The sequence below is a fragment of the Salmo salar genome, chromosome 21 (assembly GCF_965601325.2).
Source record: "Salmo salar chromosome 21, fSalSal1, whole genome shotgun sequence".
Taxonomy (NCBI): domain Eukaryota; kingdom Metazoa; phylum Chordata; class Actinopteri; order Salmoniformes; family Salmonidae; genus Salmo; species Salmo salar.
The window spans coordinates 31,729,746-31,783,115 of NC_138311.1; the positions used below are offsets into that span (position 1 = coordinate 31,729,746).

The 53,370-nt window shown below is 42.3% G+C and overlaps 3 protein-coding genes across 3 annotated transcripts; all 3 read left to right on the top strand.

Moving 5' to 3' along the window:
- The first annotated feature begins 1,749 nt into the window (after positions 1 to 1,749).
- Positions 1,750 to 40,790, top strand: LOC106582035 (lambda-crystallin). Its single transcript, XM_082967296.1, has 10 exons — positions 1,750 to 2,554; positions 3,535 to 3,661; positions 12,242 to 12,358; positions 25,764 to 25,952; positions 31,556 to 31,560; positions 36,339 to 36,448; positions 37,011 to 37,066; positions 37,543 to 37,556; positions 37,750 to 37,922; positions 38,386 to 40,790. Exons 1-10 carry the CDS (start codon positions 2,514 to 2,516, stop codon positions 38,460 to 38,462), a joined length of 909 nt encoding a protein of 302 aa, XP_082823422.1. The 5' UTR covers positions 1,750 to 2,513; the 3' UTR covers positions 38,463 to 40,790.
- A 608-nt stretch (positions 40,791 to 41,398) lies between these two features.
- On the top strand, positions 41,399 to 44,615 carry LOC106582078 (gap junction beta-2 protein). Its single transcript, XM_014164806.3, has 2 exons — positions 41,399 to 41,546; positions 42,363 to 44,615. Exon 2 carries the CDS (start codon positions 42,390 to 42,392, stop codon positions 43,203 to 43,205), a length of 816 nt encoding a protein of 271 aa, XP_014020281.1. The 5' UTR covers positions 41,399 to 41,546; positions 42,363 to 42,389; the 3' UTR covers positions 43,206 to 44,615.
- A 98-nt stretch (positions 44,616 to 44,713) lies between these two features.
- LOC106582074 (gap junction alpha-3 protein) lies at positions 44,714 to 52,618 on the top strand. Its single transcript, XM_014164798.3, is given in 5 exon segments — positions 44,714 to 45,464; positions 46,649 to 46,710; positions 48,261 to 48,693; positions 48,695 to 48,740; positions 48,743 to 52,618. Coding segments are annotated over 3 exon segments (1,317 nt in total). The 5' UTR covers positions 44,714 to 45,464; positions 46,649 to 46,710; positions 48,261 to 48,295; the 3' UTR covers positions 49,616 to 52,618.
- Positions 52,619 to 53,370: the final 752 nt, after the last annotated feature.

Genomic DNA, 53,370 nt, shown 5'->3' on the forward strand with positions numbered 1-53,370 from the left:
TCTGTCACGTCTGTCACGTGCTCAGTGTGAACCTGCTTTCATCTGTGAAGAGCACAGGGCACCAGTGGCAAATTTGCCAATCTTGGTGTTCTCTGGCAAATGCCAAACGTCCTGCACGGTGTTGGGCTGTAAGCACAACCCTCACCTGTGGATGTCGGGCCCTCATACCACCCTCATGGAGTCTGTTTCTGACCGTTTGAGCAGACACATGCACATTTGTGGCCTGCTGGAGGTCATTTTGCAGGGCTCTGGCAGTGCTCCTCCTGCTCCTCCTTGCACAAAGGCGGAGGTAGCGGTCCTGCTGCTGGGTTGTTGCCCTCCTACGGCCTCCTCCACGTCTCCTGATGTACTGGCCTGTCTCCTGGTAGCGCCTCCATGCTCTGGACACTACGCTGACAGACACAGCAAACCTTCTTGCCACAGCTTGCATTGATGTGCCATCCTGGATGAGCTGCACTACCTGAGCCACTTGTGTGGGTTATAGACTCCGTCTCATGCTACCACTAGAGTGAAAGCACCGCCAGCATTCAAAAGGGACCAAAACATCAGCCCGGAAGCATAGGAACTGAGAAGTGTTCTGTGGTCCCCACCTGCAGTACCACTCCTTTATTGGGTGTCTTGCTAATTGCCTATAATTTCCACCTGTTGTCTATTCCATTTGCACAACAGCATGTGACATTTATTGTCAATCAGTGTTGCTTCCTAAGTGGACAGAGTGATTTCACAGAAGTGTGATTGACTTGGAGTTACATTGTGTTGTTAAAGTGTTCCCTTTATTTTTTTTGAGCAGTGTATATTTATTAAATAAAGTAAACTAAGTAATTAACAATGGTGTGTGTGTGTGTGTAATCAGTAATCAAAGTGAGTGTTTGCATGCATAAATGTAATAATGCAGGGTGTTGAAGGGTGCCAAAGCAAACAACCAAAAAGCCACAAAACTACCACAACAGAAATCAACCAAGGTGTCTGCATGGAGAGAGTCCCCCCCATGAATGTGAAAGAGGTATATTTATCATGGGACACACCCGGACCCAGGTGTTTCCCATGTAGCTGATGACCCTCCCAGCTCCGCCCACCGGCATCCTAATAAGGAAACAAGAACAAAGAGAGAGAATACGGCAGACAGAGTGGGAGGGACGAAAGCCTTGGCCAGGTCGATGAATACAGCTGCACAGAATTGTCTCTTATTGATGGCGGTTATGATATTGATTAGGACCTTGAGCGTGGTTGAGGTGCACCCATGACCTTCACCCATGGAGAAGGTACGGTGGGATTCGAAATGGTCGGTGATCTATTTGTTAACTTGGCTTTCGAAGACCTTAGAAAGATACGTACATCAACCTTTTGGCAGGTATCTCGCTCCATATTCTTGACTCATACCCTGACGATTAGTTTAGCAACCGCTTGATGCAGCATGATAACGTGAACGCGATTGGTCGACAGTCTTCTGGGTGAGGCGCTATATGTTCCTCCATTCATTGGCGAATGGGATTCCCATCTCGTCCTTCCTCTAATATCTGAAGTTACACCACGCCTATGTCTACAATTGATCTAATTAAAATTGTATTTTAAACATAACCTTAACCCTTACCACACAGCTAGCCTTACACCTAACCCTAACTTTAAATTAAGACCAAAAAGCACATTTTCGATTTCATGAATTTTTACGATATAGTCAGTGTGGAGACCCTAACTCGTCTCTTTTATCCAATGTTATCAGCCTAGAATGTCAAAAGTATGACCAAGAGCATTACCACATGATTAATAAAATAATGCAAATCGGTAAATTGATGTATTTTGTTCCATCTTTTTATTTTGAACATTTTAGGGCACTATACAATCACGTGACTAGCAGGGTGGGTTGTAGGATTTGTAAGCAGTGATGCCAAATTATTTAACTTTTAGCAACTTTTGAAAGGTGACTCAAACGCTAAAATGCTTTTCCCCTCTAAATGACACAAAAACGATTTTCTCTGTCACACACTCAGTCACAACACATGTGCCTGGCTGCAAAAGTGCCTTTTGAGTGACGTCACCAGCAGGCGCTCAGCTCGTGCACAGGCATTAGCAGGCCAGCAGCAATTTCAGCAAATTGTAAATCATTGTTGGCTGACTGCAGTAGCAGTAGCACGGGTTTTGACGAGCCAAACCCAATGAATATAGTTGGTCACGAATGTTTGATCTTGAACAGAACTTACAACATCAATCAACATGCCTCAATCAATAATGTACAGCCAGAAGTACAGAAAAGAGTGGGAGTCTGTACCTGAACAAATGTCAAATCATATTTTTTGCAGAAATGGCCAGTCAATTTGAGTAACGTTATTGTTTTACGTTATCGCAGTTTTACGTTATCACGCATTGACATGACAACGTCATTTAGCAACTTTTAGCAACAAATCAACCTGCCTCTAGCAACTTACCCTGCAAATTAGTTGGAAACACTGTTTGTACGCAGACTTTTTTGAGAATTTACAATATTGCAATAACGTACTGCTAAGCAAACCTGCAACATGAGTTCCTCTGAGGCAAAGACTATTACAGTTATTGGCAGGTGAACAGAAACTTAACATTTTACGAGCTTTACCTGTCTAACCAATCTTGCTCCAGTAACTGGGCTAGCTAACTTAGCTAGTAGCGACTATTCTACAGGATCTAACGTTAGCTACGGACAGTACTTGCTTATGCATGTGAACTTCGCGCTAGAGTAGGGTTGGCTGATCACCAACTAAATTAAACTAATTAGTTTATTTTCATGACACTGAATATTTGGCGTTACAGATATTGTATTCATATTTGTTGTGCAATGCATCAATACTAGAGAGAATACTTTGTCTTTATCTTTATTTTATAGCTAACTACTGTATAGCTACACGGAATGTGCCATATCTGGTCAGAATGTTGTGCTAGCTATAGGCATATGATGTGATCATGATATCTGGTTGGAAATGTATTTCTGTTTTGATGAACATTTAGAATCTAATATAGTAGTAAAAAACAATAGCCCTCTCATATGGCCATCATATGCCTATGTTGATGATGCTGGCAGTTTATTTTAAAAACATTCATCACTTTTCTTCCTTTGCTTCCTGTTATTCCTGCCACCTTCTCTAGTCACCATTTCTGGACAATCCTGAGGGATGTTGAGGGCACTCAAAATGTCTGCACTGTCACTGTTGAACAATTAGAGCCTCAAATGCTTGTCATATAAGAAGGTTTACGTTTTGACTTCATTATTGTTCGTTTTTAAATTAACTTGTGTTCACCTTTGGACTGACCCCCAAAATCGATGACCACTCCTATTATACTATGTACAAAACATTAAGAACATCTTCCTAATATTGAGTTGCAATAGTAATGTTTTGTACAGTGTGTGTGTGTGTGTGTGTGTGTGTGTGTGTGTGTGTGTGTATGTGTATATATATATATATATATATATATATGCTTATATCGAAAGCAACTACACAAGTAGTGTGTTCATACATTTCCGTATGTTAAATAAATGTTAGCTCTGTTGTTGTGTGTGTATTTCAGTGGGTTGATTGGACGCTCCTGGGCCATGGTGTTTATGAGTGGGGGCTACAGAGTGAAGATCTATGACAACCAGGCTGCCAGGGCCTTCCAGGAGGTCAGGTCAGTCCTGGAAAATAAGGCGAAACATGTAATGGAAATTATATGATTAAAGGTTTGACTAAATGATTTCACTCAGAAACCCTATAACAAAACTTGGTCTGACTATTCTATGGAAGAAGGGAAACCTAATATAGCGGAGTGAGATATGGGACATAGAGTCGCAAGCTAACGCGAGGACGTGCTCTTTGTAAGGGGGGGGTGAGTGTAACCGCGGTGGTGCGCGCTAATAGCGTTTCAATCGGTGACGTCACTCGCTCTGAGCCCTTGAAGTATAGTTTTGGTACCTCTGTAGCAAAACAATTTCATATGTTTTGGAAATTAGCTAGGTTGCATTTGGTTATTTGAATTACCTTTTTCATTTGCTTTTTAAAAGAGAGGTTGGAATCAAGTATGAGGCCGTGGAACTTAAAATCAGATATCACATGGAACTTTTCCCCTGATACATAGACATCTGTCTCAGGGGCATCAGTTGTTTTCTTTGTGTGAAACATTGATCAATGTATCATCTGCATACATTGGAACTTCAGACCCTGTACAGACAGAAGATCATTAATTGTTTTTACTAAATTTATGCAACAGGTTGAAGTGATTTGATTGCTGAAAAGGGGTTATGGGTCTGTTTAGTGTTTATTGTTTATTTTTGGTGTTGATTTCACTTAATTAAACATTGTATTGTCTGATGTGTTTGAGTAGGATTCTTTCCTCCGGGACAGATGGAAGTCAACTGAAGTATGTATGTTAACCTCCCTGGGCAAGGTGGGACGTTTGGAATCGTGTGGCGCGTAATACAAATACCTCAAAAATGCTATAACTTCAATTTCTCAAACATATGATTATTTTACACCATTTTAAAGACAAGACTCTCGTTAATCTAACCACATTGTCCGATTTCAAAAAGGCTTTACAGCGAAAGCAAAACATTAGATTATGTCAGGAGAGTACCCTGCCAAAAATAATCACACAGCCATTTTCAAAGCAAGCATATATGTCACAAAAACCAAAACCACATCGAAATGCAGCACTAACCTTTGATGATCTTCATCAGATGACACTCCTAGGACATTATGTTATACAATACATGCATGCTTTGTTCAATCAAGTTCATATTTATATCAAAAACCAGCTTTTTACATTAGCATGTGATGTTCAGAACTAGCATACCCACCGCAAACCTCCGGTGAATTTACTAAATTACTCACGATTAACGTTCACAAAATACATAACAATTATTTAAAGAATTATAGATACAGAACTCCTTTATGCAATCGCGGTGTCAGATTTTAAAATAGCTTTTCGGCGAAAGCACATTTTGCAATATTCTGAGTACATAGCCCGGCCATCACGGCTAGCTAATTTGACACCCACCAAGTTTGGCCCTCACCAAACTCAGATTTACAATAAGAACAATTGGATTACCTTTGCTGTTCTTCGTCAGAATGCACTCCCAGGACTTCTACTTCAACAACAAATGTTATTTTGGTTCCAAATAATCCATAGTTATGTTCAAATAGCTCCGTTTTGTTCGTGCGTTCAGGTCAGTATCCGAAGGGTGACGCGCGAGCGCATTTCATGACAAAAAAATGTCAACATATTCCATTACCGTACTTCAAAGCATGTCAAACGCTGTTTAAAATCTATTTTTATGTGATTTTTCTCGTAAAATAGCGATAATATTCCAACCGGGCGACGTTGTATTCATTCAAAGGCTGAAAGAAAAAAATGGAGAATTCTCATCGCCACTGTCACTGTTCCCAGCCTGACCACTCACAAAATCTCCTGCTGTTTTTCGACCAGAGACAGGAGAGACGTCATTCCACTTTCTGGTGCCTTCTGAGAGCCAATGGAAGCCTTAGAAAATGTCACGTTACAGCAGAGATGCTGTATTTTCGATAGAGATGACACAGAAGGAGAACAAATTGTCTGACAGGGCACTTCCTGTATGGAATCTTCTTAGGTTTTGGCCTGCCATATGAGTTTTGTTATACTCACAGACAGCATTCAAACAGTTTTAGAAACTTTTGTGTTTTCTATCCAAATCTACTAATTATATGCATATTCTCGTTTCTGGGCAAGAGTAGTAACCAGTTTAAATCGGGTACGTTTTTTTATCCAGCCGTGCAAATACTGCCCCCTAGCCCCAACAGGTTAAGCATACACATACATTGATGTAGATTAAAATTCATGATTGGGGGAGTACAATGGAATTATAAGTATCATTAGGTTTTGTTTGTAGTCAATGTTTGGGTTTCTGAATCGGTGTAGTATGATGAAATGCTGACCAAGTGGTTGTATTTTCTGGAAAAAGGAGCGTTTCAAATTCCTAGGGACAGGATTTCGGGTTCCACAAGGCGGTATACACACACATGGAATCGTTGAAGTTTTGTTTTCTGAGTTTTAATTAAACACGTGAAGTCTTTGGATAAGGGAAATGTTCTGGGAACCTGAGATACACACATATGTTGACAACTGTTGAAGGTCTTTCTTTAATTTGTCTAATAAATTAAGAAACACTTCTGTGAAGGGGTGGTATGACTCTTGACCTCTATAATGGCTTCCCTTTGTGGTCTGATCAGCCCCATTGAAAAGCCATTTGGATAGTGAATTTAAGGTCATTTGTGATACTGATTTTAAGGAAATTTGTAGAACTGATAATTATGATGGAGTTAAAGTTCTTAGACACAATTGGTAATTTTAACCAATGAGAAGACAGAATGACGACAATGGTACAATGATTTTTTCTTTGTGGAGTAGTTCAGATTAGTCATTTTGATCGGATTATGTTATTTGAATATCTTTTGACCAGTAGTAGTATTCCTGTACATTATCTAGCCAAGTTCATATTCCCTTAGGTAGTCAGCTGTTGTTGAATTCAGTGGAAAAGATTTAACACAACAAGGCGGTGGTATTTATATAATAGTATTATTATATTTTCTTGTGGAATAAGGCTATAATCTTAGCAAGATAAGTTTAATAATGGTAGACTTATGTCAAGTATTTAGGATATATTCTAAGCCAATGGGACAGGAATATATGACATCTGTAGGTGATCCAGGATAATTGAGGGTATCGAGATAAACTTAAGTAGCTATGGAATAATCTTGATATTAAGACATGTTGATTTTTCTCAAATCCAGGAGTGCAACCAGGGAGACAGTGAGACATTTAGTCAATATTTGGAAACAACCCATATTTGATACTGACTGTTATGAGAAAGAGCGACAGACAGATAGAAGGTAGGGCAGACGGAGAAGTCCTCCCCTGCACTGCTGAGACCTTGATGGGTTGGAAGTAGCAGGAGGAGAGCATAAGCCAGGAAGAGAAGATAAAAGAGACACAGAAGAATTAGATAACAGTTAGTGAGTGGAGACCAGCATAGTTAAATTATAAACAGGAGAGGACAGAAATAATACTGGGACAGACAGTAAAGACATAATAAGAATATAAGATAGGAAGAGAATTTAGTTTGGTTCGCTTAGCTTTAGGATATTAATTCATGGAGAGACTATCGGCTCCATTGGCATGTATTTTAGTTTTGATTTTAAGTTTACACTTGACAGATAATTGTTACAGGATAGCCAAGAACGAATTCCCCAGGGAGAATTGGACATGTGGAACATGAAAGGGGGCAATCCCACAAGAGAAGGTCTGACATAAGGATAATTTACTAATCTTACCAAAGACACTGTTTAGATATGCGGCAATATTGACACATGGGCGGAGCCAGGTGTCAACAGGGGGTAGGATGGTAGAACAGGTGATAGAGCAGGTAAGGAAACACTGCAGGTTAGGAAAGACCTAGTGGCCTAGAGAATAACTACTTAAAAAAAGAAAAAACTATTTTTTTGTAGGATATCCATTCCAACATTTGGAAATGGACTTATTGAACTATTCCGAAGAGAGGGGAAGAAGGGGTGTTTAACAATTAATAGATAAGTATAGCAAATGGGTAGAAGCGTTCCCAACTTACTTGGTGGACATGATTATGGTAACTAAAATATGAGGTCAAGATATTATCCCTAGAGTTGGTTTACTAGGATCTATCTCTTTAAATGATGGATGACATTTTAGCTAATCGGGTTGAACAAATAGAATGCCAGAGTTAGAGATACCAGAACAGGTAGACATAGAAGTTGAAGAAATACTAGCAGAGCACATGAGAAGACTGTTTGTTAACCAAACCCGTATGTCCAAGATTTTGTGTCCAACAGGTGAATTACAGGAGAAGGTGATTCACTCAATCCAACCAGGAGACTGGGTGCGGATCCATTCCCTGAGGAGAAAAGACTGGAAGCAGCCCCGTTGGGAAGGCCCATACCAGGGTCTGTTAAACCACTGCCTTTGCAATTAGAAAAACTGAGAGAGTCACTTGGGTCCACGTTATCCACTGCAAGAAGGTATGTACACATATGAGCACTGCTGATCACACACAGAGTTAGGAGAAGAACTGAGTACCAACAGGGTCCGGGGGTTACCTCCTTAACGAAGATTCCCTATCCCGACCGTTCATCACTGTGTGTGTTCCTAGAGGTGTGAGTATGGGGCAGTACCTAGCAGATCGATTAAGGGCAGGAGAGGGTTGGCGGTTTTTGGGAAGAGTAGAGACTCTGAGCTGCATCATAGTCTTGGTAATCTTTCTGATACATTCAGATCCACCACCTTCCGGTACTAATCATACGACACTGTTGTCATTTATAAGAATGAAAATATAAACTATATAATACACTGAGTGACGTACAGAATAAGGAGCCAAAGAAGATCAAGATGTAGAATTTAAGGTAAACATTAAACGATTCCCGAGGAAAGCAAATAACTTTACAGGGATTGGGTGGGCCAGATTGAAGTACTCAGCCAACCCACCTCGGTTCACTTAAATTCCTGATGAGTACCAGTGTTCTAGATACAAGAATGGCACCGAGAACTTAGATGATTTTAATGGCTATAATGCAATCGTTAATGTGACTGACTTAGGTTTGAAAGTACAGTAGAAAATTCTTAACCTCACAGTACCTATAACTGATGTAGAGTGGGCTAGTACCAGCAAAGGACACATACAACAGAAATTACCACAAAGGGTGGTTAGGAACTTGCGCCTGGGGTTATTGGTCCAACCAGTTCGAATTAGTCATCAGAGGCCAGTTATAGGAGGCTAAAGTAGGCACAGGAGGAGTTTTGACCAGGATGGGAGTAGCTTTGTCTAGATGGATGCTATTGGCATCCTCAGGGAAGTTCCAGATTAATACAAAGCTATGAATCAAATATGTGAAGGCTTTAACACTACATTATTTTGGTGGTTGACAATAAATAAAAATGTGGATTGGATTAAGGACATCTTTTATAATCAACAGAGATTCATGAATGAAACCGGGGATGTAGTAAAGGGGTTCTCTGACCAATTATCCGCCACCTCCCTCATGACCTGGTAAAATAGACTGACTCTCAATATGTTATTGGCAGAAAAGGGCGGTGTGGGTAGAATGATGGGGTTTCATTGCTGCACGTACGTACGTTCCTGATAACACAGCTTCAGCTGGATCAGTGACTAAGGCCCTGGCAGGGTTAACCACATTAGCTAATGACTTAGCAGAGAATTCGGGTGTGGATACTTTCCTGACAGGATGGTTTGATAACATGTTCAAGAAATGGAAAAGTGTTGTAAGTACGATATTGTGGGCTGCTTTCACCTGTATGAGTGTGTTTGTGTTGTGTGGTTGTTGTTTGGTCCCGTGTGCGAGAGGTCTCATTTCCAGGATTCTGGAGAGATCGATAACGGAGCAGATAGTGAGATACGGACCGATTCCAAGTTCAGATCAGTGGGATGACAAAAACTTACCGCCGAGCCTGGTGGAGGATTCATTCAATTATGAGGAGCCCATGTTAGATGAGACCATCTTTAGAGTTTAGGAAGACTGTTTCTTTAAGTAAAGGCCATAACAAAAATCCTGATCCAAAGTGCTATGATTGGAGTAGGCTTAGAACAGTCATCGATAAGTATGTGTTGACAGTATATGCATTTGTTTTCTTTGATGTCCTGAATTAGTTTGATTTTGTGTAACATTACTGAATTAGTTAGATTTTGTGTGAAATTTCTGAATCCAATAAAAATAGATGTGTTAGTGTATGTGAAATATTTAGTCAATCGGGTGGATTGTAATGGAAATTATATGATTAAAGGTTTGACTAAATGATTTCACTCAGAAACCCTATAACCTGTTGAAATGTATTCGAAATAAGGCTATAATAATGGGTTAAAAACTATATTCCAAAAATGAGCAGGGCAGAGTTGATAAGACGACCTTGGGAAAGGAACAGAAGATGCCTCCCTAAGTTAGGGAGAGAAACAATGGCCTGGGAACGGCTAGTTGGCAGGAGATTAGAAGACAGGTGGCAAGGTTGATAAGGAATGTATGTGTACTGTGGAAAAATACAGCCGCCTAAAGCGGGGTGGAGTTCTCTACTGATGTGTGTGTGTTAATATAAAAGGCTTTGTACATTGTAAGGATTTCAGAGCTCTCATAGATAAACGTTTTGACCCTTGTGGGCTGGCTATCCGTCTGCTTCATTCAACCAGAATCTTACACACTCTGGGGGGGCAGACTGAGTAGTTTAATTGAAGTTCGGTTTAAGAACATTGATAACTTAATTCACGTAACAAAACATTAACAAAATGCCTCATAACAACATCAACTCACACATAACTCATATATGACCTAAATACCCCTCAGTCCTTTTTGCACTCACACTGAAGGCACAAGAACAAAACATGATCAGTGAATCCTTTTAACTGTATAAACCCTGTGTGGCCGGTTACAGCTACTGACCCCGGCACACATGTATGACAGAGTCGGCATGGATTAAAATCTGTCCTGCTGCCCTTTGACTTCCCGGCTTTCCAACACTTTACTATCTCTTCAATAAAGCCAAAAAATGGGCATTACCCCACTCCTTAATTATTATGAAATAAAAAAAAGTATAAATCAGTCAACAACCATATTGTAGTACCGTGTTAAAAACATGGTTGAACATTACGACATGATGCTTTAGTTTTTTAAAAACTATATGTAATAGGATTTAACCACAGATAGAACAATGAGCCAGATATTTCACCGGATGTATAAATGTAAAGCATCCGGTTGGCATTTTCACTCACTACCAAATATGGTGATGAGAAGAAGCCCAGTGACCCAAAACTAGACTCAGAGACAAGCAGAGTGTTTTGTAGACTTTACCCTTTGCCAAAGTTTCAAAAAAAGTGCGTTGTTTAGAAGGAGTGCAAGGGCGAATTGAATTATTACACACACACACATCACAGAAATATGCAAATAAATGCTAGAATGCACCAGTAGGATCTCACTAGCTCCTGCTTGGCACTGCCTGCCTCCTTGCATGTTCTGCCCACTATGATTAATTTGCTCCCATTGAAAACGACAGGCTCTGGTCTATCTTGGGTTAGTTATACAAATCTTTGGTTTAACTTTAACCCAGGGTATTTTAAGCTCAAGGCTCTGGATGATGGGAAAAGGTTCTTAGAGTGACATTAGGGAGAGAACTACTAGCCTAGTCCAGAAATGTTCTGTTATGATTCATTTAGAAGAGTTTCACATTCAGCATCATACTGTACAGACACTTTGAGGTTGGTCTCTAAAAGTATTTATAAATAACAACCTGCTAATTTTTCATGACTGTAAACAAATCCCAGACCTGCTGTGTTATGATGAAGTAAAATAAATAGCTATTTGCTACAGTATATCGTAACAGTTTGAGCCACAGTATGTCTTATCTTCAGGTTTCTATACCAGTACTTCCCAACAAATTTGTGCTATAAGTCAAAAATCTGGTGGTCCCAGAGGAGAGGATTGGGAAACCCTTCTCTATACCATGCTGTTTTGCACTTTTATACTAAGTTTGCTCAACTGCACATGGGTAAAAAAAAAATATGTTTTGGACAGTAGGGGGCATTCTTGAGCTTTTAGAGTCTATCTTGCTTGGTTACCTATTAAACAAACTGACACACGCCACTGAAACAACTCCATCCCTCATACCACTGGCCTCAGCGTAGAGCTACCGGAAAGACATGTTTACGTATAAAGTTTTCATTTACTTCACTTTGAAATGACAGTATGAAAAGCAGCCTCGAAAGCATAGGGAATGGACCAGTGCATATATTGTTGGCTTGAGAACCAACCTGATAACATTCAGTTCTCCTCATGGTTACACTGAGTTCAGATATGTGCCCTGAGGTTTCACTTCAGTTTGATATTTCTCTGTTAATGACTGTCATTGTATTTACATAATGGCTGTCAGGTACACAATGCAGTCTAGTGAAACCACTAATGTTCAGCCCATTCACAAGGTGGTGAAGTTCTCAACCTGTCTGTTGTTATTGTGTTTTGCCAGTCTCCCATGGTTTTTGAAATGGGATCAATCGGACAGGTACAGACACAGTGTTAGTGTATTAATTATGTAGTCAGGTGGCACGCAATGACTCTCCTTCATATTCCAGAGGTCAATACGTTTCTGTATAGTTATGGGTCATTGAAAAAGACCTTGGGTGCGCCTGCGAGTGTGTGTGTGTTAACCCAGTTTCCTTGTGTGGTGGCCCAGGAAACAGCTTGAGGAGCTGCAGGAAGCTCACATACTGAGCGGGCAGCTGAGTGCCTCAGAGCAGCTAGCCCTACTGAGCAGCCACGACCTCCCTCAGGCACTAGCGGGAACCTTCTTCATCCAGGTACAGTAGGCTGACTGGTATGAGTATCATCTTTGAGGAAAATGGCCTTTCATGCTGAAATAGCAATAACACTTCGCTAGGATGCATCTCAATCAGAGAATGTGAGCAGAGTTGAGCGGTCGAAAATCCCGCTCAACGCACATGGAGTGGTGCTTGCGCAAAGCTCCGGCACTCCACGTCCTTTCCAAACGCTCCTCGCTCAAAGGAAAAAAACTGCTGCTCCAAATTCACATATATTGTCTGTGACTTACTTCGAATTAAATTGAAATTAAACAAAAAATACCTTATTAGGCTCCATCTACAGTGCCTTTGAATTCATTTTTAGAAACATGAGTTTGGCTTGAGTCTGTGTCTTCAGGTGATGGTGCCTAGAGAACACGCCAGCAGCGGAGAATATGCGCTCAGTGCTTGCAGAGCCACTGGGAATGCTAAACACCCTTGGGACTCTTGCCAGGCTGGGCAGGGATGAGTATGTGTTTTTCTGTAGGTAGGCCTAAAGGATTTTAGGTAAAATAACCCTATCAAAACAGAAAGATCCTTGAAAGAGGTAATATGCCAGACCTATTGAGCCAAAATCAATGATGGCCTATTGTTTAGATAATAGAATGAAAATTAACGAAACTTTTAAGAGATCTGATTTTCACTTTATAAATACATTGCTACAATGACCAACTTAGCTAGCTACCCACCGCGTTCCTTTCTGCTGTGCCTGACATACACTGAGCTTGTGAAGTGAGCGCTACTGGAGCGAAATTGGAGTGAGCGAGAAGGCCGACGTTCCAGCCTTTGGGAAACTTGCTCCAGTAAAATTGGGCACGCTCCACTGCTTGCTCCGATCCACTCACATACTCTGATCTCAATCTAGAACAAAAGCCAGGAGACTGTAAAGATTCAGTTTGCCCATCCCTTCCTTAGAAGGGTTGGCTTTCAGACATTTCCTGTTATGGAAGGTTTAGGAGGATATGACTGGGAGAGTCCACATTACCATTGAATTAATTATTTCATCTGGTCTTAGTCACGCACATGCTCACAAATACACCACGCGAGCCAGGAAGTGTGGTCCTCAAACCAAAATAGACAGGGGTCACGTGGGAGATTGCTACATGGTATTTCACACGCTTAATCATTACAGTGTATCGATTAAAACTTTCAGGAACATACCATCGTGTCACATTGTGGAGGAGAACAATAGAGTGTGTTTTAGAGAGTTACAGGGAAATTCTGTTGTGAAATATTCAGAGTATCTCCTGTCACCATCTGAGACCACACTTTCCTGTGCCACGTCCTGACCATAGAGTGCTCTTATTTTCTATGGTAGAGTAGGTCAGGGTGTGACTGGGGGGTTTATCTAGTTTATTTTTTCTATGTTGTGCTCTAGTTTCTATGTTGGGGTTTTTGTATGATTCCCAATTAGGGGCAGCTGGTCATCGTTGTCTCTAATTGGGGATCATATTTAATTAAGTAGTTGTTTTTCCCACCTGTGTTTGTGGGAGATTATTTTGAGTTAGTGCATGTTGCACCTCTGTCGTCACGGTTTGTGTTTTGTTTATAGTTTATTGTTTGTTTGGCTAAGTTTCACAATATAATAAAGATGTGGAACGATATACGATATACGTGACAGAATCTCCCACCACCAAAGGACCAAGCAGCGTGCCCAGGATGAGCAGGGATCCTGGGCCCGGGAGGAAAGGGAGTGGAGGACATCCTGGACCTGGGAGGAGGTAATGGCAGGGGACAAGACCCTGCCGTGGAAGCAGGCGGCAACAGCGAGAGAGGAACGGCGACGATACAATGAATTAGCACGGCAACGACGGAAGCCCGAGAGGCAGCTCCAAACAAACATTTGCGGGGGGGGCACACGGGGAGATTGGCGGAGTCAGGGTTTAGACCTGAGCCAACTCCCCTTGCTTACCGTGGGGAGCGTGTGACCAGTCAGGCACCGTGTTATGCGGTGATGCGTATGGTATCCCCAGTGCGCATTCACAGCCCGGTGCGCTTGTGGCAGGCTCCCCGCATTTGCCGGGCTAAAGTAAGCATTCAGCCAGGACGGGTTGTGCCGGCTCAGCGCTCCTGGTCTCCAGTACGCCTCCTCGGTCCAGGATATCCTGCGCCAGCTCTACGCACTGTGTCGCCAGTGCGCCTTCACAGCCCAGTGCGTCCTGTGCCAGCGCCCCGCACTTGCCAGGCGCTAAAGTGAGCATCCAGCCAGGACGGGTTATGCCAGCCCTACACTCCAGACCTCCAGTGCGCCTCCACAGCCCAGTATATCCTGTGCCTGCTCCCCGCACCCGGTCTCCAGTGCATCTCCCAAGCCTGGTAAGCCCTGTGGCAGCTCCCCGCATCAGGCTGCCAGTATGTCTCCTCAGTCCGGTGAGACCTGTTCCGGCTCCACGTACGAAGCCTCCAGTCATGATCCATGGCCCGGAGCCTGTAGTGATGATCCATGGCCCAGAGCCTCCAGTGATGATCCATGGCCCGGAGCCTCCAGTGATGATCCATGGCGCGGAGCCTGTAGTGATAATCCATGGCACAAAGCCTCCAGTGATAATCCATGGCCCGGAGCCTCCAGTGATGATCCATGGCCCGGAGCCTCCAGTGATGATCCATGGCGCGGAGCCTGTAGTGATAATCCATGGCACGAAGCCTCCAGTGATAATCCATGGCCCGGAGCCTCCAGTGATAATCCATGGCACAAAGCCTCCAGTGATGATCCATGGCACGAAGCCTCCAGTGATGATCCATGGCCCGGAGCCTCCAGTGATGATCCATGGCACGAAGCCTCCAGCAGCGATCCATGGCGTAGGCGACGGTAGGCGGTCCAGGGTTCTTCGTCCTGCACCAGAGCCGTCTCCAATGCTGGCGGATCCACAGGATGAGAAGGTTCTTCGTCCTGCACCAGAGCCGCCACCAACACTAGACACCCCCCCAACCCTCCCTTTTGGTTTCAGGTTTTGCGGCCTGAGTCCGCACCTTTGGGGGGGGGGGGGGTACTGTCAGGTCCTGACCATAGAGTGCTCTTATTTTCTATGGTAGAGTAGGTCAGGGCGTGACTGGGGGGTTTATCTAGTTAATTTTTTCTATGTTGTTTTCTAGTTTCTTTTTTCTATGTTGAGGTTTTTGTATGATTCCCAATTAGAGGCTGGTCATCGTTGTCTCTAATTGGGGATCATATTTAATTAAGTAGTTGTTTTTCCCACCTGTGTTTGTGGAAGATTATTTTGAGTTAGTGCATGTTGCACCTCTGTCGTCACGGTTTGTGTTTTGTTTGTAGTTTTTTGTTTGTTTGGCTAAGTTTCACAACATAATAAAGATGTGGAACGAAGCTCACACTGCGCTTTGGTCCGTTCCTACACACAGATGTGACATCCTGGTTCAGATACATTTCCTCACTGACAGCAGTTCACTCCTCCTTTGATTCTAACCTTATTTTGGATGAATAGGCTTTATAATCGTTTTCCCCGCTTAAGACTTGTGAAATATTTTAGGCACAATGTGTCCCGCCTCAGTGGGTAATTGTTGTTTTTTGTCTCTCTCTTTATGTGATGGACATACCATTTTATTTGTGAATGTGTCAGGTATGCCACTGACCCAGCCAGTTACTGCTGCTAGTTTAATCTGGTGACATGCGACTTTGTCATGGAGTTATTATTTTACTAATAAAGACATAGTAACCATTGCACGGGTGACTGGCCAACACACCTTACCTGCCCACAAGAGAGCCATCAGGGCTTAGAAAGAAATACCTGTAGGTGTTAAGCTGCCCTGCTGGCATTGTGTAGTATATCCAAGCTGGTTAGTTTAGTTAGAAGGTGAAAGAGCATTGTGAGGTTGTCACGCCCTGGCCATAGAGAGGGTTTTGTTCTCTATTTTGGTTAGGCCAGGGTGTGACTAGGGTGGGCGTTCTATGTTCGTTTTCTATGTTTTTGTATTTCTTTGTTTTGGGCCGAGTATGGTTCCTAATCAGAGGCAGCTGTCTATCGTTGTCTCTGATTAGGAATCATACGTCTCCAGGACCCGGTCTATCCTTTGCCTGCTCCCAGAGCCAGGCCTCCTGCATGTCTCCCCTGCCTGGTGAGTCCTGTGCCTGCTCCCAGAGCCAGGCCTCCTGCATGTCTCCCCAGCCTGGTGCGTCCTGTGCCTGCTCCCAGAGCCAGGCCTCCTGCATGTCTCCCCAGCCTGGTGCGTCCTGTGCCTGCTCCCAGAGCCAGGCCTCCTGCATGTCTCCCCAGCCTGGTGAGTCCTGTGCCAGAGTCGCCCGCCTGTCCGGAGCTGCCAGAGTCGCCCGCCTGTCCGGAGCTGCCAGAGTCGCCCGCCTGTCCGGAGCTGCCAGAGTCGCCCGCCTGTCCGGAGCTGCCAGAGTCGCCCGCCTGTCCGGAGCTGCCAGAGTCGCCCGCCTGTCCGGAGCTGCCAGAGTCGCCCGCCTGTCCGGAGCTGCCAGAGTCGCCCGCCTGTCCAGGGCCCGCTGCGAGGGTACCCAGTCTGGGGTCGGCGGCGAGGGTCCCCACTCCAGAGGCGCCACCTAAGTGGGCCAAGCCGAAGATGGAGCGGGGTCCACGTCCCGCACAGCCGTAAGGAAGGCCCACCCGGACCCTCCCCTTTAGAGTCAGGTTTTGCGGCCGGAGTCCACACCTTTTTGGGGGGGGGGGGGGGGGGGGGGTACTGTCACGCCCTGACCATAGAGAGGGTTTTGTTCTCCATTTTGGTTAGGCCAGGGTGTGACTAGGGTGGGCGTTCTATGTTCCTTTTTCTATGTTTTTGTATTTCTTTGTTTTGGGCCGAGTATGGTTCCTAATCAGAGGCAGCTGTCTATCATTGTCTCTGATTAGGAATCATACTTAAGCAGCCTTTTCCCACTTGTGCTTTGTGGGATCTTGTGTTTGTGTAGCTGCCTGTGAGCAGCCCAGAACGTCATGCTTCGTTTTCATCTGTATTGTTTTGGTGAGTTTCATATTTATTAAACATGTGAAACTCTAAGTACGCTGCGCCTTGGTCTACTCCTTTAGATGAACATGACAGAGGTAGAGAGCATCGTGTCCTTCCAGACATTTGTCTGTGCATATGATTGTGATGAGCGATACTTAACACGACTAAGCACAAGCAGTGTTCTGTATTAATTAATTAAGAAGCGATGACCACATCGAATCATGTCATGTTTTTCTCAATGTGGTTTGTATTTGTATTGAAACACTAATGTCAGCAGTGTACATAACCCTCTTGTGACTGGGGATCATGAGGATAGCTGGGAAACATTTTGTAAACCACCATTCCTGAGTCATTGTAGATGTGACATTTTCAGTCTAATAAAAAGCATGAGCTGGCACACACCCAGAGAAAAGTATTTAATGTCGAGGTGCTGACTAAAGGGGAATAAACTGTAAGCTATGAAAACAAAGAGTCGCACCCAGAAGAAGGCATTGGTGATGCCGAGACGTTGGTGTTTTTTTACCCAATAGATTACTGGGAGGTTATATATATGGAGTGTGAGACTTTCTTTGTTTTTATAGCTTACAGAATCTTTTTCAGTAAAAACATGATCATGCCCCAATATTCCTTTTCAGTCTTAAAGTAATTGCCCAGTCAAAATGTCACTTTTAAAAGTTAATATTCTGTCAACCTATATCGAAAAATTGTTGTTGACTCATCCTATACCTGTATTTGTGGCCAAAGCATAAATAGGAGAAAAAACATTTATCTCAGACCGTTTCAAGAATGCTTGCTATTTCCTCATAGAACATGATGTCATCTCCCTGAGGAGGATGAGCTAACCAATCAGCGGTCTAGAGGAGGATGAGCTGGCCAGTAAGCGGTCTACTTGCGTGAATATTTTTTATGACCATTCTGTTGCTGGTGTACGCCCACATCATTCCAACACAGAAAATCTGCTTTTTAACAAACTTAATAAAACAAATTGCAAGGAAAACTATTTCACTCATTGTAAGTAATTATAGGTCATATTTCATAGAAACCTGGAAACACTGGGCAGTTACTTTAAGAAATAGGTCGTCTTCTAGGAATATCACATCGTAGAACTACACTGAACAAAAATATAAACGCAACATGTAAAGTGTTGGTTTCATGAGCTGAAATAAAAGTCCCAGAAATTTTCCGTGCGGACAAAAAGTGTATTTCTCTCAAATTTTGTGCACAAATTTGTTTACATCCCTGCTAGTGGGCATTTCTCCTTTGTCAAGATCATCGATCCACCTGACATGTGTGGCAAGCTGATTAAACGCTTGTGCTGGGGACAATAAAAGGCCACTCTAAAATGTGCAGTTTTGTCACACAACACAATGCCCAGATGTTTTGAGGGAGCGTGCAATTGGCATGCTGACTGCAGGAATGTCCGGCAGAGCTGTTGCTAAAGAATTTAATGTTAATTTCTCTACCATAAGCTGCCTCCATCGTTGTTTTAGAGAATTTGGCAGTACGGCCGACCAGCCTCACAACCGCAGACCACATGTAAGGCGTCGTGTGGGCGAGCGTTTTGCTTATGCCAATGTTGTGAACAGTGCGCTCCCATGGTGGGATTATGGTATGGGCAGGCATAAACTACGGACAACGAACACAACTGCATTTTATCGATGGCAATTTGAATGCACAGTGATACCGTGATGAGATCCTGAAGCCCATTGTCGTGTCATTCATCAACCTTAATCACCGCATGTGTCACGTCCTGACCAGTAAAGGGGTTATTTGTTATTGTAGTTTGGTCAGGACGTGGCAGGGGGGTGTTTGTTTTATGTGGTTCGGGGTTTGTTGGGATATGTGTTTATGTAGAGGGGTGTTTGTTTAGAGTATTCCGGGGTTTTTGTTTTATGTTCTATGTTTTGTATTTCTATGATCTGTCTATGTTGTGTATTTCTTTGTGTTGGCCTGGTATGGCTCTCAATCAGAAACAGCTGTACATCGGTGTTGCTGATTGGGAGTCATACTTAGGTTGCCCTGTTTTCACATGTCCCTTGTGGGAAGTTGTTTTTGCACTGCTGTGTTAGCCTGCAATACTGTTTGTGCGTTCGTTTTCTTGTTTTGTTTATTTAGTGTTCAATAAAAGTTAATATGAGCACTCAACCCGCTGCGCCTTGGTTCACTATATACGACGACCGTTACAGCATGTTTCAGCATGATAATGCACGGCCACATGTCGCAAGGATCTGTACACAATTCCTGGATGCTAAAATTGTCCCAGTTCTTCCATGGTCTGCATACTCAACAGACATGTCACCCATTGAGCATGTTTGAGATGCTCTGGATCGACATGTACGACAGCATGTTCCACTTCGCACAGCCATTGAAGAGGAGTGGGACAACATTCCACAATCGACAACCTGATCAACTCTATGTGAAGGAGATGTGTCGCGTTGCATGAGGCAAATGGTGGTCACACTAGATACTGATTGGTTTTCTGATCCACACCCATGATTATTTAGGTATCTGTGACCAACCAATGCATATATGTATTCCGAGTCATGTGAAAGCCATAGATTAGGGCCTAATGAATGTATTTAAATTGACTGATTTCCTTAAATCTTGTTGCATTTATATTTATTTTCAGTATATGTGACACGTTGTGTCTGGAATCTCAGATCATGTGCCATAACTTAGTTTACGACACAGCCATATGCAAGTAGCTCGGAAAGCTGTTTTTTGTGTGAAGTAGAACCATTTTTCCAGCAAAAAAAGTTATATTTTGAAAGTACACCATGTTTGTTCTCTTCGGCCTTTACATTGTATTTCTGTATGTCCTAATATTTGTTTATAATGTTGCACTGAAGGTCTGTTGCCACTGCAATGGGAAAATGTGTTAACTTCACTGTCACATTGTCTCTGCTTAACAAACGGGTGTGTGTGTGTGTGTGTGTGTGTGTGTGTGTGTGTGTGTGTGTGTGTGTGTGTGTGTGTGTGTGTGTGTGTGTGTGTGTGTGTGTGTGTGTGTGTGTGTGTGTGTGTGTGTGTGTGTGTGTGTGTGTACAGGAGCGTGTGTTTGAGGAGACTGAGGACAAGCAGATTGTCTTCCAGGTGGTGGAGAGTCACGTGGGAGAGGGCGTGATCCTCAGTAGCTCCACCTGCAGCCTGTTGCCTGGCAACGTCTTCTCCAGAACCGGAAGCGCTGCATCATATCTCACCCGGTCAGTCCAGCATTACCCCAAACACCAAGACTGTGTCCAATATGGCGCCCTAATCCCATTCCTTTTGGCCAGAGCACTGCACAGCATAGGGAACAGGATGCTCTCTCCCTGTCCGAGGCCAGTACTTTTGGTGTTTGCACAAGGGAATGACCCATCCATTCCAACAGTAACATTTGTAACCTTCAGGTTCTAATCTCTAGGTTGCAACACTACATTTTATTGCAGTCCAGTCCTTGTCCAGTCTTAAAGAAGTATTAGAGAACCTTATGGACTTTAACCCCTCTTCCCTCAGTCTCCTAACAACTAGCTAACCACTGAAATTCCACCCTTATCTATCGCCTTGAGGCTTAAACACACACACATACAGACACAGTCTTCCTAGGTTTTTGGCCTTTCTAGGGAGTTTCTCCTAGGGAGTTTTTCCTAGCCACCGTGCTTCTTTCACATGCATTGCTTGCTGTTTGGGGTTTTAGGCTGGGTTTCTGTACAGCACTTTGAGATATCAGCTGATGTACGAAGGGCTATATAAATACATTTGATTTGATTTGATTCTGTGGCCAGCGAGACGAGTTCACCTTTACCTGGGAAGGTTTGTGTGCATGTGCGCGTATGTGTGTGTTGATTGTAGCCTTCCCTGTGGCTCAGTTGGTAGAGCATGGTGTGTGCAACGCCAGGGTTGTGGGTTCGATTCCCACGGGGGGCCAGTACAAAAAAAATTAAAAATGCATGAAATGTATGTATTCACTACTGTAAGTCGCTCTGGATAAGAGTGTCTGCTAAATGACTTAAATGTAAATGAATGTTTAATCGCCCAATGGTTTTACCTCAGTGCCACTCTTTTCATAGAGGCCTTCACAGAGGGAGATGTGTGAGCTAAGCCCTGCTTATGGCTCACAGAGTAATGTGGTCCAACAGAGAAGAACATACCCTGGGTGTGTGTATAGGGCTGTGGCGGTCATGACATTTTGTCAGCCAGTGATTGTCATGCAGATAACTGCCGGTCTCACGGTAATTGACTGTTAATTAACATAAACACATAGTCTACAAGCCACTGATGTGAACCTTTGGGACATTTATATATTTTTTAAAAAAAGTCTAAATCCTTTTTAAAATAGCCAACACCGTCACAATGAATCCATTATTTATTTTAGGCCTTATGTTAGGTAGGCCCTGATCTGGCTATGCCATATGGCTGTGGGCAACACTAGTTCATTTTGCAGGCAAGATATGCTTATAATTCCTGTGGCATTATTTTATATTATCTTATAGTAAGAACAATACAATTGAACATAGCTGAATAAAATAGAAAATATATTTTTCCCCAAACGATTTCCGAGGGAGTGTGTATATGCAGCTATTCTGTGTTGAGTGGCTTTTCTCTATTGAGGTCCTCCTATATGCTTAATTTAGAGTTATTTGTGCAACTTTAGTTGTGATACAAACGTTAGGCTACATGTTTTGATTTCTAATACATTCTAAGGCTGCATGATGCAACAAATTATTATTTGAAAAAAGTTACATGAAAGGGAAGCTGTCACGTCCTGGCCAGTATAAGGTTAATTGGTATTGTAGTTTGGTCAGGACGTGGCAGAGGGTATTCGTTTTATGTGGTTCGGGGTGGTGTGTTTGTTGAAGGGGCATTTGATTTAAGTATTCCGGGGTTTTTGGGCACTGTTTGGTTTTCATGCATTCTATGTTTAGTCTAGTATGTCTGTTTCTATGTTTGGTTAATTGGGGTTGGGACTCTCAGTTGAAGGCAGGTGTTGTCTACTTGCCTTTGATTGAGAGTCCCATATATTAGGGTGTGTTTGTGTTTGTTAGGTGTGGGAGATTGTTCTGCGTGTAGTCTTATGCTTTGCCAGACTGTCTTTGTCGATCGTATTCCTGTTTGTTATTTTGGTGTTCATTTGGTACTTATTAAAACGTCGAGATGAGCATTCACATACCTGCTGCGTTTTGGTCCTCTTTAACCGACGACAAGCGTGACAGAAGCGCTCTTTTCTCAATTTAATCTGGTCTTTACATATAGTTTAATAATATATGTGTGGAATCATTTGTATTTAGAATGGCCCACAAAAAAAGGAAAGTCATCCACGTTACGTGCAGCTACTTTTTTAATATGCAAGGTAGGCAACAACGTTTGTCGTTTTTAGGAATTGAGCAATAAATGTAGCAGCACGAGAAGGCTGGGATCCGCTATTAAAAAGTGGCCAGTCAAAACTCTGTTTTCACAGGCGGTTACGCAATGACTGGGCTTATAAGAACACGTTTCAGTAGGCTCTGTAGGCTATGGGCTCTCCATCCATGTTCCAGGGGGCTTGGGCCTATAAGCTATGTTTGGAGTTATTTGGCCACTTTAGTTGTGATACAAACCTTAGCAAAATATATAGGCCTATGGGCTAGACATTCAGACTATTCTGAATTTGATCTTGTCTTTACATATACTAAACAATATGTTGAAATTAGTTTTGAATTAGAATGGCCCATTATCATCCGTCTGTCGGCGCAGGTTCCAAATCAAATCAAATGTTATGTGTCACATACACATGGTTAGCAGATGTTAATGCGAATGTAGCGAAATGCTTGTGCTTCTAGTTCCAACCATGCAGTAATATCTAACAAGTAATCTAACCTAACAATTTCACAACTACCTTATACACACAAGTGTAAAGGAATTAATAAGAATATGTACATAAAAATATATGAATGAGTGATGGCCGAACGGCATAGGCAAGAGGCAGTAGATGGTATAGAGTACAGTATATGAGATGAGCAATGTAGGGTATGTAAACATTATATAAAGTGGCATTGTTTAAAGTGGCTAGTGATACATTTATTACATCAATTTTTCCATTATTAAAGTGGCTAGAGTTGAGTCAGTATGTTGGCAGCAGCCCCTTAATGTTAGTGATGACTGTTTAACAGTCTGATGGCCTTGAGATAGAAGCTGTTTTTCCAGTCACTCGGTCCCCGCTTTGATGCGCCTGTACTGACCTCGCCTTCTGGATGATAGCGGGGTGAACAGGCAGTGGCTCGGGTGGTTGTTGTCCTTGTTGATCTTTTTGGCTTTCCTGTGACATCGGGTGGTGTAGGTGTCCTGGAGGGCAGGAAGTTTGCCCCCGGTGATGCGTTGTGCAGACCTCACTACCCTCTGGAGAGCCTTGCGGTTGTGGGTGGAGCAGTTGCCGTACCAGGCAGTGATACAGCCTGGTATGTCATCCGTATGCACTCGAATAGCAAATGGAAGACTCTTTTCCTGCTGTTCAGCCAGGTAGGCTACTCCAGTTGTAAAGCGAAGTAATGTGCTTTATATATGGAACATTGAGAAATAAATATAGTATGCTTTGCTTATAGAAAGCTGATGGGATCCTCCTCTTTTTAATAGAGGCCATCAAAATGATGTTTTCTCACGCAATTGCATAGAAATGCGCAACAGGAGCACTTATTCAATGCATCAACGAGCTATGAGGAGCTGGCTCTCGCTGCTCAACAGGTGCTGCTCAACATCCTATTCCGCTCAAACTCTAAATGCCAGGGCTCTCATGAAGTGTTTGATTTGATTTTCAATTGCATTTGCATTGATGTCAGAGTGATTAGAGGGACAATAGAGCGCTGAGTACCGGCCATTAGCGACTGTCCGTTGGCAAGTTTGGTGGGCTACTAATGAACATCAGAGGCATCAGAGAGCTGTTTTGGAGAAGCCTTCAACTGTCACACGGAATTTGACTGAGGTCATGACCGGTGTGGAGGTAAACGGTCACCACAACAGCCCTAGGTGTGTAGCATAACATCTCAATAGTCTCAATTAGCTACCTCCCCTTGTCTCCTCTCCCAAGTCTGTACAGATGTGAGAGAGCTGGACTAGTGAAACTCCTCGTACACAACCACCATATTGTTTTCAACCACCCTGTTTTTCCAAATTCTAACATAAAAAAAGCGAGGCACTAGGCGATGTTCCCTCTAAACTGCACACGGGCGCACAGCTCCCTGGGACTTCAGTGTAGAAGAAATATCAGCCCTCGCAGATAAGCAGGAGATTGAACTTAACTCAACTTTCTAGACTTTTCCCCATTAGTACACACTATCAATGTTTCCCTTTACTGTGGGAATTATGATCGAATCAACGTAATTTTAGCCACTTTCATTGCAACATACCGAAACAAAACGAACTATGCACATAGTATGCAAGAGATTTTGTTGTAGGCAGAACGCATTGGAGTAGGATTCTATTGCATTGAAATGCATGACTCAGCTCGTACTCTACACAGACCAGTGTGGCATAACCAATCAGAGCTGCGGTAGGCCTATATGCAAATAGACCATTGTCATTGGGCTCCCGAATAGCACAGTGGTCTAAGGCACTGCATCTAGTGCTAGAGATGTCACTACATACCCTGGTTCGATTCCAGGCTGTATCACAACCGGCCGTGATTGGGAGTCCCACAGCGTCGTCCGGGTTAGGGTTTTGCCGGGGTGACATCATTGTAAATAAGAATTTGTTCTTAACTGACTTGCTTAGTTAAATGAAAATAATAAATATATATATAATATGGATCTGTGCTATTCACTTTCAACTGGACTGTGTTTACAGCATGAGCGGCCGTGAGTAGATGTGCTTGTTTTGAGATCAAAGCGAGAGCTGCATGTAGCGACTTCTGCACATTTGTTAATATCCTTTGCTAGTTAGTGAGTTATTATCTTAGTTATAGATCATTTGTAGCCAGCAATGGGGGAGATTGCTTCCTACAAGAGCACAAAACGTGTACATTTCTAGACCTTTGAAAAGTCAGTTGAACAAAGAGCTTTTTTTTGTCTTATAGGAGCAGTGTTGAATTTTGAGACGGTCTTGAATAAGCTAAGTAGCCAACAGGCAGTGGGTAGCATAATTTGTCTGATTCTCTGTAATAATAGTATGGGAATGATAATGCATTTTATTTTGTAAAGTGTTTTCTTGCATCAAACAACACAACAAAATGTTCTGTCACCTCCTTGTCTGAAGAACAAGTGGATTAACAGGTTAATGTCAAGCCCTGCATGCTTTTTTCAAAAGTCTCATGGAATATAGGCCTCGTTTTTGATGGTAGGCAACTCTGTTAGACCTATATTTGATCAAATAGCTACAGTAGCTTACTTGACCACTGTCTGAAACTGTAACTTAAAGCGGGTACAGCCTCAGTGTTTACAGTAAAACATTTGAGGTACTAGGGAGTGAAGAGATGGTTTATTGATATGGAGGTTTCTCTGTTGTTGTTCGAGCTGACAAGTTTAGCTCCCTACAGGTGAACCCGCCCTACTACTTGCGTCTGGTGGAGCTGGTGCCACACCCAGAGACGTTGCCGGGGGTGATGGACACCACCCATGCCCTGATGACCGCTGTGGGCCAGGCTCCTGTCAGGCTGAAGAAGGAGATTGATGGCTTCGCCCTGAACCGTGTGCAGTACGCCATCATCGCTGAGTCCTGGAGGCTGGTCAAGGTGGGAGGCAGACTGAATACTGATCAACATACCCTCCTCTCTTATCACTGTATTGGTCTGTTAATTAGTTAGGAACCAAGGGATTATGTATCATGAGTGGAGGTGGATTTGTTTGATGTTGACACTGGCCGTCTTTGTAGACAAGAGTCCCTCAGTCCTTGTAGCTTTGGACTTTGGGTCCCTAATAGTTCTGCTGATGGTCATGTCTAAATGGGAGTGGAGGGGGAAGTCTCTACCAGTTGTCTTCAGGTCTAATCTCCATGCTACCTTTCCAAAAGTGTAACTGTGAAAATGGGGAAATTGGGGATTAAATAAACCTTTTACCTGATGGCAATCTCTATTACCACCACACGGATGGAGGAGATGATTCGGCCCAATGTGTCTTAGTTCCTACTCCTAGTGCTTGTTTAAAGAGCTGAACTCTCAGGGCTGGTTTCCAGCTTTGAAATTAAGCCTAGTCCTGGACTAAAAACAATCTTAATGGAGAATATCCATTAAAGGTGCTTTGTAGGCCAGGACTAAGCTTAATCACAATCATTTATTCACTCTGAGTAAACAGCCCCTTTTGATATTCTATCTACAATAGACTGTTTAACTGGTCATATCGCTGTACCACCCTGATACTGAGGCTGATGCCTTGAAAGGTATATGACTGTATTCAGCCCTGCTGCACTATACACCCCTTCAGAAATGAATTGGCTCAGCATGGAGGATAATGTGTAATAAATCCCATCACTCATCCCAGTACTGAAAAGAAAAGCGCTAATGGCTGCAATCTAGGGCTTACGGCAATCAGTGAGGTCTATTACGCCATATATACAAAAGTATGTGGACACCCCTTCAAATTTGTGGATTTGGCTATTTCAGCCACACCCGTTGCTGACGGGTGTATAAAATCGTGCACACAGCCATGCAATCTCCATGGACAAACATTGGCAGTAGAATGGCCTTACTGAAGATCTCAGTGACTTTCAACATGGCACCGTCATAGGAAGCCACCTTTCCATTAAGTCAGTTCGGCAACTTTCCCCTGCAAGAGCTGCCCGGTCAACTGTAAATGCTGTTATTGTGAAGTGGATACGTCTAGAAGCAACAACGGCTCAGCCGCGAAGTGGAAGGCCACACAAGTTCACAAAATGGGACCGCTGAGTGCTGAATCGCGTAGCGCGTAACAATCGTCTGTCCTCAGTTGAAACACTCACTACCAAGTTCTAAACTGCCTCTGGAAGTAACGTCCTTACAGAAATTATTGGTTTGGTTTGGAAGAACTTGACTGGCCTGCACAAAGCCCTGACCTCAACCACATCGAACCCCTTTGGGATAAATTGGAATGCGAGCCAAGCCTAATGGCCCAACATCAGTGCCCGACCTCACTAATACTCTTGTAGCAGTGGAAAGCCTTCCCAGAAGAATGGAGGCTGTTATAGCAGGAAAAGGGGGACCAACTCCATATTAATGCCCATGATTTTGGAATGAGATGTTCGACGAACAGGTGTCCACATACTTTTGGTAATGTAGTGTATCTCAGACAGAGAGACCACAGTCCCTCTGTCTTTGTCAGCACACAACTATAATGGAGTATTTATAGTCCCCTGATTAACATTTTTATTTTTATTCTGTATTTTTTGTGGCTGGGTGAGATTTACAATAGATTCCCCACATTCAGCTTCCTGACTAAGTATTTTTGTCCGTGTTACTGTAACAGTTACAGTACACCTGAGTTACAGTGTATCAGATGCTCACGGACCGGTCTGAACTGGTCTCACAGACCCACCTAGCCCTCAAGGCTAGGGTACTGCTATCCTGTGCAAACACAGTAGCTACCAAGGACAAGAGAAACACTGTTACAACAGGAGCTGCTTTGGCCACAAGTGTTTGTACATAACCTTTACACTTCAATACAGTTAATCAGGGCATCTTAAATTATGTTTATGTCTTGGTATGCATATAGCCTAGTAAGCCTACCACCCTCTCCTCTCCTTTTCACTCAAATGTATAGTGTCGGAGGAAATGGCGAAGAGTGAAATAATCAAGAACTGTGCAAACTATGTCTGAAATGTGGGTGTGGGGGCAGTAAGGGAAGATCAGTTCAGTCTAGTTATTTGTGTTTCTATGTTTAGTTGATTGGGGGTTGAACCCTCAATTGGAGGCAGGTGTTTTCTCGTTGCCTCTGATTGAGGGTTCTATAAATAGGTATGTGTTTGTTTTTGTATTTGTGGGAGATTGTGCTGTGTATAGCTTTGTGCCTTACCGGCCTGTTATTAGTCGTTGTGGTTTTTTTTTGTGTACGTGTTGTTTTGGTTCACCTTCTTGTCCATTTAATAAAAGAAGATGAGTGCACATTTCCTCGCTGCGTCTTGGTCCACTTTACCCTACGACAACCGTGACAAATACCTCCTTTGGCCGCCTTTCCTTCCAGTTCTCTGCTGCCAATGACTGGAACAAATTGCAAAAATCGCTGAAGCTGGAGACATATTTCCCTCACTAACTTTAAACATCAGCTATCTGAGCAGCTTACCGATCGCTGCAGCTGTACATAGCCCATCTGTAAATAGCCCACCCAATCTACCTACCTCATCCCCATATTGTTTTTATTTACTTTTCTGCTCTTTTGTACACCAGTACTTCTACTTGCACATCACCATCTGCTCATCTATAACTCCAGTGCTAAATTGTAATTACTTTGCTACTATGGCCTATTTATTGCCTTACCACCTCATGCCATTTGCACGCACTGTGTGTAGACTCTTTTTTTCTATTGTGTTATTAACTGTACGCTTGTTTATTCCATGTGTAACTCTGTGTTGTTGTTTGTGTCGCACTGCTTTGCTTATTCTTGTCCAGATCGCAGTTGGAAATGAGAACTTGTTCTCAACTAGCTTACCTGGTTAAATAAAGGTGAAATAAATAATAATTATTGGTCAAATAGCCCTTACACAGCCTGGAGGTGTGTTGGGTCATTGTCCTGTTGAAAAACAAATGATAGTCCCACTAAGCGCAAACCAGATGAGATGGCGTATCGCTGCAGAATGCTGTGGTAACCATGCTGGTTAAGTGTGCCTTTTAATTCTAAATAAATCAGCGACAGTGTCACCAGCAAAGCACCATCACACCTCCTTCAACATGCTTCACGGTAGGAACCACACATGCAGAAATCATCCGTTCACCTACTCTGCGTCTCACAAAGACACGGCGGTTGGAACCAAAAATCTCAAATTTGGACTCATCAGACCAAAGGACAGATTTCCACCGGTCTAATGTCGATTGCTCCTGTTTCTTGGCCCAAGCAAGTCTCTTCTTATTGGTGTCCTTTAGTAGTGGTTTCTTTGCAGCAATTCAACAATGAAGGCCTGATTCATGCAGCCTACTCTGAACAGTTGGTGTTGAGATGTGTGTGTCACTCTGAAGCATTTATTTGGGCTGCAATTTCTGAGGACGGTAACTCTAATGAACTTATCCTCTGCAGCAGAGGTAACTCTGGGTCATCCTTTCCTGTGGCGGTCCTCCATGAGAGCCAGTTTCATCATAGGGCTTGATGGTTTTTGCGACTGCACTTGAAGAAACTTTCAAGTTCTTGAAATTTTCCTCATTGACTGACCTTCATGTCTTCAAAGTAATGATGGACTGTTGTTTCTCTTTGCTTATTTGAGCTGTTCTTGCTATAATATGGACTTGATGGAAAATGGCGCCGAAGAGGATGGCTGACGTTTTACATGGCTGTAATCAATTGTGCTTTTTTGTTCGTTTTTAGTTGTTGTGTTGTTTAACTTGTTTTTTGACTTATTTTGTACATTATGTTGCTGCTACCGTCTCTTATGGCCGAAAATAACTTCTGGACATCAGAACTAGTATTACTCACCACGGACTGGAAGAAGCTTTTCCTTTAATGAGTCCGACAAGAATTATATAATGCTCTCCCGGGAACAGGCCCAGATCCACGTTATTTGCGTGAAGAAAAGACAGAGAAAAAGTACCAGTAACTTGCACAATACGGAAGTGGTCAGATGGCGTGGATGCTACGTTAGAGAACTGTTTTGCTAGCACAGACTGGAATATGTTCTGGGATTCATCCAATGGCATTGAGGAGTATACCACCTCAGTCATCGGCTTCATCGATAAATGTATCGACAACATCGTCCCCACAGTGATCGTACGTACATCTCCCAACCAGAGCCATGGATTACAGGGCTTTAAAACTATTACGGACTACAAAGGGAAACCCAGACGTACTTCTCCACAACTTTGTACCTGACCTGTTTGGAGCGCTCCTTGGTCTTCATGGTGCTGGTTGCTTGGTGGTTCCCCTTGATTCGTGGTGCTACAGACTCTGGGGCCTTTCAGAACAGGTGTATGTATATACTGAGATCATGTGACACTTAGATTGCACAAAGGTGGACGTTATTTAACTAATTATGTGACTTCTGAAGGTAATTGGTTGCACCAGATCTTATTTAGGGACTTTATAGCAAAGTTATATTTTTAATTTCACTCCACCAATTTGAACTATTTTGTGTATGTCCATTACATGAAATCCAAATAAAAATCTGTTTAAATTACAAGTTGTAATGCACAAAAATAGGAAAAACGCCAAGGGGGATGAATACTTTTGCAAGGCACTGTACATGTACCCCCGCACACTGACTCGGTACCCCCTGTATATAGCCTCGTTATTGTTATAACTTTAGTTTATTTGGTAAATATTTTCTTAACTCTTCTTGAACTGCACTGTTGGTTAAGGGCTTGTAAGTAAGCATTTCACGGTAAGGTCTACACTTGTTGTATTTGGCGCATGTGACAAAGTTTGATTTGATTTGGTCTTTTACCAAATAAGGCTATCTTCTGTATACCATCCCTACCTTGTCACAATAAAACTGATTTGGCTCAAACACATTAAGAAAGAAAGAAAATCCACATATTAACTTTTGAACAAGGCACACCTGTTAATTGAAATGCATTCCAGGTGACTACCTCATTAAGCTGGTTGAGAGAATGCCAAGAGTGTGCAAAGCTGTCATCAAAGCAAAGGTTGGCTACTTTAAAGAATCTCAAATATAAAATATATTTGAGATATAACACTTTTTTTGGTTACTACATGATTCCATATGTGTTATTTCATAGTTTTGATGTATTCACTATTATTCTACAATGTAGAAAATAGTAAAAATAAAGAAAAACCCTTGAATGAGTAGGTGTGTCCAAATCTTTGACTGGTACTGTACATGGTAAGAAGTGCTGAAGTCTCAGATAATGTGCAGAGTCACGACGGCTTTGCTTTTGTGGCTCTTTATCTGGCCTAGTACTGGACATGAAACCTCTCAAGCTTAAAAAAATAACGCCTCAGTGGGGCTTTTGTCATGTCACTGTCTGCCACTTATTTGGCGATGTCAATTAGCATTGATTTCACAAACCATTTAGAGTCAATGAACCTCTACCCAAGAGAAGAATTATTCTACTTCCACCGTCTTCATAGAACAGAGATGACAACCCAGTGGAATGCACATAGACACTCAGAACATTCCGACCCAGTCGATTAGCTCTTAAGTCTGGATTTGCATTAGCGTGTAACACTGTAGTGTCTTTAGAGAGTTACATTACAGGTTAAGTGAGCCTTCAGAGTGAAGGGCACTGCTCTTGTGAGCTCAGTCAGTCCACTCAACAAAGCGCTGTGGTCATGCTACTGAGAACATCTGTGTTGTTTTTAGCTCAGAGAAACGGCGCAGGGAACTGAGCCTCTTCACCTAACATCCATAGAGAGAAATGGTGTGTTTTTGTAAGCACTAACTCTGCTATTGGTTCGATGGACAAAGCCTATGGGGAAAATGTATGGCGTTTTTGTAGGGTTTTGGGATAAACGCAGAAAATAAGGTTTGCTAAATACAGGCTTAGGAGATCTTATACGTTTTGTTCTATGAGATAATCTTCATCAGCTAACGCCATTTTTTGTGAATTTTGAAGATCTTGTTTAATAAAAAAAGCACAAAGGCTTCATAATTCACAAAGGTCATGTTAACTGACTGCTATTATCTCATAGAACAAAACATATTATATCTCTTAAGCCTGTGTTAACCTCAGACCTTATTTTTGGCATTTATTCCAAAACCCTATTCTCTTCCTATTCATATTTCCCGTAGGGATGGCTGAACAAACCAGAGGTCACTCATTTCCGGGTTTTAGGACTACAAGCTGGCGAGCTGTATTCCCCACCCCCTATACATATCATTTGTGAAGATATTTACGTCTTAACACAGACCTGTAGAAACTCAGACATGTCTTTATGACATTCCTTGGATCCTTGGAGTGTTTGGAGTGTCCTGGCAGGCTGTGAGGTGTACCCTGAAGCCAAATGAACTCTGAGGGCACAGTTGGTTCTTTACTGACAAATGACACATTGCTGTTACTATTGAAATGCTCTGACCTGGATGGAGTTTAAACTAAGTGGATGGTTCTCTACCTACACAGTGTGGAACTGTAGGATGCGTTGGTCACGTGTATCATGCCAGTTAATGAAAATAACAGTGTGATACAGGTCATCTATAGACACCATATGTCATGAGAGATTGAGATCAGTTTTTCAGCTTTTTAAGATCTTGTAAGGCTGTTGTGCAGGTAAAACCAGACAGATCTGGGTCAAATATTTGTATAAATGTCAAATATGTCACTGAGGATTTTACTCTTCTATTTTTGGGTGTTGGTTGCTCTCTACTCATGTTGTCTCTGGGTAGTTCGTAGTCACTGAGACAGAGCCAGGCAGTGATTTGGAAATCCTTTCGGTTGAGGCTGGCTGCCTTCTGGGTGAAGCAGCTGAACCGGCTGACCCACTATAACTATGCATTAGGTGGCCAAAATCATGACGTTGTGATGGAAACAGAAAGTTTCGGTTCAATTGTATAAATAATCATTTGTTATTTGGACATGGTGGGATCTTTTTGTGTCTGTAAAATGAATAATGCATGAAATGGCTCTAAACAACACCTTTATGTGCAAATATTGATATAATAGGCATCATATCGAAGTAAACTTGGAGTCACACGATGACATGTTGTGTGGTCCTCCCAACAGCAGGAAAGCATGCCGTTTATTAGGCTACAGATGAAATAAGTTATGATGAACTTAATTAACAGGGTGATGAGCTTGATGGTGCTTTCCAATAAATATTGAGGGTCTTATTCTGGTGACATGATGATCGATGTTTGGCTGCCGTTTGACATAATTAAAGAAATCTCATCATGTAGGTAGCCTGCCCGCACTGTATCTGCAAGCTGTTGGCTAGACTGTGTCTGTGAGCTGATGGCTAAACTGTATCGGTGAGCTGTTGGCTAGACTGTGTCTGGGAGCTGATGGCTAGACTGTGTCTGTGAGCTGATGGCTAAACTGTATCGGTGAGCTGTTGGCTAGACTGTGTCTGGGAGCTGATGGCTAGACTGTGTCTGTGAGCTGATGGCTAGACTGTATCGGTGAGCTGATGGCTAGACTGTCTGTGAGCTGATGGCTTCTATTTTATTGAGATATTTCAAGTGTCTTTTTCATGCATTTCTAAATCAAGCCTGTGTTTTATGAACGGATTCGGTGAGCTGTTGGCTAGACTGTATCTGTGAGCTGTTGGCTAGACTGTTTCTGTGAGCTGTTGGCTAGACTGTTTCTGTGAGCTGTTGGCTAGACTGTTTCTGTGAGCTGATGGCTAGACTGTTTCTGTGAGCTGTTGGCTAGACTGTATCTGTGAGCTGTTGGCTAGACTGTTTCTGTGAGCTGATGGCTAGACTGTTTCTGTGAGCTGTTGGCTAGACTGTTTCTGTGAGCTGTTGGCTAGACTGTTTCTGTGAGCTGATGGCTAGACTGTTTCTGTGAGCTGTTGGCTAGACTGTATCTGTGAGCTGATGGCTAGACTGTTTCTGTGAGCTGTTGGCTAGACTGTTTCTGTGAGCTGTTGGCTAGACTGTTTCTGTGAGCTGATGGTTAGACTGTATCTGTGAGCTGTTGGCTAGACTGTTTCTGTGAGCTGTTGGCTAGACTGTTTCTGTGAGCTGTTGGCTAGACTGTATCTGTGAGCTGATGGCTAGACTGTATCTGTGAGCTGTTGACTAGACTGTTTCTGTGAGCTGTTGGCTAGACTGTTTCTGTGAGCTGTTGGCTAGACTGTTTCTGTGAGCTGATGGCTAGACTGTATCTGTGAGCTGATGGCTAGACTGTTTCTGTGAGCTGTTGGCTGGAGCTCATGTGAAAAGACCAGAGTGGGCCCATTACTATATAATACACATTTCTTGTGACAAAACCATCAGTAGAGTTGAAAATGCAATATAATTTTTTTTATTCAGTACATGAGAATTTTATTTTTATGCACACTACATCATCACGCACAGCTTTTTCCCTGCAACAAGTCAATTTGAAAAGGGGTTTTGTTACACATAGTATGTGCCATAATATTGTTCTATGTGGTTTCGTCATTGGTGCTGTACCGAAAGCCACATTAACAAATCTCAGACATTGTATGTACTTGCTCAAAATACACGCTACCCACACATATCATATAAAAGACACCTGGAAGGCTATGGGAGGAACATGTTCTACTTTAACAGCATAGCACTAAACATATTAAGCATCAGTGGGGGCTGTTGAGGGGAGGACGGCTCTTAGTGGTGGCTGGAATGGAGTCAGTAGAGTGGTATCAACCACATGGAAACAACATATTTGATGTGTTTGGTGCTGTTCCATTGGCCCCATTTCAGATATTGTTGTGAGCCTTCCTCCCCTTAGCTGCAGCTGCCTCCACTGCTAAGCATCCCCCCCCACCCACTGCTAAGCATCCCCCCCCTCCACTGCTAAGCATCCCCCCTCCACTGCTAAGCATTCACCCCCCCTCCACTGCTAAGCATCCCCCCTCCACTGCTAAGCACCCTCCCAAATAAAATGATGGAAAGTCTCTGGTGGGAAAGTGTGCATATTATTTTTATGTCGATTTTAGAATATTCACATGAAATTGGATGGAAACCTAGCTAATGGAATCAACATTTCAGATGGTATTTTATTATTTACCATATTTACCAGTCTGGGTCAATTTCAATTTAATTACTGCCAATTCGCTAATGCAGATATTTCAGTATTTTCAATTTCCGAACTGAATCTACTCAATTGACATGTAATGATATTGACACACTTTGCTTATCTTAAAGCCAGCATCAACTCAGCTGTTGACATGTTATCATCCTTTATACACACCTTGCCTCATGCATGACAATGAAAGCTCGCTGTGATGTCAGAGTTTGGAAATCTGGTCTATCCTGCATGTTCTCTCCTTTGATACAACTCATTTTGTTGTTAGCACGCTGAAAGAGGGAATTGGCAACATTTTATTTTACGGTGCTGTATTGTTAATTGGTAGGAAAATATATGGCATCAATGGAAATGTACTAGTCACTTAGGTTACATAGAATAATTCAACTCCACAGTACCTGATACCTAGTGGTGCTTCTCAGAGAATCCCCACAAAATAATAAAGTAATTCATGTTATTACAATGTTGCCTTGTAAGTTCATAGGTCTACCTGGTCATTGCTGTACAAGTTGCAAAAAGCTGAGTGTTATGGTCGTATGTAGGCCTAATGACGGAGAGTTCAAGTGAAGTGTCACTGATATTAATGTTAAATAACATACACACACACACACACACACACACACACACACACACACACACACACACACACACACACACACACACACACACACACACACACAAAACTTGGCCTTTGAGTCCAAGCCAGTGTTGGAAAGCAGAGTGGCTGAGAACGCAGCCGGTAGCTCCCAGTGATTAGCAGAGGAAAAGCCCCTTTTCATGGCTGCCCCCCGCCTGGACGCCGCCTCGCGACACCAAGATAACGGGCCCGTTGTTGGCCTGCAGGAAGTGAACAAAGACGCCACTGTCCCCCTTTACTCCCCCTCTACTCTCCATATCTGTGTCCGAGCTTTGATTTCCCCCTGGTCAGCCAACAAGTATCTGTTGAGCAGTAATCTGAGTGGGGAACAGCAGGCCCTGTCCCTGGCCTGGCACTGCCCTCACAGCCTTTTTTCTCCTCTGTACCCTGCCGTTATCCTTGGACACAGAACGGGATGATTAGGGAAACCCAATCTGGTGGGAGTAGCCTTAATGCTGCTGTGCTCTGCTGGGATGAAAGGAGAAGGGTTGTCTAGTCTGATGCTTCTGCAGCCCTCCTGACAGACTGATGGTTGTTTGTTGGGCAGGTAGAAAGCTTATTTGGAGTGTCGTTGAGGGTGAATAACCCCTCGTCTGTGTCTTTGGTACCCTGAGTGAGGGGGGTGTACGAAAATAAAACTTTTGCCCTTTTGAGTCTTTTGTTGAATCTGAGTTCATTGCTACCTACCATTTCAGGAACGGTGTCATCTCAGTCAAGGACATTGACCTGGTAATGTCAGAGGGGCTGGGAATGCGCTACGCTTTTATTGGTCCCATGGAAACCATGCACCTTAATGCACCTGAAGGTCAGTTCCTCATTTTACTTACACATAGAGAGGCCGTCCCCAAAGAATACATATTTATATACTGTACTCTTTGTCCTGTGTGATTGTGGCACATTTAACCATGTACAATTATGGTTGTGTGAGAGGCAGAGCTTATGACCAGACCGTGATATTAGAGTTCAAAGAGGTCGCTCTGCTAGACGCTGAACATCTGTGAAGAGAAGGGGGAACTGTGGCCTTCACACGCCCTCACATGTCTCAGTCCCCTTTTACCATATAGGCATATATTGGGGGAAGGCGGGGTGTGTGCGCGTGTGTTTGAGAGAGAGAGATGTCATATAGATGTAGAATATGAAAGGGAAGTGTGAAAACTAAAGGGTGACCTTGCTCTGGCTGTACCACCGTGCTCAGAGAGTGAGAGAGCACTTTGGCAGAACAAAGCTGTCTTTTGATCAACACAGATTAATGAACTCCCTCACACAAGTCATCTAAAACCACTATTACCAGGGAGGAATACATGTTGTACAGTACTCACACATTCTACTTTAACTGTTTTCTTTTTTCTTTATCTTTTTTTATACAGTCCTATTGTGCCAGTCTATTGCCATCTTCTCAAGTGATGAATTAACATCGGCCTGGGTAAGTGTAGTAAAATACACTTATCTCCCATTGTATGAAATAAAAACACCAGTGGCATGTGTTACAGCATGTTGCTCAGAACATCCAAAGGTTACTCAAGCCCATTCCTGTTGTGGCTGTAGGTCGTCTAGTCTAACCAGTCCAATCAGATTGTAAAACACTCCGGTCCACTCTCTGCTTTGCTCTGGCGGAGTGACTATACTTTCCAGTTAGGACACAGAAAAGCCCTTAAACCAGAAAGCAGAGTAATTTTATAAGCTGAACACGAGACTGAAGGAGCCATGCACTTATTTTGTTCAGACTATTGAAGCAGAAGAGAGAAGGAGAGAAAGGATCACTGAAATTGTGCTAGTCAGGTGAGATCTCTCCCACCAAAAACATAACTCCGTGAGAGAGCTTAGTTGGATGTAGCTGGCAGTTATCACACTGAAATGTTAGCTTTAGTCTGTCCCTGTAATGTCCATGTACACTTTCAGTGTTCAACTTGGGAGTAAGAAAACAGGGAATAGCATTTTACACCCAAGAAACAAGTTACTCATTTAAATGCTTACACCCTAGAACTCTAGAACCCTCACTAGAATCATTATAGAATATGACTAAATGACTTGGAAGATGTTCATTTTCGGTCATAGTGAGACCATATAGATCGGATTTTGCTGCTCTGAACTTCTGTAACAAATAAGATCTTCTCATTGCCTTAAAGTCTGGCCAACCCTCTATGTATGGTCCACTCTCCCAGGTCTGGAGGACTATCTCCAGCGATACAGAGAGGGCATGAGGAGGGTTCTGAACGCCTTTGGACCTGTTCCCGAATTCTCTGGGGAGGCAGCCGAGTGCATCAACAAAGTAGGCTTATGTGTTTGTGTGTTGAACTGTTTGTACTAACTCCTCTATATTCTAGGACTAGGAAAAATATCTTCAGATTTGACTAATCAAGTTCAAGGAGGTGTGAAAAACTGGGTTAGTTCAAAGAGGGCAATGTTTACATGTGGAACGAAGGTCGAGCGTTCTACATATTTCCCCCTCTAGAACTTTACTCTGTTAATTAGACATTACTCAACCACATGCCATCAAGCTGTTCAAATATTATTCTCCACAGATGGGGGCTGTCGTGTGAGAACACCCTGACCATAAGCAGAAAATATTTCAAATTGGACCAATTTAATGCATCCAAGTGTATCCAACCAAGGACATATTTTACCAGGCCAACAGCGGAAAGAAATCCCAGCAGCTAAAACTACAAATAATTCTCTCTACTCATCTCCTCTTCTCCCTCCCTCCTTTCCTCCTCTGATGTATCCCTACAGGAGATGTGTGAGCTGAACCGCAGCACCTGTCTGCTAGGAGAGAGAGGAGGGATCAGCTCCTCATGGGCCTGGCCAAGCTCAAGAAGTGACCACAGGACACCACTGATGTACAAGATGGGCTTGTGTCTGGGACTCTTCTGTCCGTCACTCAGGCCTTCACTGACCCTCACTCAGCCTGAGGAGCATGTTGATGAGAATGATCTGATCTCTCAGTGGTGCCTACACTGGGGATGTTAATGAATACTGTAGTCCTGAGTCCTCACACACAATCAATCGCTCAACCAATCTGGGATGTTACTGTAGGAGCCCACACACACAATAAACCAATCTGGGGATTGATTGCCATGCCTTCTCAGAAATATAACCATGTTTTATGCAATCAACAAGTTGATGATCAGACAAAGGAAGTAATGGTTTGGTCATACCACAATGGTTTCTTGAATTGTGAATATGAATTGTTAATGTGATAAACTTGTTTTACGATTTTACATTTTTTTTTTTATTAAAATGTTGAATTTCTCTTGGATTGGAATACATTTGAATTGTCCTTATCAAGAACTAAAGATAAACAACAAACATGAATTGATTGAAGATACATCATGGGGTTTTTCATATTGTGTTACGTCGCATTTTGGACAACTATGATTGGAATCTGTTAAATGGGTTGAACATCCAAAAAAAATAATCTCTTCCCTCTTCCGTCATGCCTACATTTGTTCTGGTGATCTTGTGACTCATGATGACTATGTACTTTATACAGTATGCTTGACCAGTGATTAACACCGAATTCAAGTGTCTCGATCTGTCAACAGTACATTTGAAATGAATGTGATCACAGGGTGTATTCAGTGAAATTAAACGTTCAGAATGTTTAATCATATAGAGCGAGGAGTGGAGCGAGTTTCCCAAAGGCATGGTCCTTCTCGCCCGCTCCAGTTTCTCTCCAGTAGCGCTCACTAGACGGGCTCAGGGCATCGCCGGCCCAGCATGCATTTGTAGTCTACTTGTGTGCTGCTATAGCCCTTTGCTTTGGCTACTGTTTTTTAGTATGCAAAATATTTTCATTAAGAAACTGATAAAACACACAGGTGAAAAATCAAGGTGACTTACAAAGATGAGGAGGAGTGAGTGCTGTGTTGTCTTATTTTTTTTTATTAAAATGTTGAATTTCTCTTGGATTGGAATACATTTGAATTGTCCTTATCAAGAACTAAAGATAAACAACAAACATGAATTGATTGAAGATACATCATGGGGTTTTTCATATTGTGTTACGTCGCATTTTGGACAACTATGATTGGAATCTGTTAAATGGGTTGAACATCCCAAAAAAATAATCTCTTCCCTCTTCCGTCATGCCTACATTTGTTCTGGTGATCTTGTGACTCATGATGACTATGTACTTTATACAGTATGCTTGACCAGTGATTAACACCGAATTCAAGTGTCTCGATCTGTCAACAGTACATTTGAAATGAATGTGATCACAGGGTGTATTCAGTGAAATTAAACGTTCAGAATGTTTAATCATATAGAGCGAGGAGTGGAGCGAGTTTCCCAAAGGCATGGTCCTTCTCGCCCGCTCCAGTTTCTCTCCAGTAGCGCTCACTAGACGGGCTCAGGGCATCGCCGGCCCAGCATGCATTTGTAGTCTACTTGTGTGCTGCTATAGCCCTTTGCTTTGGCTACTGTTTTTTAGTATGCAAAATATTTTCATTAGGAAACTGATAAAACACACAGGTGAAAAATCAAGGTGACTTACAAAGATGAGGAGGAGTAAGTGCTGTGTTGTCTTAGTCTCTCTCTTGTCGTGATGTGTGTTTTGTTTTATATTTTTATTTTATTTTTAATCCCAGCCCGCGTCCCCGCAGGAGGCCTTTTGCCTTCTGGTAGACGGTCATTGGAAATAAGAATGTGATCTTAACTGACTTGCCTAGTTAAATAAAGGTTTTTAAAAAAGAAGGAGTGCGGTGAACTGAAGAATCGTTGTGGAATCTGAAAAGAAAATGATCCCGAAAGCCTTATCGTGTACTTACTACGTGCAAATGCTAACAGAAAGAAACGAGATGGGTAGCTAGCTAGGTGTGTCATTGTAGAAAAGTATTTATAAACTAAAAATCAGATTAAGTTTCGTTAATTTTTGTTATATTATCTATACAGTAGGCCATCAATGATTTTTGGCTCAATATGCCTGGCATATTACCTCTTGCAAGGATCTTTCTGTTTTGATAGGGTTATTTTACCTAAAATCCTTTAGGCCTACCTACAGAAAAACACATACTCATCCCTGCCCAGCCTGGCAAGAGTCCCAAGGGTGTTTAGCATTCCCAGTGGCTCTGCAAGCACTGAGCGCATATTCTCCGCTGCTGGCATGTTCTCCAGGCACCATCACCTGAAGACACAGACTCAAGCCAAACTCATGTTTCTAAAAATGAATTCAAAGGCACTGTAGATGGAGCCTAATAAGGCTTTTTTCGTTGCATTTGATTTTAATTCTAAGTAAGTCACAGCCTAGATGTGCAATTTATAGACTATAATGATGTAATACAACGAAATGTTATTTAAATGCTGAGGCTTAATGTCCGACAGCCTAGTGTGAAGCACTCGCAAATGCTTTACGATGTATTGTATTTCTTTGTAGACTATAGCCTTGAAATAATATAGCTTAAATAATTAACTTTCGTTCCTTCTTAGGCTACTTGTCTGACTCCTGACCTATTTAGAGTGTTTATATGCTGTTTAATATGACATGTAACCTATTTCAAATGATGACAACCTTTTCCGGTTGTTTATTAAAATACTTTTAATTGAAATCATATGGTTTGGTTTCAATACTTCGAAACCAAATAGTAGATTATGGTAGTCATACAAATACATAGGCCCTACTCTGTCCTGAACATGTCCCAGTATTCCGATTAGTGAGTGGAGTTGATGAGTGCTCTTTTCCTTGGTCTCGCCCCCAGCCGGTGGATCCTCCTCAAGAAGAGAAGATTATAAAAACTCAGGTGCATCGCTCCAGAGCTCACACACACGCGCAGCTTTCTCAGTTGGATTTGCTTCCAAACAAATCACACTTTACTCTTCCACGTTTGGAGTTACTTGACAAGACGGCGTTAAAGAGCACCGAAAATTGAAGTTGATGGAAGTTTGCTGATATTCCAGGAAAGTGGGAGGTGAGTTAGCTGTGATTTGTGAATCATTCGTGCCGCATATTCTACAGTTTTATTCAGCTTTATGTAATGATACAGCCGCCGGTGAATGAGATTGAGATGTTTCCCCCCTGATATACAGGTTAGAATTGTCAGGTTAGAAATTCGACGAGGAAACCAAACTTGATATAATGTGATTGATTGGCGAATTGTTATGGACAGTTTCTGACATTTTGTCGCCTATTATAATGAAAACAAAAGCTATTTCATTGATTTCTCTAAGTTAATGGGAATTCACTTTCTTGTGTGACATGATTATTTTGATCCATCTCTCAATATAGCCTCACTTTTGATAGCCACTAGCCAGTGTTGTTTGAAGGTAATTACTTGACTGAAAACACACATTATATACTGTACATCAGTGGTTCCCAGCCAGGACCCCTGGGGGTACTTGGCCTATCCACAGGGGGTACTTGAGAAGACTCATGAGACCATAGGCCTACTGCTAAAATGCACATGAGGGGGTACTTCAGGCAGAGCAAAATTCAGTTGGTGGTACAATAACCAAAAAAAGGTTGTGAACCACTGATATATATTATATACAGTAGTTGTCTTGAAATGTATTGGAGAGAAACACCACTTAGTGTTAAGTTGAACACTTTTGGGTTGGACCTTTTGGTTAGGTTTTTAAATGGGGGGGGGGGGGGGAACTAAAACAAACACTTAACAGTGATGTAGGTCTACTGGGTGGTCTGTTTGGTTTTCTGAAAATGAAACCTTTGATGTCCACTAAGAACTGAAATTAATTTGTATCCTTCTTTCCATTCTTGTGTTCTCCAGGTGGTCTCAGACAAAGTTGCCTTAGAGATGAGTTGGGTTGCTCTGTACACCCAGCTGGGAGGGGTGAACAAACACTCCACCAGCCTGGGGAAGATCTGGCTGTCTGTCCTCTTCATCTTCCGTATCACCATCCTGGTACTGGCTGCAGAGAGCGTGTGGGGAGATGAGCAGGCTGACTTCACCTGCAACACCCAGCAGCCCGGCTGCAAGAATGTCTGCTACGACCACTTCTTCCCAGTGTCACACATCCGGCTCTGGTGCCTACAGCTGATCTTCGTGTCCACACCGGCCCTGCTGGTGGCCATGCATGTGGCTTACAGGAAGAGTGGGGACAAGCGGCACATCATCGCGGCCTCACGAAGCGGTGGTGATGACAAGACCAGGCAGGTGGACCTGGAGACTCTAAAGAGGAGGCGTCTGTCCATCACTGGGCCTCTGTGGTGGACGTACACCTGCAGCCTGTTCTTCCGCCTCATCTTTGAGGCTGGCTTCATGTACGCACTCTACTTTGTCTACGACGGCTTCCGGATGCCTCGTCTGGTGAAGTGTGAACAATGGCCCTGCCCCAACAAGGTGGACTGCTTCATTTCACGACCTACGGAAAAGACCATATTCACCATCTTCATGGTGGTCTCCTCTGCCATCTGCATGGTGCTCAATGTGGCCGAGCTGGCCTACCTCATCGCCAAGGCCCTGATGAGGTGCTCCACCAGGATTTCCAAGAAGAACCGTGCCTATGCTCACCCTGATCATGTGGCCCCGGACAAGTCTCTACTACAGAATAAAAAGAATCAGATGCTGCTGTCGTCTGTTAGCGATTCCTCCAGCAACAAGACTGTGTGAGGACAGCCCAGTGCCTGTTCTTTTCCATTAGAGACTACACAGAACTAGGGAGTAGAAATCTATCAGTGTTTTGTTACCATGAGATGAGACCATTCTTCTGTTCTAGATGCCTGTAGCAGCTGAGGACCGGCCTAACCCCGAGTCTGCTCATGTAGAGGATATTTCTCTCTCAGTGCCCTAAACTACTTTTAGAGTTTTAAAAGTTTTAACGTGTTAGAATTTTAATGTATTTTTGTTATTGATATCAATTTAAGGTGCTTGTATGTTTGAGCTGTATGTCTGTTCAGGGAGTGGGAGGTCGAACAGAAGTAAAAAAATGGGTCTAGAGTGCCACCTTCTGGTTTACAATATGTTTGCAGGAGTTTGATGTTTTATTGTGGAGAGCAACCAGAATTGGTTAACATTGTGTTCAGCTTTTGTGGGAGACTTTTCCAAAGCAGAAACTCACAAATGTGCAGCATAGCTCCAAGTTCTATTTGCGGATCACCAGTGTACACATAGCTGCCTGCATTCTAACAGTGACGAGTGACATTTCTCAAGTACCAAAGCAATTTTAAGATGCAGTGCCTTAAGGGAGTCGCTATCAGCAGTGTCAAATAGTACCTGATGCTTTATATTGAGCACAATGTTTTCAGGGAAGATGGCTGATCCAGTTGAACATTCTGGGCAGGTTTCCTGGACCCAGATGAAGCCTATGCCTAGACTAGAAGGCATGCTCAATTAGGAATATTAATTGGAAAGTGTTTTTTGATCCAAGAGTAGGCTTTAGCTGGGTCCTGGAAACTGGCCCTCTGAGCATTATGACAACTGTGACAGACATGGCCTATTGTTGTCAAGACTGGTGGTAAACCTGGCTACAGAGCCTAACTGGGGGTGTTGTCTTTCAGCTTGTTGCTTATTTTAGCCACTGAACTAATCAGTGTACCTCTTTCAATGTGAGGAAGCAGACTGATCTACAGGCAAAAATGGCTTGATGTGCTCTGTCTAAAAATGCATGTAGAAGTTGGAACACCATAACTTGTATCACTGTAGTGACAATCTGACAGTTACCTGGGAAGATGTAAGTTTTACCAGTGAGATGCATCCCACACATTTTGTGATTGCTCTTGATTTGGACATTGTCATGGAAAGCAAACTGTAGGCTAACTTTCTCTCAATATTCAGTTGTTGAGGCCCTATTTGTATTTTTATATTGTGATTGTTTAGAGGAAATGCCAAAGGATATCTGTAAATGCAACATTTTGAATGCCTCATGGTCACACTTCCCTTACGGCAGTTAGGGCATGTCTATTAGCTTTCTAACTGCATATTATATGAAGAATGTTTGATTTGTATTTTTTATATTCGCTATCTGCACTTTGACCCCCAGTCTTGAGACTGTTTGTTTAATAAAATGATACTTATTCCTTTCACACTGTTGGACTATCTGTTGTAATAACAATGATTGATCGCAGGCGCATCAACCTCAGTCACTAGGATGCGCTTCTCTGGACAACCAAGAGAGGGCAGGAGGTTATTGATATAGGGTTTGGGGTGGGTGACTGCATTTGCAGTGTAACTTTTGATAGCCATATGACAAGTAAGTTCATTTTATTCTAGTGAAGTGTAGAATCATAAATACCTAAATCACATCAATATTTTATTTGACAGGCCTATGTTCTCCCCAGCATTCCAAATGAACTATTTCTCACAGGTGGGTTACTGTATAGGCCTACTGTATTGTCAAAATCGCCTAATTCAGCCACTGTAGTAGGCCAAAGGTCAGATGTAAAAGAATGAACGCAGAACCCACTTTTCCGGGTTAACATACACCCCCAGACTACATAGCCTATAGTTGAAGCTTGAGCGATGAATAAAAAATAAAAAAAAGTTTACAGGGGCGTGGCGTGCATTGGTCCAGGGAGATGACTTTCTGAATTCACTCATGCATGGTCACACAATGTGACAGTCGCGATAACTGGGAGCTGCTCTTCGCGGAAACCCATTTCCAAGTTAAATCCACCTCGGAAAACTAACTTTCCTTGCGCAAGTTTGGCGGCGAATCCACGTGTGAAGAAGTTTGTGCATGAATATCTTGGCCTGGCTGCGTTTAAAAGAGTTTGGTAAGCTGGCAGAGGTGCCAGAATCAGGGGACAGGGGGAGAGGGGAGGTTACCAGCTTCCTTGGGAGGTCTATAGGCTATCCGACGCACTCAAAATATGGCACCAATGGCAGACGGATATTGCTTTCGATATTTAAGTTGGGCTTCCCCAGTTTAAGGTATGATTGAAATTAGGTGTGAATATCTTTCCCGGCACTGTCGTCCTAGACCGTGATGCTGGTAACTTATAAGCACATTTTATTTAATGACAATGTCAATGTTGAGTGTGCCTATTTTAATTATTAGAAATTACAGTAGTAACCCTCTATTATAATCAGGTTTAAATAATAGGATAACAAAGGTATAGGGATGCTTAAAAAGAGCCAGTGGACACAAAGCCTATCCTGCACCCTTTGTAGGTTACTGCAGGCTATCTGAACATGATCAAATGAATCAATATTACTTATTTAATGTTAAACAAAACCTTCATAAAACTTCTGATATTCAATGTATTCGATTTGTATAAACTGATGAGACATTGTCTGGGCTGATATACGTGTTTAGACAAAACCAAAAAAACAACATGCAGCATTCCAACCTTATCAGATATGGTATTCTAATAATGTAGTCTTTATACTAGCCTAATAATAGCAGTGATAATGCAAATACAAATATATTAAACATATACATGTTAAAGCATTCTGCATTGTTTTATACAGTCATTTATGTTTCCCATAGGCATGATGACTTCAATAGTTAGATGCCCGTTTTTTCCCCCTTGATCAGCACTTCAAATTCTGATGAGACAAGCATTGATTTGGGGTGGGTCATCATCAGACCCATCGAACAGCAATTTTGGTATCGATTTATCTGAAGTTGAATCAATATGCGTAGGCCTATAATGTTAGCACTTCTTAATATATATTTCATATGTATTTGCTGTGAACTATATAGGCCTATATATATTATTACTATTATATATATATTTTTTACAATATTTGAATCAGGATACAAACTTTAGGGTGGGTTATTGATAAGGAGAGAGAAATAGGTGAAAGCATATTTCAAAAGCAAAATGTATTTGCATATAAATTATTTGTCAAAATGGCTGTCTTTCCAATCTAACTAACATCCTAATTCATGACGCCATACTAGTTATGAATCAGATTATGGTAATTGTCACTTCAATAAGAGTGACAAAATACTAGTAAACCAAAGAATACCCATCATTAAACAAAATAACAGACGTTTTATGTGCCAGTCTGCTTAAATCTAATGGAATAGGCTTCTTTTTAGTTTGGGTTTGATGTAAATACATTCATGGACGAATATGTTAACTGATTTATACTTTTTTTCGTTACAGGTGTCAAAAATATTCTGAACCCTAGTCGATGGATTTATTACCGTCAATAGAAAAACATTTTAGTAAGTTCCAACTATTTTATGTTCCTGCTTGTGTTTTGGTTTTGGTGTGAATAGTAGATTGATCTGCTTGTGTTTTGGTTTTGGTGTGAATAGTAGATTGATCTGCTTGTGTTTTGGTTTTGGTGTGAATAGTAGATTGATCTGCTTGTGTTTTGGTTTTGGTGTGAATAGTAGATTGATCTGCTTGTGTTTTGGTTTTGGTGTGAATAGTAGATTGATCTGCTTGTGTTTTGGTTTTGGTGTGAATAGTAGATTGATCTGCTTGTGTTTTGGTTTTGCTGTGAATAGTAGATTGATAGGCATCTACTGGCAAGTTCATGTGCACAACACTAACCAAACACTATATATCGATAACAAAAGGCAGTAGGCCTATTTGTCTTCATGCTCCTGTATTCAACAGTGTTTCGTGTGACTAGGGTATATTCAGAGGTCAGTTAAAAACCATTCTAAAAGCTTGTTTTTGACCATCATTATGGGAAAGTATCATCTGATTATTCTGTTTGGTTTAATTTATGCCGCATGACGGTATGTATTATTGCATAGTTAATAGTTTAGTCAATGCATGTTATTGTGCGTATGGTGTATTTGCATTTATTGGCTGCAATTTCTAATACAAATTACCATTCAATTGCCATTAAAAGAGCACCCATTTTTTAGACTCAAACATCAAATGGCCTCTGCATTGGTTATTTCTTCTCTCATCCTTTTTTAACAAGTGAGGTAGAGATGTATTAGATTTAGCTAATTAATAATTGTCATCGTGTTAAAAGAGGCCTATAGCTGCCTCCATCCTCAATGTAAAAGTAATTCAGTAGATCATAGGATATAATGGGCTATTAGATGTTGAAGATCATATGTTATGTCTTTGGACTTGACCCCTATGGCCCTATTGGATCTGTAACAGTGGGAGTTGTGTGTGTCAGGGCCCACACACCGCAGTACAACCTCTGCTCGCTGCTGTTTTTCAACATTATAATGTTGATCTCAGCACATACCATCTGGGCAGTGGAGCGAGCGGGTGAGAGAGGGAGAAAGAGAGAGAGAGAGAGTGTGTGAGTGTGTGTGTTTGACAGTAACTGAGAGAAAGAGTGGGAGAGAGAGAGAACAGGATAGTGAAAGAGTGTTAGCACAAATGTCAGGTTCAGAGTTCTAAGCTAAATAGTGAAATAGGGGGCTTCACAAAATTATATGACATTACAGAACATTTCTATACCGTTCACTTCCTTTGACCAATTGTTCGATTGAGACAATTGATTCAGCGGTTTACGTCAATGACTTCTTCAAGGCCATTTTATGGAATTCATTTTAATAAGCGCTTAATGTGTTGTGCCGATGTGAAGTGTGATTAACCCTTTGTATGTTTGTGGGCGATGAGACCTCTGCTTTCTCTCTCTAGGTGTGTAATGCTTCTCTGTCCATGTTTTATTTGACTGCTATTTATGCTTTATGTTACACAGCATCACTTTGACAGGTTTCCTGACAATCTTTTTTTCCCCCTCTCCTTGTCTCTTCTTCCCCTCCATCCTCTCTCCTCCCTCTGTTTGCTCCAGACTGTACTTTCTCCCTAGGCTAGAAATCTTGAAGCATGGGTGACTGGAGCTTTCTGGGGCGTCTGTTGGAGAATGCACAGGAACACTCAACAGTAATCGGCAAGGTCTGGCTGACTGTCCTCTTCATCTTCAGGATCCTGGTGCTGGGAGCGGCGGCCGAGGACGTGTGGGGCGACGAGCAGTCGGACTTCACATGCAACACACAGCAGCCTGGGTGTGAGAACGTCTGCTATGATGAGGCTTTCCCCATCTCGCACATCCGCTTCTGGGTGCTGCAGATCATCTTTGTGTCCACGCCCACCCTCATCTACCTGGGTCACGTACTGCACATCGTCCGCATGGAGGAGAAGCGGAAAGAGAAGGAGGAGGAGCTGCGAAAGGCCAACAGACTCCAGGAGGAGAATGAACTCCTTTACAACGGCAAAGGGGATGCAGGTGGAGGAAGAGGACGAGGAGGAGGAGGAGGAGGTGGTAAAAAGGAGAAGCCACCTATCAGGGATGAGCATGGCAAGATCCGCATTAGGGGTGCCCTGCTGCGCACCTATGTGTTCAACATCATATTCAAGACCCTGTTTGAAGTGGGGTTTATTTTAGGTCAGTATTTTCTCTATGGCTTCCAGCTGAGGCCGCTATACAAGTGTGCACGGTGGCCCTGCCCCAACACTGTGGACTGCTTCATATCTAGGCCCACTGAAAAGACGATTTTCATCATATTTATGCTTGTGGTGGCTTGCTTGTCTCTTTTGCTGAATTTGTTAGAGATCTATCACCTTGGGTGGAAGAAAGTTAAACAGGGAATGGTCACCCCTGATCATGCATTGCTGCCCCACTCTGATGTTGTGGGGCCTGAGTCCATGACTTCAGCCTCCAGAACTGCCCTTCCCAACCTCAGCTACCCACCGATGTACACAGACGTGACGGCTGGGAGTGGTGCGTTCCTGTCGCCCATGGCAGAAGCCTCCCGGGCAGAGTTCAAGATGGACCCCCTGCAGGAGGAGCCCTCATCCTCCTACTACATGAGCAGCAACAACAACCACAGGCTGACCACGCAGCAGAACTGGGCCAACCTGGCCACCGAGCAGCAGACTTGGGAGATGAAGGCCACCTCCTCCTCCTCCTCCTCACCCTCTGATAGTGAGCAGCAGCCTCATGAAGCTGCTCCCCCCACCACCACCACCAAACCTAGCTCCAGTGGGGACCATTTGAGTGGGGGGAATGGCAATCAGGAGGGAGGCCACGTCACCACCACAGTGGAAATGCACGAGCCCCCCGTTATGGTCACAGACCCTCGACGGTTCAGCAGGGCCAGCAAGAGCAGCAGCATCAGATCCAGACCCAACGACCTGGCAGTATAGTCAGTCCCCCTAAATACACCTCCAACCTCCCAAAGCCCCCAATGATTTTTCTATATAAAAAGTACAAAATAAAATAAAAATATTTTAGTTTTTTTAATGGAGGCAATGTGAGGCAGGGGGCTGGAACTGGACTTGTTGCCTAGTATATAGATCTATTAACAGCAGTTGATATCAGTGCAATTGGTGAGTTGTAGCATACGTGTTAGAATAAAAAATGCACACAGTCTGATTGTGCAATGTTGGTTAAAATGGTCTGACAAGCTGAAGGCTTCGATATACTGGACATCAGGGGACTTTATGGTTCTTATTCCAGTTTAAAATGGCCAAGTAACTTTTTTGTTTGATTTTGGTTTCAACGGCCTGGTATGTGTCAATGTGCTCTTGTCAACAGTGGTTATTGTTGTTGTGTTTATTTGATGAACATAAAAGCCTATTTATTCCAATTAGGAATGATACTGTACATTCATCAAGTCGTTGAGTTCGGTTGGCAAATTGCTGAGAACCAACTTCGAATAAAACTGTTATGTGGAACAAGTAAGAACAGGGTGTTCTGAAACCACTTGTGTGTTAATTATGTTTACTTTTATGCTGTTATACAGTTCCTTCAAATTGAGCCTTTCTTAAAACAAGTTATTTTGAATCATTTTTTGGGTGTATTAGAAAGTCGCTTGCAAGACAAACTAAATCCAAACGTATGCTCTCATTCTTTCTCCAAGATGAAGAATACTGTTCAATGTCAGCAATGACACCAATATGGGGACAACATTTGCTTGTTCATTATCGAACTTTTATATTGTACTTTGACACTTCCTGAATTTCACAGTCTAAATAACTTTTATTTTTATAATATTCAGGAAATAGCCTGGCTATTTTTTGTATTAAGTGTTTGAAGAGTAACAGTGGAATCTGTAAATGCAAACTACACTCACTGATTCACTAACTGGTCTGCAGATGCATTTATCTGTCTGAGTTTTACCCAGGATCCACTTACTGAACACATCATCTACACACAAACTATAACCGGATTATGGGTCAGAACTAGAAGTTGAATGTGTTCTTGTAGTCTACAGCTGTTTTAAGGTTCCATGGTTCCAGCCCCTGCTCCGACATTTGATTCTCGAATACAGAAATTAAGAAAATAAAGTATTTGCTTTTGCCTGAAATTAAAAAGCACACTGCCATATGCACAATGAAAAGTTGACATCTGATTTTAAAGAGGTTGAAAACCAAATATAAACCAAATGCTTCAACTTAAGACGGTAAATAAGATTTGGTTTTTTATATATTTATGATAACCATGTTTATTGCTGTCATCATAAACACAATATCACTTTTTAATCATTGCATCTTTATGTTGAGGGTAACTCACTCTCATACATCACATGTGATACTTTATTGGTTTTTCTTCAAAGTGCTATTTTTTAAAACATTATTGAATTATAATGAAATCTCATTTCTAAACTGTAGTCAGTTTATGACAACCAAAACAGCTATATGGTTCAAAACGGACACATGCAATGACGTTGTAAGTGTCATAACGCCAGGATGAAAAGTCCTTCCTCATTTCTTATTTTTGATAGAAGCTCAACTATTACTGACTACGTCACCTGTTGTAAGCAATGGGAAGCACATGCTTCCGCCTAGTGAGTGTAAATGTAATATTTCACCTCGTAGATTACCTGAACCATCTTGAATAACTGAAAAGCTATGCAAGTAATTGCACAACACAATCATTCACTTAAAATAGGCCTTTTCTTAAATTACTTGGTATATTACGATTGGTATAATACCACACTTATGTATTTCTTACATAGTTCTTATACTTTCAAATTACCATATGCTTATAGTTTATAGTTAGAGAAGGATCATAAATAAACACAATAACAAACATTCAATGCAAACTAGAAACCATAGTTAAAACCGTGGAGAGACTACCCGAGGAGAAAATGCAATCCTTTGCTTATAACAGTGTTACTCTTATTGGGACAACCGTTTTTCCCAATGTATGTAACCTTTTCATTTAAACTATTTAACTGTACCAAACCACAAAAAAATCTGTGTTATTTGCATTTGTCATTTTGGTTCTCAAAGTTTACATTTTAGTAAAAAGGTAAAAGATTTGCACATTTAGGCAAAACATGCTGTTCTAAGAGGTAGGAGAGAGAGTGGAAAAGACACCAGACTGCCGATGTTTATTTTATTTAGTTTATTTTTTATTTCACCTTTATTTAACCAGGTAGGCAAGTTGAGAACAAGTTCTCATTTACAACTGCGACCTGGCCAAGATAAAGCAAAGCAGTGTGACACAGACAACAACACAGACTTACACATGGAGTAAACAAACAAGCCAATAACACAATAAACAAGTCAATGACACAGTAGAAAAAAGAAAGTCTATATACAGTGTGTGCAAAAGGCATGAGGAGGTAGGCAATAAATAGGCCATATAATCTTTAAAGTAAAATGTCTTAACAGTTAAACACAACGGCTCTTTGCGTTAAAGACAGTATTTAAAAAAAAATACGGCAAATGTCATGGTCTGAAACGATTGCAGAAAGTTTGGGTTTTGAAATCTAGAAAAAAGTGGGCTGTGAGTATTTCCTGTGTGCTCACTCAGTGCTTTCACTATGTTCTCAACACATTCCTGTGACTCTCTGGTTAGCTTGTATTAAAACATCACACTAATGTTGAGACAGTGTTAGCTGGGTAGCTGGCCCTTTTCTTCTTCTACACACAGCAACTTGTGTATCGTTTTGAGTTGCCCGCAAGCCCCTCATCCAATAGGTTAATATACAGTAGCTTTCTTCAAACTCTTGATGTGTGTCATGCTGAGCGTGATTTCTCTGGCCAGTCAGGGAGTAGGAACCATCTACATTATGCTCAGAACAACAGCCTGTTTCAATGCTGTCTTAAGAGAAGTGCCTTATAAAAACAAGTTGATGTAAATGTTAATTTACCTCAAATGTTTACAAAACTGTTATTAAATAAACTTTTTGTACCATATTTCCGGTATATGTGGCAATCAATAAAATTGAGCCAGTATGTGGACCTACTGTACTTGAGTATACATTTTCAACACACACATTCTGTACCTTCATGGGTAGATCATATCTTGGGGAAGCTGGGCTGCATCTTGTACAAGAAGAGCTCACACTCATTGACCTTTAAATGTATCGCTCCCTCTCTTCACATTCCAAGGTTGGATGTGAGAATGGGATATTGCGCTGGAAAAGAGGAAAGAGTGACACCACTCCCCACAGTGCTGACTACCCTGTGAACACACATCCACACATATAATTAAATTGAGACCAGCGTGTCAGTATCACACGTTGGAGACAAACATCTATCACAAATCCATTAAACACCATCACACAGAGCCAGCAACTTTTACCAGCACCGATGGACCAACTCCCCAACATTAAACCTCTGGCACAGAGGTGGCATATAATAACTAGGATAAAAATAGAGACAATCAACAGTATTATAGTAAACTGCAACCCAAGAAAATTGAGGGCATTGGAGTTAGCCAGCTGGCTTATGAATATGAATTAAGACATCAAGGTGTCGATGATATCTACATTGGGCACTCACGAGTCAATGAGTGATTCATAACCTGCCTAAAACAACAAATGACCAGGCTTAGGGGAGTCTAGTGCAGAGCCTGGAGTCTTAAAGTACAGCCTGGATCAGGAGCACCTGAGCATGAGAATGAGGAAGTAATGGCTCTTCAGGCTGTTCCTGGAACTCATGGGAAC

What these genes read in the sequence shown, in the direction of transcription:
- LOC106582035 (XM_082967296.1), top strand. Translation starts at nt 2,514, where the DNA reads ATGAGTTCCTCTGAGGCAAAGACTATTACAGTTATTGGCAG. An exon ending in ACTATTACAGTTATTGGCAG is followed by an intron (nt 2,555 to 3,534) that starts GTGAACAGAAAC and finishes TGTGTATTTCAG; the next exon opens with TGGGTTGATTGGACGCTCCT. An exon ending in TGGAAAATAAGGCGAAACAT is followed by an intron (nt 3,662 to 12,241) that starts GTAATGGAAATT and finishes CCCAGGAAACAG; the next exon opens with CTTGAGGAGCTGCAGGAAGC.
- LOC106582078 (XM_014164806.3), top strand. Translation starts at nt 42,390, where the DNA reads ATGAGTTGGGTTGCTCTGTACACCCAGCTGGGAGGGGTGAACAAACAC.